Here is a 65,366-nt window from a genome sequence, read left to right as displayed (position 1 = left end):
AGCTTGCTGCAGGCAAGTAGTTCTGCTGTTGCTTGTCCTTAGTTTTAGCTTTTTAACTTCTTGTGGCCATGAGGCTGTTAGTTGAGGCCCTCTGTTTTAAGGACCATTTTACCTATAGCTACTTTTTGAGATTCAGCTCCTGTTCTATAAGGCCTTATTTGTGGTAGGTAATACACACTTAGAAGCTCCTAATATTGTATTCTAAAATACAATACACTTCCCTCCTCCTATAAAATCTTCCTGTGTGGACATCTTAAGAGGATAAAAAAGGGAAGTTTCCTAGTGCTGGTATTAATTGCTGAAAACCAGCAACTTCATTTGGTATTTCGAAAGAACACATTCTGTTTTCCTGTCTTTTTCAGCACAGTCTGCTGAGGAATAAGTTTGCCACAGGTGGCCTGAAACAGGTCCTTCAGCCACTGACTCATCACGCTAATCTCCCCACGTTTTTCACAGCTTGTGTTTTCACTCATGCCCTGCTGTCCTGAACAGTTCCAGATGGCCAAGGTAAATGTGTAGCAGGTGTGATTAACCTTGTAAGCACTTGTGAATGTGCTAACCTGGACACTTCCTGGGGTCCAGATACACATGTAATTGACTTTGTAACACAGCTGGGAACTGTGTGTGCCCCTGGCTGTGTTTGGATATGCCCCATCCCATAGGTCCAGTTATCAGGGTTCTGTGTTACCAAAGGGCATTAATTGTCTTGGGACAGTATTTAAACCAGCTGAGAAGTCAGGCAACTTGCCTTGTTCTCACCCAGACAGCAACAAGAGCTTAATGCTGCCCGAGTAGCAGCTGAGAGATCTGCTCTAGCAGATGAACAACTTCACCCAGGCCTTGCACCTGGACCAAGGCAGAAAGGGGAAAAGCTCCATGGAAATTGAATCCCAGAAAAGGCTGCAGCCCAGCAAGGGAGCACACAAGAGAGAGGCCCCCTAGTCCTCTCTGAACCAAGGGCAAGCTTCAGACTGTGAACTGGGCATGACAAGAGAGAGGCTTCTTAGCCCTCTCCAAGCCAAGGACTGCTTGAATTATAGCCACAGCATCTGGGAAAATACCAGACAGAGGAGCAAGGGGAGAATGAGTACCCAGCCAATCTGCCACAGAATCCCATTCATGGGAAACCCACAGACCATAGCACTTGTATGTCCAATTTGAATTGCTGTATTGCAAATGTTAGACCTGTGCTTAAATCATTTAACTGTCTTTATATGTGGAGTGTAAAACCCACAACCAAGTAACTGAACTTGTGAATATATTTTGTAAATAAGTTACAGTGGTGTTTGAAACCACTGCCCAAGATATTGATTATAAAATATATAAAAATATACATTTTTTATTATACCTGCAAGCCTCATGCACTTTCATCATAGCTGGATCTGGTCTGTTTTATGGTTACTTAACTCTCTTCCAGCTGCTTCCATTATTTTCCTCTCCGCATTTTTTTCCTAGCTAGATGCAAGCCAGGCTTATATGGGTGAAGCACAGCTGCCCTGCTTCAGAGCTACTTGAATACAGCCAGAAAATTGTCACATGAGACTTTCAGTGATAAAAGCTGTAGCCTTTACAACTAAGAACTCGTGGTTGTAACGTTGCTGCAGGCTTCATCAGGCAGGTAGTCTGTCAGCTGAAATAGGAAGGTTTAATCTGTATGGTCTCAGCCTGATGTGGTGAGGTCTCCTGTTAGATGCTAGGCTGTTACTAGCTATCGTTCTCTAGGCTTTTATGGAAGGGCATCTGTGGGCTGCTTCTCATCTTCACATGATCATAATGAGGGCTGCTCCAAATATCTGCCATAAGTGACTCTCCAGACAGAAAAACTGAAACTTCAGAGAGCTTCTCCTTCTCTTTTGGAAAAACTAAAAATTACAAGGCATCTTCCTTAATAGCTTCATTTCTGCATACTTGGGCCTAATACAGGCCCCTGGATTGTTTTTTGGTACTACTAAAAGCGTACACAAATAAAAACAATGTCACCTTTATTATTTAAAATACTAATTTCTCAGAAACTCATCTGCCACTAGTCTTAGATAAGGCAGAAAACCACCTGATGAATACATAACCTGTTAAAGAACTCCAAGTTAAAAACCTATGCTTCAAGGCACTGTGCCAAAGCTGGCAGCAACATTGGTCTTTCACAGACCAGCCCAGACCTACAAATGTTGTCTTCGGATCTTTCTACCTGAGCCTTTCAGAACTTGCTGCTGTCTCTCTCAGCTCTTGCTACCTCTCAGAGTCCAGGGGATCTACAAACAGCATGGCTTGGCCTAACAGGTAAGCCAGAGTCAGCCATGGGTAGCTCTCCAGGTGCCAGGAGAGAGTGCCCACACCACTAGCTGCCCATAGGTTTTCTTTTATTAAATTCTAGCAAACTTATGCTGTGACAGCTAACATCACAGGCAGTGCTCAGCAGCATGTCCAGGGCCTGACTCAGATCCATGTACAGAGCTGTACTGCCTTTCTTGCTGATGATGCCCCAGGTAGTGTGATGCAGAGAGCTCCTTCTGCACTTGTCTTCTTCTCCTACGCTTAACATGCTTAAAACATACACAAGCACTTATAACAAAGCACATAAGGGCATCGAAGCAAACTTTGTTTACTCCAAATATCAGGCAGCAAAATAAAACTGCATTGTAAGGCACTGCAATAAGTCTCCACTGGTAAGTAAGTAATACAGCTAAACTCAGATAATGCAGTAGGGAGGTTAAAATAACACTACCTCAAAATAATAGAATTGCAGCCCTATTACAGCTCCTGACACTTTTACATAGACCCAGAGAAGATTATTTTGCCACATGACGTTCCTCTTTATGTTTTTTTGTTTGTTGTTTTTTTTTTTCCCAGACACCAGAATTTCATCTGAGCACTAATCTTGGTAAAAAGGTATTTCTTCTCACCTCCCATAACATGGATCAGCCACATCATACCATCAGTGTAATGCTGCCTGAAAACAATAAAGGAAAGCAACCAGAAGCATTAGCTGCTCATTCTGCATTTGTGGATATGTAATAGATCCCTCTCCACAAGTCTGGGTCAATCCCATGCAACCAGAGTTCACCTTTCTCTCCCCCATCTCCAGCAGTTTGCAAGTTAAATCCTTGCAAATATAACTTGTTATTACCAGAAACTGTAACAGGGGGCAGTTTTCTCCCCATCTTTACAGAACAAACCATTTATGAACAGAACGTGGGGCTGAAAGGAGAATTTCCATAGAGCTAGAATGGAAGACACTGAACATTTTTAGGTGAGGACAACAGATACTACAGTTTTCTTGGCAGTACTGGCTTCAGCCACAAACCCTGCTTATTATCTGCCAAGGTTTGTTTAGCTGCTCTGTTTAACCGAACAATTCACACAGTCACATATTTGCTAATACAAGCGTGTCTGAGTTGCCCAGTTGCTCAAGTGAGGTGAGAACCCATTTCTTATCTCCAGATTTTTCTTGCATTTTCTGAAAAGCAGAAGGCTGGATTTATAAATACACACAGAACTATGATGACTGAGCTGTAACAAATAGCCAAAGATATTGTGAATGACAGAAAGCTATTATCTCATAGAAATGTAAAATACAAATAGACGTTTCTCACTGAAAAGCATTGCTTTTTCTATGCATCAGTATTTCCTCCGCAATAATCTCAAGGAACTAGCTTACAAGCTTATTTTTAACAGATTTTAAGTATGCAAGAAAATGCTGGTAAAGAATTTCTTTTATATAAAGTGCTTCTTGCAGAACTCAAGGATGGTGACATCTGAGAGATTGCTTAAGAAATGTTATGCTGCTTTGAAGTAATTCCAAGACTGAGGAGTGTATTGGATGTCATTTGGCTGTTTCCAAGAAACTTGATGGGAATTAGGATCACAACCCACCAGCCTGAAACTAAAACTGCAAGCAGTAATTCAGGTTTTCAACATCTCAAAAAACTTCAGAAAGTTGTCTACACGACTGAAGAATGAGCTTTATGTGAGATATCAAGTATGTAACAAGGCCTTTGCAACCAGAGGGAACTGCCTTCACGGGTCCGTTTGTCATCCCTGCCTAGCAATATCCAAAGCAGTTCGCTCCCGGCGCCTGCTGGGCCCAAGCAGCAGTATTGTTTGCTCTCTCCATGACATTTATTCTCAAGGCTAGCCTGACATGGGGCTTTCAAATTCCAGCGACATTTGATGCTATCAATGAGGAACACCCAGCTCCTCTGCCAGTATTACCCTCTGTATCTCTCTCCAGACTTCGCTCCTCCCTTTCCTGGCCGTCGAGTCCCCGACCGGAACGGTAACCCGGCCCTTGTCACGCCATCGGCGGCGGCCAATTCCCTGCCCGCCACGGCGGCCGCTGAGTATGCGTACGCCGAGGAAGGAGGCGATTATCGCCGAGCCGTAGCGCCCGAGGAGGCGCAAAGAGGGCTGTAGGGGGCAACTGGCTGTCCCCAGCAACCACCACCCTCAGTGGGAGCGGCTGCCACCGCACCAGGGAAACCATTTCCACAAACAACCGCCCGCCACAGCCTCTTTCACACCGCTTCCCGCCCATGAGGGGGTGGGGGCGGAGAGGAGGTGCCGCCACGCAGCCCGCCCGCCGCCATTTTGGCTGCCTTGCGTCGCTTCCGCTACTAGGAAGTAAACAGAGAGGAAGGACGGGGGAGAAGCGGTGACGCGGACGGGACGGGGTCGCAGTGACAGACTGGACGGGTGAAGCAGGCGTTGGAGTTGGCTTCGGTGAAGGGAGCTGATGTGGCCGGAGCGGAGGCGCCATCACGGCCCGAGTCCTGGTTAATGCAAAGCGCAGCAGGGAACCGCCAGGTGAAGGGATTGGATTGGGGTGGGCGGTGGCAGCGCAGCAGGACCATCTTCTGGATCCTAATAGTGCTGCCTGTGTAGAGAGGAGAAGGGGGTCCGAGCAGTGGGGCAGCAGGGCTTGCGGCGAGCTGTCTGAGTCCCGTAGCTGGGGTTGGGCCAGAAGAAGCCGACCCTGAGGTGAAGCGTCTCATGGAGCTGTGGGGCTTAAACCCTCCGTGTTTAGGTGTCGCTGCCCCACAGCCTTCTCGCAGTGACAGTAATAAATTGTAAATCCCTCATCGTTTTGAGCATAGATAGATTGTTCGCAGTAATTGTGAGTTAGGTTTGTGTCCGTGTCGCCCCTTCTTTCAGTTCGTTTCCCCCATTAGCGCACACCTATTGTTTCTAGAACAGCCTTCAGGTGTAGAAGAACACAAGGAGCTCAGCTCGCTTTGTTCGTGGGCAAGCGTTATCAGCAGAATGTCAACAGCCGTGCACAGTTCGGAATTTTTTTTTTTTTTGGCCATTGTGTTCTGTCTCCACCTTACCAATAAAAACAATGTTAGCATGTGCTTTGCTCCTCCTCGTAACTTGATGACTGAACGATGTGATTATGGTTAACGTGACTACCTCGAGCGAGATAGCGTGGGTTGCACCCAGGTGTGGAGTTCTGAACGTTTTGTTCAGAAGCAAGTTGTTATAATAGGTCGAGAAATTTAATTGGAAAATCTCGTGGAGTCGAGCATCCAGACTTCACCCATCTTTCAGTCCTGGTAGAGTTGGATATTTTAGTTGTTTCGGGATTTTTGCACACACATGCCCTTTTGCCTCTTCCCTTGCTGTCAAGATCTTAGATTTTAACGCAGAGTCGATTATAGCAGTAGTTTGCAAAAATCGGTCAGTGATAACTGTCCTGAGAACGCCAGAGAGAGTTAAAAGCAGGATCAAGTGTTTCAAAAAATAGGATGTACCAATACAGCGATAAGCCATCATGGTATTTTGCATCAGAGTCTTCCTCGTTGAAAAATCATTTCTGTTGGCCTCGAATTTAAAATGGATAGATTAGGCTATTGGATACATAAACTGAAGAGAACTGAGCTGCCTAATTGCATTTGCCAGTACCTATATTAATTTTGCAGAAAAGTTTACTTTTTAAGTAGCCTTTTTTCTAGTAATAAATAATTTTTAGACGACTCTGCAAACCTCTGTAGGCAAATATACATTCTTTCAATTTTGTATTTGTTTTGTTAAGAGGTTGAAACCAGTTGTGCTTTATAAAAAGATATTCCAAAACCACAAAGAGTAATTAGAAATAAGATGACAAAATAATAATCTAATACTTAAAATCATATTTTTAGTTTTGAGCTTAGACTCTTTTAAAGAAGCTCCACAAGGAAATACTTTCGAAAACTTATAGTAGCTCTCCCCTCAATTACAGGAGCATCGAAGATGTGAGTAACAAAAATAATGCCTGCAAATGCCTTTTCCCACCTTCTACTTTTTAAGATGTGGCATTTAGAACACATAGTCTTTCAAGAAAATAAGATCCTGTGACCTGAAATTCATTATCAGTATAGCTCTAGTGGTGGTCATATTGTCTTTTATCTTCATTGACTCTGTAGAAACTTAGGATAGTAAACCACAACTTCAGGAGTGAATTTTGGTATGTAAATGGCATATATTAACTACTTGAAACTCAACAGTTAGATCAGAGGTGCAGCTTCATAAGCTGGCAGTTGATGACTTGGTCCAATTCTACGAGCCATTTCTAGGAGGTTATTTTTTTCCGTTTGAACAATTCGTACTATTTTGTCAGTAGCAGCTCACTTCCATCTTTCCTGGAAGAAGGGAAAAAAAAAAAAAAAGGTGCTGCATCTAGAGCTTGCATCTTCTTTTAAAAGGTCAGCTATAGTGAATGTGTTGTTTATGTGGATCAGCTCTATGGTATGTCCACAGTAGCCCTTGTAACATGATAAGAAAACCCAGAACTTGACCCTGCAACACAGGGAGAAGTATTGTACCTATCTAGAAAATCTGTTCACATGTTTACTAGCAAAAGTTGAGGCAGCATCTCTATAGAGGAAAACTGGGAGAGCCAAGTCCATCAGTTACCTTGTGTAGCTTTTTGCAGGCTGATGAGATGGCTTTGGAAAGGCTTAAAGACATCAGACATGCTAACCCAAATTTGGCAAGTGAATAGTTTGAGTACGGTAACTGTTCTTTATAACATAGTTATAGTCGTTTGGAATATCTGTTCAGTTTAAAGGTGTATTGCATTTTAGACTATTTTATTATAAGCAATATTCTCAGACTGAGCTTAGCAGTTGTCTGAAACACAAATGTGACCAGTTTGTAGTGGATTTGCTAATCTGATTCTCAACTCGTTCTTACCTTTAATTAATTCACAGTTACAAAATCCAGTTTCTTCATCTTTTTGTTGTTTGCAGATGGTTCTATTCAGTTTTCTTGCTTTTCTTTTGTACTGGTGAAGTTTGTTGCTCAGCAACAGAACTCTCTCCTGGTGGAAAGCTTGTTTCAGCACAAGAGTCTTGTTTTGCATAGCCTCACAACCATGAGCTGAGTCATAGTAAAGAGTTCTCAGGAAGCGAGTAGAGATTTTTTGCCCAGTAGCATTATGATTGCTGCCCAAGTGTTACTGGGGTTAAAAAATGAAGTTGAAAAAAATCGAGACAAAATCTGTTTCTTTGATGATGGTATGTTCAGGTTTGTTTGCATCATTTTATGAACAGCTTCAGACCTTAAGTCATAGTTTGCTTTTATCATGTGAGTAGGCAGGATTAAAGTGCTTAAAGATAGGTAAGAAGATGCTCACTTTGAGAAGATAACCAGTGATATATTGGATGATAAACAGCATAATTTTTCACTTGAATATCTAGTGTATCACACTTTTTAAAAATAATTCTAAACTTCTACTTACTTGCAGTATGTAGCAGGAAAAGCTAATCAGGTATGAAATGGACTGGGCATGTGATAATATTGTATGTATGAGCTGGGGGTGTTAATACATATCAAGCCTACCTCTGGAATCTCTTAGCTTTTTAGAGACTAAATATATTGCAGTGTAATGCAAGGTCTCTTTCCTAGTCCTTTAGGACTTAATGTGCATTGCACTGAGGCTTCTAAAAGTAAATTATTGGATGCTAAATTCAATTTTAAGCTGACGTCGTACTAAAGAATTCACTATTAACATAACATAAGGTGGAACTTGTGTGAGACCACTGGGGAAGAAGTACATGCTACTGAGGATGAAATAACCTTTTGCCTCAGACAAGCTGAATTTGATATGGTTGTGAAGGAAGTTTGCTGACTGTACTGTAAACTTTTTTTGTGGATTGAAACTTCCAGACCACTACTGGAAATCTTACATACTACTTACCTACTAGGTAATTGGGAGGGGGGAGGGGGAAGCACACTGGTGTCCTTGATGTAATACTTTTTAACAAATGTGTATTGAAGTAATCTTTCTTAAAGATTAATAAATATAAAGATTCTTCCTGTCTAGGAATAAAAATGATTTGGCAAAACACGAATGCAACACCTGCAAGCGTGCCTGCACTCATTATTTACTTACTTGCCTGCTTTTTGCTTTCCACAGTTTCAACTGTGGTTTTTGGTAAATGGGACTCAGGCAGCCATATGAATCAGTGATCACAAAATTATTCAGAAAAGTATCTTTCCATTAGTAGGAGAGTAGAGTGATAATCAACTAAACAGTAAAATAAATTAGGTTCAAAGTGCTCTCAAACACAAAATGAAAAGCCAAAAGGAGAGTGACTGCTATAAATGGATTGCCACCGTTAATGATTAAAGAAGTAATACCTAAAGATATGTTAGTCTTACTTCTATACTGCCACTTCAAACTCATTGTTACCTGGGTTGTTTTTTATTTTCATTGGAAAGAGACACAAACACACAACCCTGTGGAAGTGTGGTTACAGAAAACATGTTTTTTCATCTCCACAGTTTTCTATTAATGTTGCTTTTTTTAGCTCTGTTACATTTACAAAATAGATTGAATTTTCTAATTACTTTTTCTGTAGAATGAAACGAGGAAGGAAAACCAATGAGGCCAACAGCAGTTCCTCTGAAGAGACAACTGAGAAAGAATCAAAGAGGCAGAAGGTTATTAAAGATGAGAAAAACATAGTTGTGCAGAGTCCTGACTGGGCGAACCTTCTTCAAGACATTATCCTGCAGGTGTTTCAGTACTTGCCCCTTCTGGATCGTGCTCATGCATCACAGGTCTGCAGAAGCTGGAACCAAGTGTTTCATATGCCTGATCTCTGGAGATGTTTCGAGTTTGAACTGAATCAACCAGCTACATCTTACTTGAGGGCTACTCATCCTGAACTAATCAAGCAAATAATAAAGAGGCATTCCAATCACCTGCAGTATGTAAGCTTCAAGGTAGTGTATTTTTTGAGGCTTTTTAAAAGTAATTTTATAAAAATAAAAGCATTTGTTAAACTGCATTCTACTTTTCCTTTTTTTTCTTTTCTCTTGTATTTTATGTAGAAATTTTTTTTTGCTCTCTTGATGCTTTTGAGACAGTTTTGATGACTCATCTGTATAATAAAGCATGAGAAGTATGATTTTAATTTATGTCAGTAATTGAGACACTGTTGGTATGTGGTAATTGACAATTGTGATAAAAACATTTTAATATGCTGAAAATTGAAGAACATCAGTAAAGTTAGGAAAGGCTTATGATCTTATTTATGTGGTTAGGATTGTCAGTTATTTAAAGTGAAACGTGGCAGCTCACGGTCTCATAGGCCTTGTTTTCAGATCCACTATTCCAAAGTAAAATGAGGTCTCTAGATGGACATACAGACATGGAGTCTACCTCTCAGTTTGTTTATTTGGTTGTATTTTCAGAACCAAAACTTGGAAATAACAGTTCTGAACGTACCTTTATGTAACCTTGATTCCATTAGCTGGAGATTTTTGTTTGCTGTGTTTGGGGTTTTTTTCCCCTTTTTATTTCCTTGCCGTGTCTTAGCTCCTTCAAATTCTGTCTCAGTGAGTGGACAAAACCACTTCCATTCTGATGTGTAAACTGGCCATTTCCCCATTTCATGTCTCGTAGGAAGTTACATCTAATATTCATGATTAGAAAACTTTTAATGCACAGGAAGCATCTTCAGTACTAATAGTAAGCAGCTAGCAGTTTCAGTATGGAGTCGTATGGGACTGTATGCATATGGCATCTGCTCAGCACAATTGTGTTTCAGTGAACTGCAAAAGTAGGTGGGATTGGCAGGGGATGGTAGATCTGCTGATTGTGCTTGGCTTAGTTTGGGGAGAACTGATTTTATTCACGATACGTAATTATTTTCAGCAGATGAAGACCTTTAACATTGGCCTATGTATGACCCTGTTTTGGAAGGGTGCTGTGGAATAGTCATGGCTGGGTATGCATCGGCTATGTGAGAGATTTGGAAAAGAAATTATTTTTCAGCAAGGTGGTCCTGCTAGTTGTTCGTTTCTGAGATTGGAGGTGTTAATGTAGTCATCTGTAGGTGTGTAGCTGGGGCACCTCTGCCTGATCATGTGCATTGCCATTTCTTGATGTAATACCAGGTAGAAAGCTTGCAGGGTTTTATCAGTGTCCAAATAAAATGTCATTGCAATACTGCTATGACCTTCCAGTGTCTTATCTTCTGCCTGTGTTGCTTTCTGTCGAGTGATTTCTGAAAGATTTCAGATGCCTTTCACTGGTAGGGTGATAACCCTCTGATTTCTTGAACATGTCCCTTCAGTTCTCCTTCAGTGTTGGAGAATGAACAGTAGATCACGAAAATATTAGGCAGCAAGGATAATCAGAAAGAAGTGGATATAACACTGACTGTAACTCTGTCAAGGCTGAAAATGTGGGATTTCTCTGTTGTTTTTGTAGGCAAAGATGGGATTTTTAAAAATAAAGATTTTTTTTTCAGTTTATGTTCAAACAGAAAATGAATATTCATAGTACTTAGATCAGTTGCTAACAAGATAACATGGCTCATGGTAGATGTGAAATTGATCTTGTGGTCAAGTTTTTCGAATTGTGTAGGTTTGCAAAGCTGTCACACCTACTTATGTACATATAAGGGGTCTTCCATGCTTAGTGGGAAATCCATTGGAGACACAAAGTGATTCAGTTATGTAACAAGCTAACTAATGAAAACATCTTTAATTCCCCCCCCCCCGCATCCCCCCCAAGTATCTGTTCCATATCTTTTGTGGTATTAATGACAAAGGTCCAGTCACATAGGGGACTCAGCTTTTCAGCAGCTCCATGTTATGAGCTGAGTCACCATAACATTAAACAGCTCTTTCATACAGCAAGGGGTTTGTAGAATTGCTGCATTTTAATAAGGAAGAAAGTAGAGAGGTAGTGGAATAGTCTCTTAAGTGAATCTCCACATGCTTATTTGATGTGGATTGAATATCTTGGAACAGACTCTTTAGTTGACCTCGCATCATGCTAAATTTTGCCAAAGTGTTTAGGACAGTGATAAATTTATAGCAAACTGTTTTGGATCTTTGGTGTGTGTTTTTTGGAGAAAAAAGAATAGCACTGATGGATTCCCAATGAGGTGTTGGGGTTTTTTGTTGTTTTGGTTTTTTTTTCCCACACTACATTTCATTTCAAAGTGGGGAAAAAAAACCCCAGATCATTAAAGTACATCCACTCTGCTTTTTTTGTAAAGCACATGTTTGATTATGGTGTATTCTGAACAATAAATCTGTTTTGTTTTAAGGTGGACAGTAGCAAGGAATCTGCAGAAGCAGCTTGTGATATTTTATCACAACTTGTAAATTGCTCTCTGAAAACACTTGGGCTAATTTCAACTGCCCGGCCAAGCTTCATGGATTTACCAAAGGTATGTTAATATATACAGTTTTCCATAACAAAATACTGCAGTGATTCATACAGTGGGTTTTGGCTGTTTTTTGGTTTTGTGGGGTTTTTTGTTTGTTTGTTAGTTTTTAACTTTTCTGGAAAGTTTTATTGTAAGAATACAAATCTTTGATAAGAAAACTTTATTACTGGGCTGCATTAAAGGAAAGAACTGAGATGTTTTACTAAGATGACTGACTAAAGTTTTGGTCATTCTCTGCATTGTGTGAGAACTTAGTCCTAACCTTGTTCTTCCAAGTCCTCGTCTGTTGACTTCAATGTAATGCTGAGCAACATGATGCCAGTCAGGAGGCTTGACACTTCATGTCTCTGTAATTGTGCTGTGGGGGGTGTTCAGGAGACTGTTATAAACTGAATAAGTGGTAGAGTTTCGTCTGTGCTCGTGCTCCAAGGAGTGTATTGTCATTATGCTCCCTTTAGAAGGCAGTATAGTCATGATTTTCAGTACTTCATGTAGCACACTCAAGTGTCAGATTTTTAGACAAAGTGCACTGTATTTCTGAAGTTTTCCATCAAATATTTTTACCCTGCCTGTTACCTAAACTAGATTTTACTAGAAGACATCTGATCTGGAAGACAACAGATCTCTTACATTCCTCTAAACAAGAGTTTCTGCTAATGAAGTAGAAATGTGCTATTGTTGAGGAGCGGAAGAGTGGTTGGGGTAACCAGGGCTGCTTGTTCTGTGGCAGGAACATCTCTCATGCCTCATTTCTTGCACTCACTCCATGTATATGAAGAGCAAGACACAGCTAGACTGTTACCTGGGTCTCTATCGTTGCTGATGATGGCAACAAGGGCAAGGAAGTAGGGACAGCGTCAGGAAAGGAAGTGGGCTCTAAGGTCTAAGCAAGGTTAGCTATGTAAGGATTATCAGTTACTATCCTTGGCAGTGATTACAGCCCCATTGTGTAGTCCTCTTGAGATGTATTTTTAATCCTTAATTTTGAAAGATTTTTTCCAAATCTTTTATCAGTTTTTGGATTTTGTTTTTTTCTTCCCTTTTTCAATGTGTTTTGAGATGTGACTATGTAAGAAAACATGAATGCAGGGAAAACAGCATGCAGTCTTGGTGTGTTAGCAATAGTTTGTTCTTTCAGCTCTTGCATACTGTATTATTTTTCAATGTCAATGCTGTTTTAGTTCTCTTACTTAATTTTTCCTGGATATGTTATGGTCCTAGTCAGCTTGCTGAATAATTATTTGTAGGTGCTCATGCTATGGTCTTACTCAGTTTCAAGGCTTCTAAAATTCAGGCTTCCTTTCTTCAGTCCTATCAGGTTTACATGTGGCATTTTAAAAATTGTATACAAAATGTGGTGAACCCAACTCTAATCATAATTTGACTTTTTATATTTAATACTCCAATAATATTGTTCCTGACATATGTAACCACCAGCAACAATTTTTAAAGAACAGAAGTACACCATGAATAAGCCCTTGTGGGAAGCTGTTAGTAATAGGCCTGTTGGATGAGCCGTAGATAGAGATGAATGGATCTGCAAAACGGTTAATTACACAATTACGGTTTTGAATCACACGGGATAGGAGGACTGAAGTACCTTGCATTATCTTCATTGGTGCCCTTTTGGTTTCAGATAATGTGACAACTGCCAAATATTTGTAAATCACATTTAGCTCTGTGTTGACTGAGCCTTTTCACTAACCACCTTCCACATGAATCTTTAAAGAATTATACAATAGGCTACATGTGTTTCAGTATTCAAAAGACATATTCCCAGCTTTTAGGGGTGGGGATATAGTCCATCTTCTACTAGCTCTTCAATCTGTGGTTTCAAGTTAGCTGTTTTTGTAAATGTGATTAACCTTTTGTCTTTCTATTTAACAGCCTTCTTAGTGAAGTGATGTCATGGATTGAGTGACATCACTCAAGGGAATTACATTCTAAATACAGAAAATAAAAATGCAATACTGACACATCTGAAATACAGAGTGAAAATATCATTAAAGCACCTTTTCTGCAGCACATGATATATATAATCAGTGCATTCCCAGTATACCTAGGAGTGCTTCCTAAAGCCAAAATACCTACTGCTTCCCATTTGAACTTTGTTTCCCTTTGCATGCAGTGATGTTGACAGATTATGTTTATGGAAAAATACCGATTCCTGCTCTAAATCTCATTGTCTGAGTTTTAGCGAAATCACAAACATATGTGGTTCACAGTAATAAGACAAGGAACAATGGGTTCAAACTAGGACATAGAAGATTTCACCTCAACATGAGGAGAAACTTCTTTACAGTGAGGGTGATGGAGCACTGGAACAGGCTCCCCAGGGGGGGTCGTGGAGTCTCCTTCTCTGGAGACTTTCAAAACTCACCTGGATGCATTCCTGTGCGGACTATCCGAAGTGATCCTGCTCTGGCAGGGGGGTTGGACCTGATGATCTCTTGAGGTCCCTTCCAACCTCTGATACACTGTGATACCACATAAGAATGAGCAAATGCTGTTGTCAGGCCTACTCTGGTGTAACTGTATTTAGGATTCTACATGTGCATTTGGCTCAGTGAGCAGTTTTGAAGTCAAAAGTAGCAGTTAATTTTTAGGGGATACCTCATGTAGTACATGGAGGAAGTTCTAAGTCTTCAGTCAATATTGTAATAAATCACCAAGAAAATGCGAAAATTCACTTCCTTCATACCACCAATGATTTCTGCAGGCACTGCTGTATCTGTTTTTCAGTCTGTGTTTCTCAAAATGTCCTGGGTTCTGTCTTTACTGGTAGGTTTCAGTGGTTACATAAAATTGCTGAGGAGCATCCTTGAACGCTAGACCTACATTTTTCGTGCTGCCTCGTTGATACAATTGATCATTTACTCCTTAGCTCTGTTTGGACCACTCCAGTTAACTTCCCAAGACAAATCCGTTCAGACCCTGGATACCCTCTGGATGGTAGGAATGCAGTATGGTCATTTGGCTTTGGACACATCTTAACAAGTTTTCCACTCTTGACTATGTTTGCATCTCATCAGTGCAGCACAGCTCACCGCATGGGAATTCCTGTTGTAGATGATGCTTCTTTTAGAGTGTGATTTGCAAATGATCCTCAAAATTAGGGCTTCTCAGCTTTCTCTTCACTGATGTCCTTCCTACAGATTTAAGTTTGTGTGGTGGATTGTCCTGGGTCAGGTTCTTGACTTATACTTAATGTTAGATGTTATGATTTGCCAAAGACATAGGCTAGTAAAAAGTAATTGTATTTCCTCTTCTCTTTCAGTATTAGTTTTTAATTATGCAATATCAGAAGAATGCTTTTCCAGCAATTGATTTCAATATGTAAAAGAAAACTAGGACTGCTCTGTACAGTGTAAAACCATTGAGATTTTTATTTCTAATACTGCTGTTTCATTCAAACTTTCTCTTTTCTCCCCAGTCCCACTTTATTTCTGCACTGACGGTGGTGTTTGTAAATTCCAAGTCACTCTCTTCACTTAAGATTGATGATACACCAGTAGATGATCCATCTCTCAAAGTGCTGGTGGCTAACAACAGTGACACACTCAAACTATTGAAAATGAGCAGTTGTCCACATGTTTCTCCAGCTGGTAAGCTGCTGTGGTTTGGAGTTTTTTCAGGGGTTGGTTGAGTTTTTCTTTGATTTGGTTTTGTGGGTTTTGGTTTTTGGTTTTAATTTTTTGGTGTTGGTTTTGTTAGGTTTGTTTGGTTTTTTTAATATATACATTGAATTTTGTCTGAAACCAGTAAACCCCTGAAAAAATAGGGGTGAGATGAGAGTGAGGATGAATGTGGTATCTACAGCAACTTCACTGAATAAAATGCTAATTTAACTGGTTGTTGATCCATCCATCCAACCCATCACATGCAGAGTGACTGTGATAAAATAGTGCATGTCTGTTCTGGACAAATAACTAGCCTCTTGTGGAACTTAAAGAGAGTACTTACAGACTTGATGGTGTGCTACTTCTGCAATGCCTGTTTTAAGTATTCCAGTATAATTAGGTTTTTGGAAGGTGAGTTCGTTTTCTGCAGTTCATTATGTATGGGTTTTGAGTGTTGCAATGCCATGGATTATGGAGATGCTGATTTAGTCATTCTGAAAGAATGCAATTCAGTCTGTTGTTGAAAAGTGCAGACAGCATCAACAAAGGAGAGATGAGATCAAGCTGTGCAGAACTTCTACCTTTGCTAAATGTACCTCATTAAGAGTCTTTTTTTTGTGGCAAGAATAAGGCTAGCTCGTATCAGAATGAAACCACTCAAGATTCTTGCAGTTCAGAGTTAATGTTTGTGGAAGGCTTACTCAACGCACAGCAAGTTTAAGATGGATTCACAGCCCACCAACTTAACACATTTTTTCACTGAGAAATTGAAGAATTGTGAATGAGATGCTGGCAGCTTAGTTCAGCTCTTCTTCTAGGATAAGCAGAAACTATTCTAGTCACCATAACTTTATTCATGCAAATATATTGCAGCTGTAAATATTACGTATATTACATGTAGAATTCATCATCAGGACTTGTAACATGGCAGAAATGATACTGTAGCAGAGGCCATGTGGCTAGAGATGATAATAAAGCACAGACTTAATACTCTTTGCAGGTGTGCCTCTGGGACAAAACCTTGTTTGGTTTTGTATAAAGAAGTTCCTGAAAAATGGGTTTGTTTTGCAGCAAATCTGTCTAGCAAAACGTTTGTCAGTGTGTTAACTGGAATATTATTGCTGTCAGAGCTTTGTAGTCATAGATAGGAAGTTGTTTAGTTTTAGTAACTACAAAAATTCACTTGATATTCCTTGTGTGGGAGTACAGGACCCATAATCTGTCTTTAAGGAGGAACAGGTTCCAACAGTAATTTTTACTGAGGCAAAGACAGTAAATATCCTTGGATTTGGATCCAAGAGCAGACTTGCTGGTTTGTGGCTAATGCTTGCTAGAAGGCTTTATGGAACATCACACATTTAATAATTTGGGAAAGAGCACAGGTTTACAAAGTTGTTTGGTGTCTTGTGTTTGGCCTTGTACAGTGTTTTAGACTGAAGGAAAAATGGGTAAGAAATAGCAGTTCCTTTTGAAGGAGCAAGGAGCACAATTACTTTTGTCCTGCATGGAAGGGAGATTAATAGAATGGGATCAGATGCATTAATGATAAACCAGAGTGCTAAGTAAATAGCAGGAAAATTTATGGCTTAATTCAAGTCTGGAGATGGAGAGAAAAGTAGAACGAAAAAAAAAGGAGCTTGTATTGTGGTTAATTGGCTTCAGAGGAGACAGGCTGCAAAAAATTACACTCTTGAATGTTTTGGGTACTGAGACTTACCTGGATTTTTTTTTTTCTTTCTAATAGGAATATTATAATTAGCAGGCTGATATTAATCTGGAAGAATTTTAATTTAATCAAAAGAACTGTGAATTATGCAAAACTAATTACTTACAGGTGCTCTTAAAATTACATAACATGCCTTCAAATTGCAGTTGGGAGGAAGGGAATGTTCATTAGTTCTCAAGAAATTGTTAGTGAAGGACATGGAAGAGTAATGCAGGTAGTACAAGAGAGTTTCCACTGCTGAGGAATAAAGGAAAAAGATTAATATCAAACTAAATTACTTCCAAAGGATGCCCTGAATACTCTCTGAGTTACTGTACAAAGATAAAGAGTCATGTTTGGGTTTGGGCTGGAGAAGCAAAGTCAGAGATACGTTTCTAATCTTTGTGAAGTTTCTTCGGTTTGGTGATGGCCCTTTTAATTTCAACTTGCATTAGAACTGCAGTAGGACTTTGTAAAACAAAATAGTGGTTATTTTAAGTTCACATTGATGTGCTCTTGTTTATTACCTGAAATATTAGCTGTTGGGACAGTGGGAACTGAAAGCATTTCTGTAAAGGCTGTTTCTGCTCTGCTTTGGTTTCTTCTCTGTTTGAATGGGGGAGGGAAGGGGGGAAGAATGGATGCAGGGTACGTCTGCATCAGCCATTCAGTAGAGATGTTTTTGATGCAAACCTGTGTTGTATGATGTCAGAGCGATTTATCTCTTGATGATGCAAAGGTTAGTGTGTTTGGTATTTGTCACATGAGAATCAACACCTGCAGGAAAGTTTATAATGCAGTGTGTTAACTTCTGTATGTCTCCCTAGCAGAAGTCACAAGACTATGCTTCTGTGAAAAAGATTAGTGTTCTAGTTGTCAAGTATAGCTTTGTTCTGCTATTGGGTCTTGATAGCACATCTTTGCCCCCTTGTGATGCACAAAACCAAACTGACCCTTAGTTACTTCCTCAGCCGTTAGTTCATACATTATGTGTGTAACCACTTTCATAACGTTCTCTTCCCAGGTATCCTTTGTGTGGCTGACCAGTGTCATGGCTTACGTGAGTTGGCACTGAACTACCACCTTCTGAGTGATGAGCTTCTGCTTGCTTTGTCTTCTGAAAAACACGTCAGGTTAGAACACTTACGCATTGATGTTGTCAGTGAAAATCCTGGACAGACTCAGTTCCACACAATTCAGAAGAGCAGCTGGGACGCTTTCATCAAGCATTCTCCTAAAGTAAATTTAGTAATGTACTTTTTCTTATATGAAGAAGAGTTTGACCCGTTCTTTCGTTACGAAATACCTGTCACTCATCTGTACTTTGGAAGATCAGTAAGCAAAGACGTACTTGGTCGCGTTGGGATGACATGTCCTCGGTTAGTGGAACTGGTGGTTTGTGCCAATGGATTGCGGCCGCTGGATGAGGAGCTGATCCGTATTGCGGAACGTTGCAAGTATCTGTCAGCTGTTGGCCTAGGAGAATGTGAAGTCTCTTGCAGTGCCTTTGTTGAGTTTGTGAAGATGTGTGGCGGTCGTCTCTCTCAGCTTTCTATTATGGAGGAAGTTCTGATTCCTGATCAGAAATACAGCTTAGAGCAAATTCACTGGGAAGTTTCAAAGCATCTTGGTAGAGTCTGGTTCCCAGACATGATGCCCACATGGTGAAGTCCTTGAAAGACTTCAGGGCAGATGGAATAGCACCTTAAACCCAAGCTTACCCTGTTGCAATTTACTGAATAAGCTTATTTAATACTATAGTTCTTACTGTAAGTTACTTCACTGTTTGACTAGAAAAATGATTTTTTTCATTGAAAAATTATTTCTAAAGTCCAGGTTCCAAACCAGAAATCACGGATAGCTCCAAACGCCTTTTTCATCCAAACATAAACCTGTGTTCGGGTTTAGATTTGATCTTTCTCATTGACAGTGACTTCATACATTTATGGAAATAAAAAAGTGTATTTAAAAACAGTGACATGTACTTGCCAAATGCCAAGTTTTAATACACTTCTTTGGTTTAGTATTGAACATGATCACATTTGATTTAAAAGAAAAAAAAAGCCACCAAAATTGCATGCTTCTGTTGCATACTAGAGCACTTTTAAATCCAGTCACCTAGGTGACAAGATCTAGATTGAGTAGTATATAGTAGGCTGTGAAATATACATGTTCTTTTATATAAAAGTCAAAAAAGGCAAGAGCAATACACAGTAGTAGAGTTTAGACAAAATACTAAGTTTGCTATTTTATTCCATAGATTAGAGCCATCTAAAATGTATTTAGAGAGCAAATAGCAGTGCAAGATACCAAAAGTGATGCAGGTGTTTTGTTTTTCCCCCCCCCCTTCTCCACCCTGTGCATTTTAATGTAGTTTGCTTATGGGATCTCAGATCTGTGTCTAAACCTGTTTTAAGGTATTTTATGTCTAGCTCAGGAAGCGAAAGCATTCTGAGGAAAACTGTAGATACATTGTATTAAAAACACATTGGAGTTAATGAGCTTTTCTTACACATTAACCAGTTTTGCAGCATGTGGTTAGATGGACTCTAATGTATAGTTTATTAAATGAACCCTGCAGTGTTAAATGCGATGACATGGATGTGGACAGGGTGAGACAAGAAAGCTAAAATCTGAATGGTGACCAAGAACATTTTAACTAAAATCTTAAGACTTTTTGGCTGCTTTCAGTTTGAGGGAAATTACATTGTAACAGTTGCTTACACTGTACAAACTAATTGTATACTGTAAATCTGTTTGGGAAATGTTTATGTATAAAGTGAATGTTTGATGATCATTTTGTATAGCATTAATTCAGCTAGTTCAATCATTTCATGATATCTGAAAACCTAAAAGCAGTAAACTCGCGTGAAGTAGAGCAATAGGCAGAGATTTGTTTTGAGTATTTGGTAAGTCACTTTTATTAAAGAAAGTTTTTAGTCCATGCATGGTGTAGGCAATGTATTGCCTGTGATCCAGATGTGGCTTGCGACTTCATTTCTTAGCACCAAGTTCACATTATTTTTTCTCTTCTCCATTCTGGACTGGTAACACTAAAGTATTCATGCAACTGTTGAATGTGTTTGAGAGGTGTGGTCATCACACCGGCAAGGCAAAGCTGCTCCAGCTGTGGGCTATACCAAACTCAGCTGGGGACTGATTCTCATTTGAGCTGTACAGCTGGTTCTGGTAAGAAGTAGATTTTCTTCATTTCTGATTTCAGTAATGTTGATGCAAATGTATAGTTAAGTGTAATACACTTATGAGCATACTAAAGTTTATATTTTGAGCAAACATTGCTCGGTGGACTGGACATCTTTATAGGGGAGTTGTATGTTTCTGTAGAGCTTTGATTTAAAATTCTCATTTTATGAAATACACGGGTTTTGTATTAGAATTTGTTAAATTCGTGTAATGCCATAATTTGCTTTTATTTGTATAAAAGGTGTCAATATATTTAGTCTGTAAAAGTAAAAAATCTCAGTGTTTTTTATATTCTGACTTTTTATTGCCTGCATGATAAGGGTGGAGTAATACAAGTAGTAATCTGGGGAAGAGGACATGTTTTCACTAAATTAACATGTGAAGTAATCTCATTAATAATGCAGCTAAAACCTCTGTGGACCTCAACTGCTGTGTCCTGATGCTGGCAAGGTAAATTGGCTTACTGGCATGGTACTGGGAATAATTGAAAATCAAGGCACAGCCTCAATTCCCAAGTTCCTTCACTCCTGAAATGCACATCTTTGGAACCCCAGTGTTCTGCTTCTTGTGAAGACACCTATCTGAGCGGGGGAACAGGTTAGCAGCTGAAGCCTTTATGCTTAGTTGTTGTGTAACTGCTTCCCCAGCAGGGTAATTGGCTAGTGTCTTCTGAGAAGGTCGATGTTGCATAAATGTCAAGAAGTCTTTCATGGATGTGACACATACGGTAACAGTTATCAGGATCTTCAAGGATAAGAAAATTGCTTGAAAGCAGTTGTATCTCTCTTCTACTTGAAGGTCAGCATTTTTTATATATCAAACCAGTTACATCATCCTTAGCTCAACTATTCCAGCTGTAAACACATTTCCCACACAAGCCTATATTCTGAGTAGCTTCAGGAAAAGCTACAATGCTCTTTTCTAAAAAAAAAAAAAAAAAAATCTTATACCATTTCTTATTTTTGCCATCTACAGGTTGGAACAAATGAATAATAAACACGTGATAATCCATGGTGCAAGTAGTCAGGGTACCACAGAAAGTTCACTAGAAACAGGAACACAAGTGTCTTATAGATGTGTAAAATAACTTTCTCTGGAGTCATCTGTATTTCCTGTTTTCAGAAAAACAATCTAGAGCAGGCTTGGTTGTCCAGTTGAGGTAGGAGTTGCTAATGTGTGCAGTCACAAATCTTCTAAATAGAAATGTTACATCAGTTTTTGGAAACAAAAACACTCTTAAAAGCTGTTGGTGCCAGGCAGCTGGGGTAATACTGCCTGGTTACACTAGTTCACCATGAGATAAAATAATCGAGTGAAAAGGTGAGCAATTTAAGAGCAGCTATTTACATTAACTTTGCAGTTTTTTGCAATTTGCCAAAAGCTACAAACCTGTAATTTAAGTGGGGGTTTCAGGGCGTTTTTTATTCTGTTGTGGTGGTGGTGTGCTTTTTCAGTCAGAAGCTTTCACTTACCCTGTGTAAACTGATCTAACTGCTTAGGTATGTATTATCTGCACCCATTGCAGTTGTTAACGTTTTTACGTGCACCAAATTACTTCTTGTGAATGTAAAGCAGGGTTCCGCAAGGCCTCTTTATATTTGGAATAGGCTTGACTAAAACCTAAACTTTGCTACTTTACTTCAGAGAGATCTGTCTTCATCTCTTGCTGATCTAGTTGATGGCACATGGAATGGTCAAAATAAGTGCTGCTACTGTATCCAAAACTGGAACACTGATTTAATGAGGAAATTTGTGAAGTTTTAAAGGAGCTCAGAACTTGTGTGTGTAGTTCAAACTACAAAATAGGTTCATTTTCCTAAAATACAGCTGCTATAGAAATTAGTTCCTTGGAGATAGAGTTGAAACTTGACAGTAGCAAAACTAGGACAGTAAAACTACAGCATTAGGTGCTCTGAATGTTCATCTGTTCATCCCTCTTGCTTGCTAGGTTTTTCTTGTAGGAACACAACCACAGCTGGCTGTTCGTGTTCTTGAAGCAGACACTGTTGTGTCTACCCTCTTGTAGCAGAGAAGAATTAATTGGAGTTTGATTAGAAGTACCCAGCTGCCAAGGCCTGCCTGGGGATAATTGGTGTGTGTGCCCAGCTGCCCTGCGGTGTCTGGTGGTTTGATCAGAAGCTCCCAGGTGCATGATAAGAGTAATGGATAACATATCTGTAGACCCCTTTGTTTATGAAACTGAGTGGGGACGGGAATGTATTGAATGTGTTGACATCCTGAGCTGACCAGAAAAGACCTTCAAGCTCTCGCTTGACCACTAATGGACCTGAGGAAGATGAAGATGAGGAAGGCTATTGCAGGGCAGGGGGTGTGTGACCCCCTGAGCAGGCTGTGTGCATGAGCAATAGGGCAAGAAGTCACATAACATGATTGTGAAATATGGGTGGGGCTTTGGCTCTAAGACCCAGCCTCCTGTGACCATCCTGGCCCAATGTCACAGGACGTGGGACCCTTAAAAAGCCTGAAGATCACTACTGGGGTGCTGCCATTTTCTCCAATTCAACAAGACAAGATTTGGTCTCGAGAGGACACCTGCCTGGATGGGAGCTGGTCAGTACTGCTATTCTGCAATCTTCGGTACAAGGTGGTTAGGGTAAGTTAGCTGTACTTTGCTTGGGATCGGGCTCTGCTGTTGGGTTTACTGGGTAGCTTACGGGGTTGTGCCTTGCTTTCGGTTTCTGTACTTTACGGCGCTCCGGCACAGCTTTCGTGCACCTTTATACTAAATAAAGATGTACCTCTCAGCACCTGTGGTACGTGTGATTAATTCACTTGTCATCAAAAAGAGCTCACTGGAACACCTCTTCCACCTATGCTTTTGGAAGATGGCATTTCCTTGCAGAATGCTGAGGAACTGGGACAGCTTTGGACCTTTCAGAGAAAAACAGCTGTTCTTCCAGTCTTGCAGTGTGACAGAAAACTTGCTAGTTTCCCCATTTTAGGATGATCTTGCATGAAGATCAGCTGTCATGGTTTGTTAAATGAATAAGGAGAGAAACTCATGTTGATTCCTTGTGTTGTACTCTATCTATCTGCTGTATGTTCTTGTATGGATATAAGCTAACTGTTATCTGGACTGAAATAAATGATCTGGCAATCAGGCAGGCTGGTGCTCAAAACATGATTTAAACATTAGTAAAGCAAGAACTTCAGTGGATGTAGCATCGTACTAGGAATGAGATTTAAAAGATCCCCCTAACAAAGGCTTGAGTGGGTGGAAGGAGGGTAGGAGAAATGGAGGAAAATGTAGACCTACTTGATGGCAAGCTTCTTTCTTCCCTTGGAGGTGCAGGCACCCAGAAGCTTTCCTCTGCACTCTGTAACAGCCTTACTGCTGCCAGAAAGAGGCAGGCTTTAGAACAGTCCCTTCTCTTGCAGCCCACAGCATCAAGCCCTTGTTCAAGGGCACTTGACTCTTCATGGTGATATGAACCCTCCAAATTACCTTATTTCAGGAGGCAATGCTTTGCTCTAAGTGTTCAACAGCCAGTGTGATAGCATTATGTTAGATAGCAGGGTGTCAGTTGAAAAATTCCTTGCAGGAGTCTCATTCATACTACTAGTTTTTAATTGCAGGACCCCACACAGAGTCTACCATTAATACTAAAATTTAAATGTGATGTGACATGGGACATAATTCTTACATAAATATGTTAATTTTCCTAAGATTAAAAAAGCTCTGTTCTTACAGTCTAATTTTGCTGATTTTTAATCAGCAGCTGAAGTGGGGACTTTTTATGCTTTAGATTTACAATTTAGACTCCATTGTAAGTGGAAGAGTAGAAGCCTGCTCCGCTTTTCAAGTTATTCCCCAGCTGTGGTGAGTTCAAAACACTAACATCACTGACACCATCTTGAGGTACGGCACTGAAGGCAGCAGCGCTCACAATCCAGAACATGGCTGAGTGGGTTTGTGAGGGGGAAGGCAGAAGATACTTGTACTAGGTACTCACTGCATGGCTCTTTGGGGAACAGAGCTGGGTGCTATATTTGACCTTGATGTATGACAAGCTGAGAAGTGCCTTTCTTGAGAACACTCTGGGCAAGTGTGGGTTGCAGCTTAAGCAACTCAGTGGTATAAAAACGAAGTAGTTTTGCAGAGGACCACTGTGCATATTTGCAAGTTTTTGTCTTACAGAATGATTGTTTATTTTTACAAATTCATGAGGAATGACTTTGGTGCACAGGCTCCTAGATCTCATATGATAGACCAGAAAGTGCTGTACAGTGACCAAACAGTACTGTCAGGCTGAGACCTTTACTCTGCTGTGAAGCAACATGTCCTACCCCACTATGGCATCTGCTCCAGGCTCTGAAAGGTCTCTAGCTGCATTGGTGCTATGAGCTTTTTAGCAAATGCTAGATAAGCAGCTTCTGGGGTTTCTACTGGCTTGGTTCCATCACCCTATTTCCCATTCAGAGCTTTGGACACTGGTTTTGAGGTTGAGACTTTTTCCTGAGGAGGTAAATAACGTGCTCAACAAGTCATTCAAGAAGGTACCTTCTCTAGACATGCTTGTTGTGCTCCTTTATCTTCCCTAGCATCCCCTTGATTACCTTCTTCATGGATAACCTAAAGCTTGTCTGGTTAAAGCAAGAGTTTGTGACTTTGCAGCAAAGTTTCACACAACACTGGAATTAATTTGCAGCTTTTCCCTACAGAACAGAGGTGCTCTCATCATCTCATTCCTCTCATGCTCATCCCATTACATGGTAATCAGATTCAACTAATTAATATTAGTGGCTTTTTAATAGAGAGTTAATTTGCTGCTATTCTTATGGTTTGTATCAAATCACTGTGCACTCCCCTCTCCAGCTGCAGCAACAGCTGTTACCTTGGCTCAAGCCAAATGACATTGAACACTCAGGTTCACCTGTTACTGCTTCGCCACAGCACAGTAACAACTCATTCTGCAACAGGTTTAACAAGCAGTGTACACTTGCAGAAGATGATGCTGTTGCAGGTGTAGGTTTTGTGTATAGGCACTCTTCTGTTCTCCAGAAAGCTGGTGTTCCCTTGGCTTTGGCCAGTTAGGGTTAAAGGTTGCCAAGCTGCTCTAGGCATAGCCTGGAACAGGACTGCAAGCATCACTGCCTCTAAGAGACCACAATTGCTTTTCAGGCTAATCTCTGACAAGCACGTACTTTTAACTGTGACTTTGACACCCACAAACTGTAATTGCTTCTTGCCCATTAAGGATTCCATGCTTTCTGAAGAAATTCAAAAGGAATATAAACATGAGTTCCATGAAACTGAAGTAGACTTTTAAGACAGGAAACTGCTAGAACACTGCAGAAAACAGACACAGATCTTAGGAAGAGCCATCTGTATTATATTCACAGTAGAGGTGAAAGAAGCAAAGTGGTGAAAAGATACGACCCATGCCATTTTCACATAGAGTCACTGTCCCTTCTCACCCTCTGAACACCTATGCTATGAACCGGAGAACAGTTCATAGGTCGAAGTTGAACCAAAGAAATACAGAAACACCAATCTAAGGCACATGTTGAAGGAATCAGGCACATCTAGGCAAACAGATTTGCTAGCTCCGATACTTGGATTAGGTGCATTGGCCAAACCAGAAGATCTTTGTAAAGCTTCTGTTCCATGTCTGTTGGTGGCCAGGTGGCATGGTTCTTGCCAGATGGCTGCATAGGTGGAGAGCACTGAAACCAGAGCAGGCAAGCTGCCTCTCATTCACTGTCTGGCACTGCAGAGTTAAGCTGAGAGGAGTCACATCAACCTGCCTTCAGGCAGCAGGTGTCCACAGAAGCTGGCCAAGTCAGAAATGCTAAAGCATTCAATAATGTGTTATACAAGTAATAGAAAAAAGGCAAAAGTCTTAGATGTGATCTAGCAAAGCCTTCCCAAGAGTGCTTTGACAGTTAGCAGTGAAACATTCACCACTTCAACACCATCATACCAAAGTCCTTACAGATATTCTGACATAAGGGCACGTCTGATTCTTCAGTAAGCAATTACACACCAAAGGATGTTTTGCTTCCCGTAGGTAAAGGAACCTCTTCATAAATTATTTTGAGATAAGGGAACTTCATAGGTAAAAACCAGTATTCCAAGTTGTAAAAGAGGTAAAACTGATGATTCAAGATGACACGATCAATTATTTTTATGAGGTCCACAATAAACTCTCTGATTGTCCGATGAGGTTTGAATGGATAGTAGAAGTCTCTTATAGCTGCTGCCAAGGTCTTGTTTCCCTGTGGTCCAAAAATAGATGTCTCATTTCCCAAATAAACTGGTTCTCCACTGAATAAAATGATGCTTGTATAGTTTGTTTCTATCTTCTTAAACACAGCTCCTAAATCAGCAAGCTTTTGGTATGTTCTCAGGATAAATTTAGAGCACTCGTAAGAGTCAAACCATACTACTGATTGTTTGTCAGGACTTGCTTGAACTGTCCAGGTCTCATAGTAAATGCCAGTCTCGTTGTCGTATTTGACCCATTTTGCCATTTCATTAAACATGGTTCCTGTAAGAGATGAAAATAACTATGACAGAGACAAGATAACAAATACATGACACAAAATGTCATCTGTTTCAGGGTTCACCTCCCTTCCCTGCATAAGTTTGCCTACAATGTTACCTAACCATACAAAGGCACGAGGCTTAGATTGGAGAGAAAGTGATACTCCTCCAAATAAACTACACATGAAAGTTATCTACACTGCCCCATTTCCTGCTACTGTGCCAGAACACCTGCATGTCAGAGAACCATGACACTTCTCATTCGCTTTATCCATGGAGATCAGCAGGTAGTATGATCTACAAGAGATGCTGACACAATGCTCTAGCAGTGCAACAGGTGCCTCTGCACTTTCTCTAGTTTTAACTGAATTCAAGACAGAAATTTTCATTTCTGGCCACAAAAGAAATCTTAAGACTGAGACATCCTTCTGTTTTAGCAGGCCCTCTGCCAGCAAAGTTGAACTGTGCCAAATGACTTGAGTGGGATGTGAAGATCAGTAAATTTAAAAACCTTATGGGCTTTTTTTTTACATTTAGAATACATTTGGAGCATTCTGGTAATGGTTTCACAACTGGAACATAGAAGACATCTCTAACTCTGCTCACCTCTGGCAGCTCTCTAACAGGTGATGCTTCCCCAAAACAGAGCTGAAGCAGGCTAGATTTCCACATTTTGTTTTTCCCATAGTCTTAGCACTGCACCTCAGTCTAGCCCTTCCTGCCCTCACTTTCCTCCGTCATGGCACAGGATGCAACCATGCATGCCTCTGATCTAACACCTCATATTCACAGCACGACCAAACTTTGCAGATTCTTGTGCGATACATCAGAGGGCGGCACATCAGATGACAGCTTGCAACCGTGGCAGTGTTCCAAGCTGTGATCTCTCTTTAGCTGCAAGTGCCACTGCTGTGGGTGCAGTAGCTGTGCTTCCTAGCTGCTAGAGACAGGCAAGACTGTTGCAAGCCCAGAGACTGGAAGAAAGCAGTTACCTCACAGGTCAGGGATGGCAGGCATCAGATGGACGTGTGTCACCAACACCACCCTGCACACAACCACCAACCTACTGCATTAAGTTTCAATTCACTGCAATGTTCCATTCATCCAGATCAATGAAGAGCACTACATGCCACACATCTCCCTCCAAAACAAGCTGCAAAGGTCAATCACTGTGTCTGCTCTTCACCAGAGAGCAAACGCATCTTACACTTACCCTAAGGTAAGGCAAGCATGCAAGCTACTACCCCAGAACAACTGAAGCTCTCTGCACATTCACCTCCTAGGTTACTGCATTATAACTGCTTTTCACTCCACACTTAAGAGCTTTTGGGCTTCACAGTAAATATAACAATAATTTTGTTTAGTGAAAGGTGTTGGATACTTTCTTTTTCAATTGCTCATGACTTGGTTTAATAAAACAGCAAGTCATTAAATCTCTGTCAAGAGCTGTATTTATTATACACTGTAGATAGGTTTGAAGCTCCCCTTTATTTTTTTAATTCCTACCAGATTAGCTTTCTAGTGTGTATTCTGCAAGTGTGTATTCAAAAGGGCGTGTCTCTCTTAACAAGACCAAGATGGCCTAGAAGTTCTGGCCTTAACATCTTAAATTAAACAAAAATATTACAGGTTAATGTAATCTGTTGAGAAATGCCGAGACAATAAAAAAAATCAGACTTTGGATATTCCTGCCCTACTTCCACAGAAGAAACATACCCCTAAGTAACATTAGCCTGGCTGATGGGCTTTAAAAGAAAAGGAGAATCCTTCAAGTGTGGTCTCTGATACTGCTTGACAAACAGCTCCTAGCAAGGGCAAGGAGGGTCCAGATGCTTCATATGTTAAAACCCTTTCCCACAAGACAGGATGCTTTCTTCCTGCTCTCTGAAGGAAGCAAGTTCAGCTGATGATGCTGTCCATCTGTGCCTGAATCCATTCACCCTCGTCCATGGCAAGTTTCAGATTCCTAGTCAAATCCAGGCAATTGAAAACTCTCTAAGATGCTACCTGCCTAGAAGTTTCATGGAAACAGGAAGTGAGAGACAAGGAAAGTAACAGTGCCTCCACAAGGCACCAGCATAACATCATCCCTCTCAGGCACAAGCAAGTATTACAAACTCCACAACTATATGGTAATACTTCACTTGCTATTCATACAAAGAATCCCACTATATTCGGCATTAAAGACCTCAGCCATGAGCTACAAACTCACAGGGCAGCAATTATGCTTAGTTCATTGCCTAAAGAACAACACTGGACAGATTTTCTAGAGACTGAGTCCAGCAAAGCTGCTAAAGGTGGAAGGGGGCAAACATAAAGCACCACATCACACTATCTGTAATCTGACTCTCGACTGTGCCTTGTACGCTACACTAACTTCAGAGAGTAAGCAGATTTTGTCACACAAAATGCAACTTTCAAAGTCCTCAGTAGATTTTATTCATAAGTCGTTCACCATATTACTACACTAATCAACCAGAATTGTTTAAATGACCTATTTATTTTGGGATTTCAGTGTTCACTATGTATCAGGAACCTAGTCTAGTGATCCTCCACATATTTAGTGGTATAAATCCTGGTTTCATTCTGTAACATATGCCAGAGACCTATTACAGGGGACACTAGCACAATTTTAATGACACATTAATGGGGAAGACAGAAATAGAGATTAATATTTTTTATGTTTTTATAGGATGTCTAAATATGCCTTGTTTTTGTTTGCTCAGTAATGTACACATTTGCACCAATTTTTCTATCTCAGCAGTCATCTGCAACTTCACAATAGAAGGTTTTGTTTTGGTGAAGCCATGTGAAGAGTTCATAATGATTCTGTATAAGCTGTTCAGCTATTTTTAGACTGAAGAGACTCAAGTGTTTTTGTACAGCAACACCAAATGACTCTCTTCTAAAAACTCTTCAGTGTGTGCATTGTTCAAAAATCAGCAGCCTCATACTGCTCTCTATATTACAGAAAGTGCAGAGACAATATTTCCATTTGAAATTAGCATCAGTTACTAACATTGCAAATAACCTGCAAAACATAAAAGATACTGCTTGACGTGAAGATCAGGCTGACTCTTTATATTGGCATTTGAAGCATCTCAAACATCTGAAGTCTACCTGATATTGTGGTCACAAGAACTAAAGTTCCATTTTCCTTCCAGTGAGCATCATCTATTCCTTCATAAAAGCAGGCAGCTCCCTGATTACACCAGAATGGTGCATCCATACCAGGCCGGAGATGGGGAAAAGTGCAGTTCCCAAGTTGGAAGAGCTCATACCACTCCATCGTGTAGTTTTTGCCCGTTAGAGAGCTCTTGAAGCCCACAGCATCATGCATAATTTTCTGGAAAGGAGAAAAAAAATAACCACCAAACCCCAAAAACTTTAACATAAAAACAACTTCAGTTTGACCTGTACAGAAGATAAGATATTTGGGAGTTGCTGCATAACAGGGTGAGAAGAGGGGAAGAGGCTCCTGTAACATCTTGGATTCAGTAGCATTGATGCACAACACACCAGATTAAATCACACACACACTTTTATCACAGAGTCACACCGTCTCAGTGGTTGCCTATCCGTCCCTCACAAATTCTCTTACTTGGAGGTAGACACTCAGTGGGAGCTCATCATCAAAACTCAAGCCTTCTTTTGAATCCTATACCCCACAGGAGTATCAAAGAAATAAAGATCAGAACAGGGTTATGAGAAACAGATCTTAGCAATGAAAGCCATTAAAGGAATGAGGTTAAGTATTTCTTTAAGTAGCTATAAATACATAAATTCAAAGTAAGTTTCTGAGATAATGATTTTTGAAGCTAATTCCACTTTTGAGTCTGTGTGCTTGGGTTTGATGTTGTTATTTCATGTTCACTAGTATTTCTTTATCCATTAGGCATCATTCTTTGAAGCTTAATTATGCTACTGCTGTAGCTATAAATTTTACTAAAGTTGGGATTCTTTCATACTTGCATGATTCCATGAATGGAGACTTTAATTCAATACTGTTCAAGAAAGAACTGTAGCAGAAACCAGCTCCCCTTGCTCTACTGTTCTGACCAGCTAGCTGTCCACTTCTTACAGGTACCCATGTTCATGCAAATATGTAAGTTTTTAACCATAGAGAACACACTAAGCAAGCATTTTATCTGATAAGGGAAAATAAATACAGTATTTCCTTGATGCAGTGCTAGCACAGGAAAAAAGAAACATCCACAATGTATAAAAAACACTCACAATATACACCTCTGTGGGGAAACACATTCAAACCCACCCATAGGGCTCTTTTCATTAGCTGCACTAAATTCTCTAACTTTTGGCCAAGTGCCAAGTCAACCATGCAGGGCACAATAACCCCATGGTAAGCTACAGATTTGGGGATGTGTGGTTGGAAAGCTGTGACTTGCAGAGGGATCTGGGTGTATTGGTTGATAGTTAACTGAACATGAGTCAGCAGTGTGCCTAGGTGGCATCCTGGCTTGTATTAGAAACACTGTGGCCAGCAGGAACAGGGAGGTGATCATCCCCTTGTACTCAGCACTGGTGAGGCCACATCTCGAGTATTGTGTTCAGTTCTGGGCCACTCACTACAAGAAGGACACTGAGGTACTGGCATGTGTCCAGAGAAGGGTAAGGCTCATGAAGGGCCTGGAACACATGGCCTACAAGGACTGTCTGAGGGAGGTGGGGTTGTTCAGTCTGGAGAAGAGGGTGAGGGGGCCAGCCTCTTCTCCTTGGTGTCAAGCAACAGGACTAGAGGAAATGGTTTCAAGCTGTGCTGGGGGCTAGCTGGACATTACAAATTATTTCTTCACTGAAAGGGTTATAAAACATTGGAATGGTCTGCCCAGGGCAGTGGTGGAGTCACCATCCCTGGAGGTATTTAAGCAGCATGTGGACCTGGTGCTTAGCTACATGGTTTAGTGTGGACTCTGCAATGCTGCATCAAGGGTTGAACTGGATGATCTTTGAGGTCTCTTCCAACCAGATACATTCTGTGATTCTGTGAAACTTACTGCTCTTAAGAGTATCTTTTGTATAGATAGCCTGGATTGTGTGCATTAATACTACTCCATACAAGCACACCCCAACCTTACAGCTCCCATCCTCGACAACTGCCGTTGAATTCAGCTGTATTTGCCACTCTAACTTTGTTACACAAAAACGTCACCTTACCAAATGCCCTAGTAGGTCCCCATATTTGAATTCCCATACTGGAGCCTGTAATCGATACACTTCGATGACATCCTCCTCCTTCATAACTGGAATGGCGGAGCCAGTGGGACAGAAGGTGTAACGAGCCTGGCAGTAAGGATCAGTTTTTGGGCGGTAATCAAAGCGCCTGCGTTGAGAAAGAGAAGTAAGTTAAGAGGAGCACAGCTTCACGGCTGGAGTAACTGTTTCATGGCTTCCTAGAGGCCTAGGTGAGAAAGCTGAAGTATCCAGCCAGATTCTGTGATCTGGATGCTGCAACACCTGGAGTGCCCAAGTTCATAACACAGCTGAGGTGCATGTCTGCATAAAAAAGACTTCAGAATTTAAGACTTGCTAATATAACTCATGTTGTGCATAGTTCTGATAACTAGGGTGTGGACATGATGCAGATTACAAGGGATGACTTATACTCACAAAATCAGAGACATACAGAGGCTGAGTAGAGAGGATGGTATCAGATCTGCCTCAAAAATGTTCTCTCAAGAGTTTGTCTACAGAGTGATAGACCAGTTTGCTCTGTGAAACTATTCTGTAGCAATAGGTTCCCAGATGGAAGAAATATTTTATTCCTCTCTGCTAATTTATACAGAGGCTTAGGCACCTAGGAATGATAACTGTTTCATTATTCCTATAAAACCTCAAAAACTGAACACAAAATCCACTTATGTATCACATTATTAAAAAAAAAAAAAAAGGGGGGGCAAAAAAACCTTTCTGACAAGTCTTCCTTTCCTAATTTCCTTCAAATTCACACACTATATTTCACTTAAAAAAAGGTTGCTATATTCCTGTTACAAAGGGACTGGCATACACAGCTTGCCCAGAGCACAGCCTGGGAGTCTAACACACTCAGCTGCCCAGGGCTACTGAATGATATAAATAACTGTAGCCATGAGATGACTCCAGGGCATGGGACTTCCTCAGCCATAGTAAAGCTAGCAGCACTGCTGAGACCATTGATTTTCTCTGTGGACCTCTCCAAGCTTCCTGAGTATTTCACTGAAAGGCAAAAAATGAAGAAGTGCCTGGCAGGAAAAAGAACACACAATTAGAAAACAAAGACTTAATGCCATTTAAGTCCCATTTCTAAACTGCACACTTAATGCCATTTAAGTCCCATTTCTAAACTGCACACCTTCCACTTCCAATCTCCCCTTCCACCGCACTTTGCACGTGGCAAGACGGTAACAAGCACGTGGAGAAGCATTTCCATGCTTTTGAGTGCCTCACACTGACAGGCTGGTACTCCAATTCTGATCAGCCTGAGACCCAGTCTTGCAATTACTGAACTTGCTGAAAACGCCAACCGACTCGTGACTTGCAAGATCAGCTTCTTCAGACATCACCTGATACAAACTAAACTGCTAGGAATTACACAACAGGCTTTCAAAACTTCAGACGTGCATTAGACAGCAGCTAAACATAGGTAACACCTCCCTTTACAAACAGCAAAGCCCCATAAAATACACACAGCAAGTGCAGCCCATCTCCTGAAGAGGCTTATTTCCTCAGCACAGCCAAAGCCGTAGCTACGTAAAATGAGGTAACATGCACTCTCCTGGCTTTCCCCAACTCTTCCTCTGGAGCTAAGACAGCTCAAAAGCAATGTACAGCAGTTATTACCATTTATCATCCAGTATGAAGTAAAGTTAAATGTAAAAAAATAAAATAAATTGTAGCCAGTCTTCCTCATCACAACTTTTTTATTACACACGAAATAAAGGAGAATATTCAAAGCAAGATATCGCTAGGGGTAGCAATCCTGCCCCCCGACAGCCCAAGTGCAGCTCTAGGCCAGGGCACCCGTTGCCTTGTGAGCTAAACACACCAAATATCGTATAAACAACAAACACTCCGTAATTAAAAAGGCGGAACTACTCGTGGCCCTCTTAGTTTAAAAACAAAGCAAATGGAGAGTTGACAAAACATGGAAAAGAGGAGGTGCGGGCATTTCGGTGCGCGCAGCCGGGTCTGCCGAGCCGGCGGCGGGGTCGTGCCTCTCCGGCTCTGGTCGCCGGGTCCCCTCCCCGCCTCACTCACCTGTAAGGCACCGGCCACCGCCGCTGTGAGGAGCGGAGCGTCCCTGGGAAACACGGTCCCCAAGCCGCTGCCAGCAGTAACAGCAGGAACGGCCAGCAGTGCCGAGCAGCGCCCATGGCGGCGCGGCCTGCGGGGCTGCGGGCCCAGCTCCAGTGCTGCGGGGAAGCGGCGGAGCTGAGAGGCTGGGCGGGAAGGAGGCCGCCCCCGCGCCCGCCCACAGGGCCTGTGGAGGCGGGTGGTGTCCTCGGAGGGCCCAGGCCAGAAGATGTGAGGTGTGGGAGAGAACGCCGTGCTACATGCAGGGTCCAGACCAGGGTTCAGACCAAACGTAGGGTTTTTTTTTTTAACCCTGTCCTGCTGAGGAAACCCAACCGTGTGCTGAATCATCCCTTTAAAACGTCACTTGACTGAATAAAGATTTGGGTTTTCTGGAGCCCCAGATAACCACCCATTCCTTAAATGAACTAAAGCATTTTTTAACTGCCCAGTATGCTGGGCATACTTCGAGTATGGTTTTGAAGCTGAGTTGAAATACACACTGAATGCTCATTCTTACAACTGGAGCCTTTTGGGCGAAATGATGTCTGGGTCTGGACCCAGGACAATAAAGCAAGGCCTCAACAAATGGCAGAAACATTTTTGCTGTGATAAACTACATAGCTGTAAGCCTTTTCTGGCTGCCCAGATGTCTCCTCTGAAGCCGCTCAGGGCTTCAAGGTAATTTCATGTCTTTCACCCATTTCAGAACACTTACTAGGGTTGTAATAACTTACGTTAGAGGGATTTTATAGCAATTTATTCTCTCGTTTTTACAATAATAGCAAGAACTGTCTGTCAGATTAAATTTGGCTAAGAGAAACAGTGAGGGCAAGGTTATCAGCAGCATCTCTGCAGTGAATGCAGCTATTTCCAGCTCTGTAGATTTCAAAATGTGTTATTCTGGCATCAGAATCCAGGAAGCTAATTTAGGTAGTTGGTATCCACAATGAAAGTGCCTGCTAGTGTGTGCTATTCACTGGGTAAATAGTAACTGTGCTGGGGACTTTTGTCTATTTCAAGATAGAGAAATATCCCTGGTCATTCCATGTTAGTCACTAAAGAAAGATCAGCTCTATAGCCAGCACTATGCTAGGCCGTATTCAAACAAAACTGGAGGTGGAAAACCCTGCATCCTAGATGAAAATGTAGGATAGGCAGCTGAATATCAGTTCCGGGAATGCTGGGATTACTAACATTCAGAAAACCATAAGATGGCACAGCTAATAAAATGTTTAATTTCAGCAATATTTCTGTATCTCACTTCATTGCTGCCTGATTTTATACTGCTTATTTTTAAAATCTATGCCCTTCAGCACTATATATTAATTTCATGCACGTATACATAATCAATACAAACGTGGATTTCAGTATTTCATTTTAATTTCTGCACGCTCTTTGTGTCTGTTTTAAAGTAAAGCTACTTTTGCGCTTCATAAAATAAAGTGTCCTGTTACCTGTGTTTCCAAGTTTGAGTGTTGTACAATGTGCCAGCTTCCCCATCTGTTCAAAAAGGTATGTGTTTGCGTGGAATACAGCCATAATTACCAGTTTTACACATTTTGATGTATAATTCTGTAAGTGCTTTATGAAGTAAGGGAAGCACAATTTATCCCTTCTATGAAACTGGGATGCAGGGAAGTGATGTGACATAATGAAATGCCATAACTGCTCATTAGCCAAACTAGAAATACAGTATGAACTGGTTCTTCGTTCTGGCTCAGCATATGTTTGCAGTTTAGACTATTAAGCCTCCATTCAGGATAACATAACATAGACATCTCTTGGTTGTAAAGATCTCAGCCTTTCTCCCAAAGTACAGTCAATTAACATGCATTTCTGTCCCACGGTGAGATAGGCAATTATCCCACGGAAAAGCAGTTCACTGGGCATCTGAGTCTCCAGAACAGCCCCTTAGGGGGCACCTTAGGGGGCAGGTAAGGGAAATTTTTTATTTCCAATCTGTACTTCCAGAGGGGCCTTGGTGAAGTCTGAGACACAGGATGAGGGCTGGGGTTAGGATAGAGATGCAGTTCATCATGAGTTTTAAGATGAGAGGGACTCTGGGATCTGCTGCAGGGTAGGGATAAGTGAATTGATGAGTCACATGGATGCAGTCTGAAATACAAAGAGCTACCCAAGTCAAATCTAAGCTAATCTGAGAATCTTTTGTTAGGCAACTAAGGGCCTTCCCAGCAGAATTTCCAATACAGAAAACATATTTCTTGAATACTGAGCAGTAGGAAAATGGTCCAGGACAAAGCTGTATTTCAACCCACCGAAGTCTGAAATTAGGTGGGAGTGTTGATCTGCTTGAGGATAGGAAGGCTCTACAGAGAGACCTGGATAGGTTGGATCAGTGGGCTGAGGTCAACTGTATAAGCTTCAACGAGGCTAAGTGCCAGATTCTGCACCTGGGCCACAACAACCCCATGCAACGCTACAGCCTTGGGGAAGAATGGCTATAGAGCTGTGTGGCAGAAAAGGACCTGGATGTACTGATTGATAAGAGGATGAATATGAGCCAGCAGTGTGCCCAGATGGCCAAGAGGGCCAACGGCATCATGGCCTGGATTAGAAATAGTGTGGGCAGCAGGACTAAGGAGGTGATTGTCCCTCTGTACTCAGCATTGGTAAGGCTGTACCTCGAGTACTGTGTTCAGTTGTGGGCACCACAGTGCAGGAAGGACATGGAGGTACAGGAGCAGATACAGAGAAGGGCAATTAAGCTGCTGAAGGGCCTGGAGAACAAGTCCTGTGAGGAGTGGCTGAAGAAACTGCAGCTGTTTAGTCTACAAAAAAGTAGGCTGAAAGGAGACCTTATAGCTCTCTACCTGAAACAAGGTTGTGGAGAGGTAGGCACTGGTCTCTTCTCACAAGTAACTAATGAATGAGCAGAAATAGCCTCCAGCTGCGCCAGGGGAGGTTTAGGCTGGACATTAGGAAAATTTTTTTTCACAGAAAGGGTTGTCAGGCCCTGGATTGGGCTGCCAAGGGAGGTGGTTGAGTTGCCATCCCTGAATGTGTTTAAATCTGGTGCTTGGGGACATGGTGACAGACTTGGTGGAGTGGGCAAAATGGCCAGACTTTACGATCTTGGAGGTCCTTTCCAGCCTGGATGATTCTGTGATTCTCAAGGGGATGGTAAACACTCAAACACTTTACAATGAGTAAGTGCCTGCTCAAGGTGTGGTAAGAACTGTTGTGACAAAAGCCAGAAACTGCTTCTGCTCTTCTGAGACATCTCAGCAGGGGCTCCCTGCTGCTTTCCTGGGGAGCTACCTTAAAGCCAAGGCTGTTGCCTTCTTCCTGAGATGTGCTGTAGCCCAGCCGTGTACTCCATTGATGCAGACCCCCAACCCACGCGTCTTGTCAGCCCAGCTTGACATTGAATCTGCCTCATCACCGTGGACTCACCTAGTGATCGGACACTCAGTGATGCCTCACTGCTATCACCCAGAGCTGCCTTGCTTAGGGGGAGAGATTGGGCCATGCTGGTGAAGTGCCTGTCTCCCCTTGCCATTTTATTGTGTTCATTTCCTCTTGGGGAGCAGCCAGTCCTTGCTGTGCCATGCCAGTAAGGATTCCCATCCCACTATGTTGAACTGCCACTCCACTCTCATCAAACCTTTCTTTCTTCTAGGCTGAAGTGGTTCTGCTGGAATTTCCCTTGGGTCCTACTCAGCCTGGACAGTAAGGTGTGGATTTGGCACTGTGTGGAGCTCTAACTCAAGTGGGTTTAGCTGTGAAGGATCTCCCAGTGTATGGTTATGGATTAGGTGGTCAGGCAATAGAGGGCTGAGCTGGAGATGCACTGCAGTCCTGCTTAATCCTGAAAGGAACAATGTGGGCTGTGGTTGGTTTTCCTACTAAAATGAGGCTGCTCCCTAGAGCACAAAATGTTAAGGGAGTCAAAGCAGGTATATGATTTTGATGAGTAAGGGTATCACTGAAACAACTTCAACACTGAGAAGCACCTCTACAAAAATTCCACTTTGGTTTGGCTTTCAAAGCAGTGCATTCATTATGTTAATACAGCCCGATGTCTGTAACAAAAAAAATCAACTGCACGATTTGAACTCCTGAGCCTTTGCAAGGTGCTGCTGGCAGCAGAGCAACTTTTGGACAAGCTATGGGAACACAGACTTGTTAACAACGTACCAAGGGTCACAGAGCAGCACCTTCTCTGCCCTATTGCTCTGCTGTGATAAGTAGCCCAGCAAAGAACTAAAATATACCTGAGCCTTTCCCGCTTCAAGGTGTATATATACACACACATGTATGAATGTATATACATATATATACACATACATGTTTCCCCTCCCCTGCTCCAGACCCCGATATTTAAAAGGTCACCTCTCCATCTACATTTTACCAGCAGAGGAGAGACCACCTAATGAAAAACCGCCTGCAAGACGGTATACCAAGATCCTGAGGCTGGCTGAGCCCCCGAGACGCCGGCTGTGGAGGACCGTGGAGCACAAGCTCCGAAAGCTAACCCCTGCAAACGCTGCAGCGCCCGCTGGCAGCTGCAAGATGGAGGCTGAGCCGAAGTCCAGCGCGCAGGCGCAAGAGGAGGGAGGGTGCGGTGAAGCCCGCGTTTGCTAGCTTGAGCAGCCTCTGCCTGGGCTTGAAGAGCGGTCATTCGGCAGTGTGGGGCCACCATGGGCAAGCGGGTGGCCCTCGTTCTTGCTGGCTGCGGCGTCTTCGACGGCAGCGAGATTCACGAGGCCTCGGCGGCGCTGGTGCACCTAAGCCGCGGCGGCGCGGAGGTAGGGAGCGGAGGGGCTCCGCTTCCCGGCACTCCCGCGGGGTGTGTGTGGGGCCGCATGTGAAAGGCTCCCTGGGCTGGGGAGGGAGGTGTGTCTGCCCCGTCTCTGCCTCCCTTAGCAGCGGAGCTGCCGCCGCGTTGGCTTTCCTTTACTCGCACAATCCGAGGCGGGCCGTCTTGTAGCTTCTGCTTGTTAGGGGCAGAGGAGGCCCACCATCTTTACGATGTATTTTCCCCGGCACTGCACAATACAAAGCTTGTTCAACCACACGCTCCCCTTACCTTGCGCCTTCCCTTTTCTTTATTCACGCCCCTCCCCAGTGAGTGAATATCCTCCTGACGGGAGAAGCGCTCACGTGCAGGCGAGTGACGAGTGGTCCTACCCTGCTCGTCTGGTCCTTCAGCCCGCTTGAGGCTGCGCGGAGATGAAGGTGGGCTCCGGGTAAAATTGTTGATTTGCTTTCTGGTTGCTTTTGCAGAAGTCAGGGTTCACTTGCTTTTTATCTGCTAGCTGTTCCAGGGCTTTTTCAGTAATTGGGAGTCAGAAGCCTGGACCCCCATGTGGTGGTGGTGGTGTGATTTGGTCCTGTCTGGCTTCAGAGGGCAGAAGTGGTTACTTCCTGCGTGTAGCAGCGCTCGGGCGTGTGATGGTAACAACAGCACCCCTACACTTAGCACAAAATTGCCCTCTCTAAAATTAACTGAAGCAGTGAGTGCTGAGAAATCTCCAAAGCAAGCATCAAAACAGATATGTGGAAAGAGGCCCTGCGGTAGGCCTTTCACAGAGCTTCCTATTTTTGTGGCAGTCGTTCCCTTTTTGGTGTAACTAAATATGTACTTCTGTGCTTTGTCTTTTTTTTTTTTTTCCCTTTTTTTCTCTCCTACCAATGTTTTAGGAAAGCAATTAATGTCTGCACTGGAAATGCTTATGAGGTTTGCATCTGTAGTTCTTAAACTCTTTTCTTAATGTCTTTTAGCAGCCCTTTAGCAGCTGTGTGTCCAGTCGGGGTACTGGTAGAAATTGTTGTGCTCCCTTTGTCCTTGAGGTTATCCACAAAGGAGATATCTGCAGGCCCTGACAAAACCACTGAGTGTAATGTTGGCATGAGTGTGCTCCTGACAAAAAGCTTCATCCTAATCTGTCACCTCTCTCTTCAGATGTTTTATGTGATAGTTCATCCAGAGAAATCTACTTCATTTAGATAAGAGTCTTCAGGATAAAAAAGTATTTTGAGTAAACAATCTTCATTGTGACAAATATGTACGTCTTCTGTTTATATTCACAAAATTGCTTCATCTGTGTATTCTAGGTAAAGATATTTGCCCCCAATATTGAGCAAAGGGATGTGGTCAATCACCTAAAAGGAAGTCCAACAGAAGAGAAGAGGAATGTGTTAGTGGAAAGTGCCAGACTGGCAAGAGGAAACATTCAGGATTTGGCAGAACTGAAAGCTAGTGAATTTGATGCGGTCGTTTTCCCTGGTAGGTGCTTTTTAAAAGAAAATTGTGTTTTTTTCAATTGCAAATAACTGCTTTGCCACGGATACATACTTTTAAAGCCATTTAGAGAATAAATTACGCTCTTGAATTTGAGAGGTATGTAGGGTTTTTTTCATTTTTTAACTTATTTTTTCTTTTTTTTTTGCTCTTCAAGGTTGAGAAAATGTTTTAGCAAGCTCTCATGTGCTGACAGGTCATATCGGTTTATTTATTCATAGAATCATAGAATTGTCAGGGTTGGAAGGGACCTCAAGGTATTGTCTAGTTCCAGTACCCCTGGCCATGGGCAGGATCACCTCACTCTATGTCTCACTCTATGTTGCTTAGAGCCCCATCCAGCCTGGCCTTAAAAACTTCCAGGGAAGTTTTTTCCCTGGAATGCCAGAGTGTTGTTTGAGTGTTAGGTCATCCATGGCACTGTTCCTTCTTCCTAAAGATTGTAAAAAATGTGGTACCCACTTGGGGACAAGAACACTGACCAGAGTAGAAAAGCCTGAACTTGACATTACAGTGCTTTAATTATAGGTGCTCTCTAGGTCCTCTGAAATGATTGGCAAAGTAAGAGGTTGCCACATGTTCCCTATGAGATATGAATAAGCTTTGTTCTGTGTATTTGTTCTGCTGCTGATCAAGTTACACATTTTTTTAATGTATCAACTTTCAGACAGAGGTAATTGTAATCACTATAGAATTGAAGAAACCAAAGCGTCATAAGGCAGTTATGGCTTGCTGAAGATCACTTTCCAGAGTACTCACGGCACTGTTAAATAGCGACTTAATGATTGTGCTTAAGCTTTAATTTTATTACCCTGTCTTGTGTTTTAAGGCCAGCAGAGGGAGCGTGTGTATAGCGCAGAGAAACCTGTGCACGCTAAAATGAGTGGGTGACACCAGGGCTGCTAAGGGAGTAGAGACTAGCAAGTATTTCCGACGTGAATTTCATAGCCAGGCTCAAGGGACTTGCTGTTATAACCGTTAGAGAGAAACATACGCTATTAAGCTTAAAAATTAAAATCTTACTTTAGAGATTCCAGATAGCATTCAAAAGGGAGCAAAGAGTGAAAGGAAAAACAGTAAAAATGCAAAGCTTCTTGGTGTTGTCCATTGAAATACTTGGGGAAATTTCTATTTGTTTATTGTGGAGAAGTTGATGTTGTGCACATTCCATAAGGAATCAAATATAGTGGATGGTTATGCTTACTAATAGCATTCTTACTTTGATTATTCTGATGGCTATAAATCCAGCAACCAATATAATCTGCTGGCACAGTTAAATGAAGATTGAATGCAAGTAGAGGACTATTGTAACTGATTTCTAGAAAGAGAAATCCAGAATAATTTTCAGTGAAATTATGTTATCATTTTCAAGTATTATGTCTCAGAATATCATACGTTATCATTTCCCTTTTATGTAGTAGTCGCTTTGGGTTTATTGTGTTAAACTTTTAAAAGTAAGTCCAAAAGTAGTTCTATGAGAGGAAAAAAAGCTCTCCTATAGTTGGTTAAGTATCAGAGTAAAACTTGAGTAAGAACTATGTAGAGGGTCAAATCACTGTTTGTATCACTCTTGTGAATTTCACTTTGTTTTCAGCTATCATTGGTCTTTCTTTTGATCCCCCTCTTGCTTATTGAAGGGTGCATATCAGATGGTGGAGCTTTTCCAGTGACTAGCAAACAAATGTGAGGTTTCTATTTGTCTATTTATTGCTTATGGAAGCAAGATGAAGCTTTCTGCCCTATGTAACATAGGTGGGACAAAAATGCATAGTTAAGCTTTTAACTTTGCAAACTCATCATGTTTCATGTGCTGAAACTTTTCCATATAGTAACTTAACATTCCTATATATGCTAAGGTCATGTTGTGTTAAAAAAAAAAAAAGAGAAGTTATTTCTGGTATTGAATTTTATGGCTTTTAGCAGAGTCTTACATTTGAGATTTTGTGTGTGGGTTTTTAATTAAGTTTTATGCTTTTTTTATTTAGGTGGCTTTGGTGTAGCAAAGAATCTATGTTCCTGGGCTGTAGACGGCAAGAACTGTACTGTAAACGAGCATGTGAAGTCCACACTCCAAGCTTTCCACAGTGCTAAAAAGCCCATTGGGTTGTGCTGTATATCACCAGTCCTGGCAGCTAAAGTCTTTCCTGGTTGTGAAGTCACAGTTGGACAAGATAAAAACGTAGATGGAAGGTAAAAAGGAGGTGATTTAAATGGAAATTAGGACTGGAAATGGCCAGTCTTCTGTGCAAAGGTCTGAGGTCTCTGGTGTTATTAACCCTTGAGTAACTTATTAGTCACATTTTTCAGTTACTTCAGATAGTACCAAGTGCAAAACTTTCAGGACAGACAGACTGAATCCAGTCAGTCTGTTCCTCAATTCAAAAGCAGATTGTCTGTGATAATAGTATGAAAACTCCAGGTAACCTTATTTCTTGTCTAAGCCATCAGTCTGTGAGCTATGAATGGTAACACAGGACTCTTGCACTGGCATAAAATCTGTGCAATAAGCACAATAAATGTGCAGTGTGGGTGCTGATGAGTCACTGGATGTAACATCTGTCAATCCTGACAGTGACAGAATAAAGCAACTTTTACAGAATAAAGCAACTTTTACAGAATTACAGCTATGCAAACATGTAGATGACCAAGGATATCAAATTATTTTTTCACATTACATTCATGGTAATTGACTGATAGATTTTAACTCATACTAAGTGAGATACAGCTTACCCAGTGCCTTTGAAGGCCACGCTCCTTACTGAAGATATGCAAATGAAGAATAGGCCTCTGGCCATCTTGCATTCAAAAACTTGGTACCCTGTGGTAATTTGAGTGGCCATTTAAATTGTGTCTGTGGGCTTTTGTCTGCTCAGGGATTTTAATAAAGTTTTTTCTGGTGGTAGTGGTTTGGGGCCACCTTAGGGAAGACAGATGAGAGCAGGGCCTGGTGTTAGAGAAGTTGGTGCTGCTTCAGGAGCTGTCAAGTCCCAATAAAAGTTTTGAGTGGAATTTCACAGCAATGGCTGTAGTGAGTGATTGCTTCTGTTCCTCCCTTATCTTGAGGCAAAAAAAAGAAAGACTGCAGAATCCCAGTGGAAGACCTTAGAGGAAGATGTTGGAGAAGGTCTAAAATGTCTGCAAGTTCAGCTGGCATCTCTGAAACTTCTGAGAATCAGAGTTATGACTGCATTTGGTATCATCTTGTAAACTTCTTCCAAGATTAAAACCAGAATTATACATTCTGACATCATAGCTCTACATTTCAAATGTTGTTTTCAATGAAATCAGATCACTTGTGTCTGTAGGGAAGGGGAGAACCTGACAGTGGCAGCTTGCTCAGTTCCTTTGTCATTGTCACCAATTATTGTATTGGCAGAAGTTTATGGCAGTTTTGTCTCTTTGTGTTAATTACAATCTTTTTATTTACAGATTTCCTGATGCTGAAACTGCATCTGCTATAGTGGAGCTTGGGTGTAAGCACATTTGCAAAAACGTGAACGAATCCCATGTGGATAAAGCCAATAAAATAGTTACTACCTGTGCTTTCATGTGCAAGGCTCCTCTGCACGAAATCTTCGATGGAATTGGAACAATGATACAAGAAGTCCTGAAACTTGCTTGACTGGAACCATACAGACTACTGCAAGGAAATCAGTTTAACTAAGCATAAGTGTTTAGCTTCCTTTGCTGGTATTAATAAAACAATACAACTATTAAACTTCACAGTTCTTGTTTTCTTCTTGTGTGTTTTCTTTTTTTTGCTCTTTTCTAATCTGTAATACATCAAATGTTTATTGTTAAGTTTATCCTGTGTATTTGTGTTTTAAAATAGAAAGTATGTGTTAAAGGTTGAGGGGTAGGGGAAGAGAACTTCCCCCTTTATTTTTTCCAATGAATCTGAATCTATTCAGTCTTGCTAAGACAGTGTAGGAACCTTCCCTGTCTCATATTGTAATGATTATAAGTAATTAACATGTAGTGTTGGCCAGCTATAGTACAGAGGGAATAGCTGTAAATGAGTATTCAGTTCTACTTTCTTACCAGAAGGGGAAAAGTAAAGAATGTGATTATTTGCTGGGTTTCTTTGGTTTTTTGTTTGTTTAGGTTTTATTGTTTGTGTTTTGTTGTTGGTTTGGGTTTGTTTCATTTTGTTTTTCCTTCCCCTGCAGATCTTTAAGCAAGTATAAGTAACAAACTTCTGAAATTTTTGCAGAGCCCCCTAAAATAAACTTGACTTTAGAAACCAAGAGTCAGAGGTTTAAGGATGAAGAAATACATTGCATGTGTGAAGGATAACTTTTGCTCTAATAAATGAAATAATTTGAAATTTGGTTAGCTTTATTTGTGGGGGTGGGGTTGTGTTTGTTTTGTTGGGGGGTTTTTGCATACATAGGAAGGTACATTTTATACAGAGTAGAAAGTGTGCTTTGATCTTACAAATGTGCACAAAGGTCATCAGAAACACAATCTGGCAAGACTTTGTTCTTAAGGAACTAAAAATTTCCAGATTCCTTATCAAGGTTAAGTTGATCTGTGGACACTGAATTGTCTCAACATTAAGCGTTCTGATGCTCCCAGTTCTCTGCCACTCATACTGTAACCCATGTCACAGTGCACTGTAACGTCCTTTGCACTGCCTGAAGGAACCTTAGCATATAATTATTAAGTAGTGCTACTCATGTTTTGTTGAGTGAGCACCTTGTAACGAGCAGGAGTACAGCAGGAACAAACCTGGCCTTCACAGCGGCCAAAAGATGAAACTAGTAACAGTTCTGTGATGAGGAGTGTTGAGTTGCACCTCTCGCTCAGCAGCTGGCGTGGGCAGAAAGGGCACTAACATTTACCTCATCAATGCAAGAACAATTGACACAGCGAAGCCTAATGTGTAACAATGTATCAAAAAATTCTACAGCTCTGTGTATGTGCCCTGTTTACCACAAGTGTCAAAGCTCTGACATAACAGCTGCCCTCCTCAAGGAGGCTTTAGAGCTAAATCTGCAGAAATACATAACTAAAGGCTTTTGTTCTCTGTCCTCACAGTGATGTTTCACACAGACACAGCATTTCCATATTCCTCCAGAATTTGGATTTCCTTGTGAAGTTATTTAGCAGAATATACAGAGTTTTTGGCAGAAGAGCCAGGAAATTTTTGTCACATGCAAGCAGTGCTTTGCCTGCAGAGTTAAAAAGATACTTGACATCAGCTGTGCCAACAGAGAATCTTCTGTTCAGCCTGACAGCTCTGCATATAACTGTTAGATTGTTTACTTAGTCAAAAAAACACAGTATTGAACTGAGCATGACAGTTCGGTTACAGGAGTCCATTTTAAAAGTTCATGAGTTGCTAAAGTCTGTCCTGAATTTTGTTTGCTTTGTGAGCAATGTCTAGGCGTCAGTTGGCACACTCAAAGAAAGCACAGCTTCTCTGAAAGTGCTCCAGCTGACTGTCCTGATAAAAAAGTACTTAATACAGAACAGTCCTCCACTTTTTCCAGATTGTACACTGTCTCTATAATGCTTTCTGTGGCTTCTGCAGGTAGAACACTGGAGGCGTTGGATTGAAACTTTTTCTCCAAGTCCTCCTTCTTCAGGGGTTTTCTCCAGTGTCCATAGAATGTATTGCAGCGGTCACTGATGGTGTTGCCATCCTGCAGTGTGACACTCACTTCGCAGTAAAGACTCTCAAAGCTAGGTGTGTTATCAGGAGGGTGCTCCAGCTGTGTTTTGTTGAGTAGCTCCTGCAAGGCTGGCCGGTGAATGTTCTCGCTGGTGAAGGACTCGACTGACATGCTGCCATCCAGCAAAGCAGAGCATGCAACAAATTGGAAGGAGTGTCGAGCTTCATGCTCTGAGGTAGGGCTAGGTCTGTTCACATATTTGACCTCTGGGACTTTGAGAATGATTTTCTCAATTTTATCAAGGGGGAGCAAGTTGTCACTGGGGTCCACAAGCTTCCTCCTAACCAAAGATGCTGCATCAGCCACCCAATGGGTTCCAAGATGAGCAGGAAAGCGTTTGATGGCCACATCTTGCTGGTCTAAGAGCCAGGGATAGGACTGCAAGGTTGGCAGAGTCTGTGGGTGGTAATCTGTATAAAAGGCACCTATCCCTGACTCCATGTCCAAAATCTGTTTGTTTCCTTGAAGGCCCTGTGATGCTAAGCATGCTGCTTCTAGTCCATGCTTGGCAGCATTGCCAACATGCAGGGGCTTTGTTTGGGTTGCTGCGTTAGCCAGTGGAGCACCTGCATAGGAGGCAGCAATAGCCAAGGCATTTTTACATTTCTGCTGGTCAAGAGCTAGCAGTTTAGCACAAGCTGCTGCACTCCCCATTGTACCAACCACGGTTGGTGGGTGAAACCTGAGGGGGGAAACAAAAAATCATTACTGCATTAAAAAACCATGTGGATCCGAATCCACTATACACACAAGTTCCAATTGCTTTTCAGTGCTGTGGAAGACAAATTGGTCATAGAGAAACAAGCATTCAGAATTCATGCGTAGTCCTAATGGAAAAAATTGTCACTTTACCCTAGGAACAAGTTAAACTGGCATAGTACTACTTGGAATAGGCCTTCTTAAGAAAGCAACTGAAATGCTAGAACTGCTCATAGTTCAAGGCATACTGAAGACAATCATGACAAAAGTGTCACAGTTTATAGTAATCCATAAATTATCTGTAAGGAATTTATAGTCATCCATAAATTATATGTATTGGGGAGGCAAGTTTTGTTATTCTGAACTAGTTTTCAATATCAGTACAAGGAGCACACAGAAAATAGCAAGACAACATCTAGACTGTCCCACAGGTCAAGGATTTCCTGTGAGCTCAGCACCAGTAATTCCTTTCAGCTAAGAGCAAGCACCTGTTTGAAAGTAAGGCATGGTCTTAAATATTCATGCAAGCCTGAGACCTCTGCTTGTTAAACACTGCCTTTTTGCAGCTGTTTTTAATAATTGGAGAGGTCATTGCTTCTTTCTTTTAAACTGATCAATATTCTCAAAAGAAGAAATCTGTTAGCTAAGCCATAAGGAGTCATGTAAGTGCATTTGAATTTAAAGTGGATCTTTCCTAAATTTCCAAATAACAACATAGACAATATGATTAACTGTGTCATTTGTATTTTAATAGCATTTAATTAAGCGTATTAACGCTAAGGGGAAAAAAAAAATCAACCTTTCAATCAACTTCCTACTTGAAACATTGCTATGTACCTTTTTGGAATATTTCTGGCTTCGCTGGAGAAGCGCAGCAGCCTGCCTTGCACTTCGATTCCCACATTGAAAGCTAAGAGCAGATCAAGACCTGAGATTTTTTTCTTCTGAGGAGTGGCTTCTGAGAGTGCAATCACAGCAGGGAGCACAGCCCCAGATGGGTGTGTGGCTGGATGCCATGTATCATCAAAATCCATTGAGTGCACCTAATGGAAAGGAAAGCCATGACTTGTCATCAGAAATAAACTCTGACTTGGCAAGATTGACTCATTTAAATGAAAATACTGTAATTGGTACAAAAAAGGACTCAATAACTAGATTCTCCTTAGAAAGCAAAACTTCAAAACCTTTTAAAACCTTTACTCCCAGTGTGACTTGATGAGAAGTGGCAGTACAGTACAAATCTTTCCCCAAAGGAGTACAATTCTAAATCAAGTTGCATCACTTTAGAACAAGTATGACAATGATTCTTGCCTACAACAGGCTTTTGCTACTTTAATTAAACTGATATAAATAAAGCAGCAGTTCCAGGTCCACCATGTGAGTAGTAGGTTTTCAATTCCCCCCTGACAGTATGCAAACATAATTAAATTACTTCCCCAGTGCTGCAGCTGATGCTTCCATTAGGACTAACACTGTTAAAGCTGTAGCAGTCAAATCCATACAGCTAACTGAAAGTTTTATCAGAACAACTTAAAGGTTTGAGATTTGGAACAACATGGCCCTCCATAGGCAACAGGCATCAGCCTGCAAATGTAGGTCAGACTTTAGCCTGAAATTTCAGCACATCAAAACAAGGCTTGTAACATGAGGAGCCAGCCTCCCTAGGTTTGGTTGGAGTAGGAGAAAGCTACAGTCTTAAAACTGAGATGAGCTGCTTAGTCCTTGAGAGTGTCAAGAAAGGTGCTTCCTCTTTCACTAGCCCAGAAGTCAGCTGCTTGAGAAGATTTTGGGTGCTCCCAGCATGGCATACAGTTGCTGTTCTGGTAGCAGAGTGCTCCCAGCAGTGCAGTACTGCTTGTCAGCAACCCTCCAAAAGTTTTGAGAACCCCCAAGAACTTGATAGCATCAGAGACAGCATTTTTAATAATGTAATAACGCTTCAAAAGCTGAACTTCCACACCTATTCACTTGTGTCTTCAGAGCAAACCTGGAAGGTGGTCAGTGCTCAGGTTTTGCCCTGTGGTACTGGGAATATGTGCTTCTGAGGGCTACATTTCTCAACAGTCAGAAGAAAACCCAGTCCCTGCTTTGAAAAACCTTGATGCTCTGAAGTGCAGAATAAGGAAAGTGGTGCCCAATAGTGGTAAACTGTGTTCCTAGAGTCTTCAGTAAGTGCTTAGAATTGACGTGTGACCAAGATGTAAACTGGAATAATCACGTACACGCTAACAGCCAGGTCTGAATATCACATGGGCTCCTAGGAGCTGACAGGTACCAGATCTCATTTTCAAGGTAATTTTCTCTACATTGGAAATGAGGTGTTAAATTGTACCTCTGATCTTGTTGTCACACTAATTTAGATAGGCTTAATATTACCATTTCCTGGGTTGGTCACCTTCCCCAGCTTTGCATAATTGCCAAATATGATTGCCTCACCTCTTGTTCTCATCTTCCAATTTCAAATGGTTTCAGCCTCAATCTGAATTGAGACAAAGGTCTGGGGAGTCAGTTATTGCTTTAATGACAAAGTATGTGTCCAAAATATATAATTGGCTTTTTCAAACTCTGTAACTGAATATTAGATGATGTTACATGTGTGAAGGTATATGTGCATCTGTCTGTATCGGTGTTTCTCTGTAATTATACTTTGCTAGTTGGCATGAAATGTGGGTCATGGTGAAATCAGTGAGAGCTAGAGTACCTGCTTGTATCCCAGCTGTAACAAAGCTGTGACGAGCTGTAGAGTTCTGACATTTGAAAACAGCCCCAAGTCCCACATTAAAGGTAAGGGATGCTGCTGAGCTGAATCAGATATATATTATAGCTTGAACTCAGCCTCATTGGAAGAAAGTTGAAGCACATTAGAACAGTCTAAGAAAGTTTTATAGTAGGCTTCAGGCAGAAGAGTAAAGTAAACTAAGGTTTCAGGAGCACTCTGTTCTCTCTAGAGCAAGAAAGGCATCAATTAGTATGATTTAAGAGCAAATAAAAGAGCATCCCTTACAGCCACTCCATTCACAAAAGCTGCATACAAAGGAGGCAGTCGAAAATCCAAGTGGCCCCAGATGGTACTGGATATATCTGAGCTGTAGATCTGAAACAAATTGACATCAATTAATTCAACATCCTGAACCCAAGCATAAATGTGCTCTGTATCTCTGATGTAACTGAGATCAGATCATACCCTCTTGGGACCCAGCTGTTCCCTTTCATGAGAAAAATACTGTTCTTTCAGAAAGTATGAAAAGAAACTTGGTTTCGTGTTGGCTCATGTCCCTTTCCACTCAACCAGCCTTCAGGGGGCAGAACAACACTATCCACCTGGTCATTCAATACCTTCACACAACCTCTAACCATTGATGTCCCTTCTCACTGCCCATCGACAGTGCCCTCAGGACTGTTAGCATCTTGATGGGGAAGATCTCCAGTTAACTGTTCTGGTTTTCTATGTTTTAGCAAGGCCCTGAGTAAATGGTATATGACCTCCTGGTATTGGTATCTCCCTCACAAAAGGTGCTGTTCCTTTCCTTTTACTGTGCAGATCTTTTAGCCAAGAATGAGATCTTTATGGAATTAAAGGAACGGGCATAAACCACCACAGTTTGGAGAGACTTATTGGCACAGAGTTCTGGAACTTGAGCTCAACTAGCCAAGTTGCTGACATTCTTAATAAAATCCCACAGGTGAAAGAAAGGAAGGAATCTTCATAAACTGTTTGCAGCGTGGGATCTCAGCATGCAGACTTTTGCCTATCCAAAGTGACTTCAGCAGTGAAGTTTCCCCATCTCCTGTAAGAAAAACACTGTATCTCTTTCCATCCCCCAAAGAATTTTGTAATGGCAGAGTTTCCCCTTAGAGCCCAAATTTTCCTTTGCCTTTCTTATAGCTAAAACTTAAGGTTTATGAATACCAGACACCCTACCTTGCTGTATTGTGTCACTTTGTGGCAGACCTCTGTGCTGGTACCCAGAAGCCCCACTCCAAGAGTATCCAGAATCATTCGCTTGCTTCTCTGAATGACCTGGTCTGTCAAGTGGTTTGCATTCAAACCATGAATCACGTTGGCAAAATTTCCTGTAATTGTCTAGGAAGGGAAAAAAAAAAAAGGGGAAAAGAAGTAGATACTTCTCTTAAAGAAAACACTTTTTTTTTTTTTAATTTCTTTGCTTTCAGTTCTGGGCTACTGCTTAGCATACACACCATTTCTGTTGCCCTGCCCCTGCTTATATGAATTGCATCAGCAGTACTAAGGTTTGACTTATTCCTTTTTTTATTCCCAGAAATGCCACATTGTTATTTATTACTCCTATTTTCATCAGTGTCTTTGTCTGTTCTATATTTCTGCTGCTTTCTTCCTAACTTGAATCCCTGAGGTTAAGCCCTGCAGGGGATGTATCTTTGCAAGCTATCTACATCTATATGCACACAAACATATATAAAACAAATAGAAACAAAAGCCATCTGGCTTTCCATGGCATTTCGGTCCAGTACAGCCATTACCACACAAAGAGGCAAAATTTAATCTTCCTGAGTATCAGAATTACTATCCCAAGTCTTGCCTAGTTTGCAGCTCAGTGGGAGATGGGACTTGGCAGCCTTACTTTGTACCCATTGCTCCAAGCTCCTACTGAATTCACACTTAGCTGGAGTCCCACTTTTACTCAGACAATTAGCTGGAGTCCCAGCTTTACTCAGACAAGATTTCACCTCTTTGAAAAACAGCACGCCTCATTCCTGTTTCCTGCTGATCTTAGAGTTACATATATATATATATACAGATACATTTTTTTCCCTTTTTCCCCCTTTTCTTTTCCTGTTGATGAGTGGTCCATTAATCCATTACACAAATTCAGCCTGCATCTTCTTGGCTGCTGTTAGCATTTCTATTAAAAACTAATCTAGAACTTCCCATCTATGACCATTATAAAATTCTTCTTGTAAAGGCATTTATTACTTACAGCCATTCTGTGTATGCGCTCTTGGGGTTTATTGTTTGGTTTTGTGTGGTTTGTGTGTGTGTTTTCTTTTTTTTTTTTTCTTTTTGTATTTGTATTATTGAATATAGCTCCTCTTTCTCTTTGGAGATTGTCTCCCCATTTCCACTCATCCTCTCCCTTCCTCTACTCTCTTGCACCTATCCACACACAGTGAGGATATTTCCTCTTGTGCTGCTCTGTCTCCCTTATAACACAGACACCTCTACTACGCCAGCAGCTTTTCACTGCATTGTTCATATTGCATTTCTCATTTCTGGCAATGGTGACTAGAATCGTACCTGTTATTTCAGAAAAAATCTCACTCATCTTTGTACTAAATTAGTAACACTATTATGACTATCCTAAGGAACACAAACAGGTGAACCACATATCCCATAGTGTGATGTACACCTGTGAAAACCTGTGAGGATACAAAAGCTTAAACAGAAAAGCGCATCTTACAGTAGAAAGAAAGAAGATAGTACCTTTGCCCACATCTTGGAGGGATGGTGAGTGGTCTCAGAGAGATGCAGCAAATGAGTGGTGGAAATCAGTTTCTCACTATTTATAAGTCTGGGACAGGGGAAGAAATATGAGGTGGTTTTGCTCACTTATCTTGTCCTGCCCATTTCCTGCTCTGGCTGGAAATGTTCCTTTTTCTTCACTTTCAACTTTCCTCTGACTAACTATACTGGAAACTGCTGGGACTTGTGTGACAGGACTTTACCAGTTAGGTTCACATGTTGCATAAACTGATGTACGTGATATTTTATTACCAGATAGAAAGTAGTATATTAAGTCTTATATTTGGTAGCACAGAGAAAAGGGGCCATCAGATGTATCAGGCTGACCTTGAGGAACCACAGTAGCACGTGGATAATGTGAGAGAAACCAGCCCACTGTAAGACTACAGGATGGCAAAGACTGTTTTAACTTTTAATTATATTACTCCTGTATAATATGTACAGTTCAGACATGGGAAATGGAAGCCATAAAAATTTCAGAGGTCATTAAATAATTCTGAAGTGAAGTAATGTATGTCTGAAGTTTGGGAACCTCCTGGATTAGGAGACAAAGTATCGAGTCTTTTCAAAATTGCAGTCTTAAACTTCTATGCCTAAGTGCCACTTACTTTAGGAACCTCAGCCCTTTGTTAAGCCTAGCTTCAAACAATTTTGTAAAGCCTTCATTAACTCCTGCATGCTTCCATGCAGAGACCAGCATGGTAAAGTTAAACACGGATTTGAGCGGCTCCAATTACTAGTGAAAGGTCCTGTCTCAGGTTGCCTTCTCTTCCCACTCATCTCTGGACACACAGTCCTCCCTCTCCTTGCACCAATGCTAATGCTGAGGAGGCTCCTTTCTGAGTTAGTCCAGCCTGTCTTCAGACCCAGCTTAAATATTCTCACCTGTCAGGAAAAATGGAGTTGCCTCAGAAATGCAAAATTCAATCTAGTGGCACAAGCAGAGGGAGAGGGAAGCAGGGCTAGCAATATTTTGTGAAATTTTGGGAGGGCACAAGCAGGTAAAAAGACATGAGAGGAGATCAGCTGTTCCTCAGCAAGCTCTAACCCAGACATTTGCCTCTTTTGCATGTGCTGTAGCCAGCTCTGCTTATAGACATCATCCTGATGCCTAACCTGATGTTGAAAATTGCACAGGATAGCAGAGTGTCTTCAGTGATAGAAGCAGTAGTGTGTCTGTTCATGGATGTAGCCAAAGAGCCTGAGGACCAGGACTGCTAAAACCCAGCCCTACAAACACATGCACACTTTTGTATGGGCTAACCTGTATCATATGCAGGCTTCATTTAAATCTTTGTTTTGTCTTTCTCTTAAATACGAGCAGCTGTTCAGCATGGCTACTAAACCTCTTCCCAGACACATTTCTCTATCAGTTTACCACAGCTTCCTCACTCATGCATACATAACCTGCATTTACATAAAGCATCCCAGCAGCATTTCCTAATTCTTGGGTGATGTGTGCACTTTGGCCAAATCCTGACCCCATGAAGAGACAAAACTGGAATGTGTATCAGTGCTTCTTCCTTGCCCCCTCATTTCCACACAAAGATAAACCTCAGAGGTAACTTGGATGTGCTGAACCACCTTTGGTACTGATAAAATCCATCCCAGCTAACGGGATTGCTCACACTGGCAAGGCTGGCAATGGTTAGAAAGGTTAATAGAAGTTAATGCTATTAGACTGAAAAAGGAAAAGATTTTGTTAACTTTCACTTTTGTCCTTTTGGTTCATTCTTCCTTCCGGAAAAATGGAAGGAAAAAAACCTAAATCAAAGAACCACAGAATGGCTGAGGTCAGAAGGAATTTCCAGGCATCATCTGGTCCAACCCACCTGCTCTAGCCAGGCCTCCCTTTCTATTTCTCATTTTCCCCTTCTCCTCAGGTGGTATTTTCAAGTGAAATTTGAACATCTCCTTGACCTCTCTGTGCTTCTGGATAGCACAAAGGAGACAAGACAGTCCCGGAGGCAGTTAAAGGAAATTTTCCTAACATAAGAAGCACTCTGTGGCCCTTTAATTTCCCCTGACAACTCCAATGGATGGAACAGTGAATATACCTAAATAGCTGAAAAGTATGAGAAAAATATGAAGTAACTTACTTTAATAATCTAATTTATTGGTCTAACTACTGTGGCATTAGACTGGAAAACCACAACCAGAATTGGGCAAAATAAATTGGCCCATAACCCTTTCTGTATCTCTAGAAAGCATAGTACGGTGACAGCCCGTAGGACTGTGTCCATGGCTTGCATCATGCCTCAAAACAAGGTCTACACAACAGTTTACCACTCATAACATCTTATTTCCCCCTAAACACTTTGCAACACTTATTACAGGAAAGAAGTGCAGAGGTCCCCACTGCTTTTAATCCCATGTCAAGACTCCAAAACTAGACCTTGTGATATGTGATCACATGCTTGTAGCTGGTCTCAGATATATGGTCACTTCCTTCTGTAATCTGGATTGCAGGATGGATTGTCCCATGCATTGCAACACTAACATCAGTGCTATTTAAGGATTGAGCTGGACTGTTATGGGAAAGTGACTTTTAAAAAAAGAATGAAGTGAAAATATAAATACACAAAATTACATTGCTTGGAGGACCAATTTCCAAAATGCAACAGACCTCCAACTCTGGTATACACTGTAGCCTGGGAGCGAAAGGAAAGCAATATGATTATCACTTCAGGTGGGAGAGGCCTCTGCACAAAGTCCTGTGTCTCCAGAGGAGAATTCATAGGGGTCTAAGCAAAAGAATGTTTCATCAAACCAGTGATGGAGAGTTTGGCTTAGACCGCTGTCCACCTGGACAAAGGCAATCTGCTGCTTTCCTTGTCTTTGAGACAAAACATGTGGTTCAGCGATTTGGGCAGACAAATTGTTAACTAGTGACCATGATGGAAAGACAAAAAGCATTCATCTAAATGCCATTTGCACCATTGTGCACAACTATGGTAATGAGCTGTGTTGATTACAGAACAAGGCTTTAGAATACCAGTGCCCCACAAAGTCTATTTTCTCCTGCTGACATCACGTTTTTAAGATGCTTTTTTCTTTCTTTCTTTTGCCTCCAGTTATTTTTAGGCTAAACTCTGCCCACACCTGCAAGCTCTATGTTTGAAAATGAAAGCAATTTTGGCCTTAGCCTTATACTCTTTTTGCTCTAAGGAAATATAAGAAAAAAATGTAACAAAATACAGACCCCAGGATTCCTTTTATCTAATCCAGATTTTAAGATGTATCTTTGTTCATGGGCTGTGCTCAGACAAGAAAATGTGAGGCAGTTGCTAATGTTGCTCTGTTTACAGAGCCTCTGCTACTGCTGAGGATCTGAAAACACCTTACAAGTGCAAGACCTGCTCCTTTTCCTTCTACTGGGATGTTTTAAGTAAAGGGGTGAAATCTTAGGAAATGGTCTGGAACAGGTGGCTTGATCTAGATCCTGCTAACAGCCCTACAGCCACAAATCTTGGGACCTCATAATTCAGAGTCATTGAATAGTTTGGGTTTGAAGGGTCCTTACAGATCATCTAATGCCAACCTTCTTGCCTCGGGCAGTGACACCTTCCACTAGATCAGGTTGCTCAAAGTGCCGTCCAAACTTGTACCGCTATCATTATAGTCTCTTGTGCCTCTTCTTCACTATGCCTACTTTCTCTTATTCACTCCAACAGCAGTTACAGAGCCAGCCAGCAATAATACACAGCAAATGTAACAGGCAGTGATTACACCATGAAACATAATTCTGGAAATTACTAGCCCATAGTAGTTCTCTTATTCCCTTGCGCAACTAGTGACAATAGCAGTGCAATCTCTGAGAAGTTACAACATCCTTGTTTCGTTTTTTCAGACTCTTCACAGCAGATCTTGGAAGTTCCAGACCATATTCTGGTAAAGGGTGCTATAAGTCAATGCACCAGGTCTGTTTTATGCCGTTCTCCTTACCTTCATAAATTAGCAGTGTTATTCCCAAAGGCAAGTCCTCACAGTTCGTTTAAGTTTCTACCATGGACGCTGCTTTGCTTAAATGAGCTGTAAGACAGAAGTACCAGACTTAACTGAGATAATCATACAGAATCTTGATTCAAAACAGATTGATCATTTCAGTATTGACAGACTGTGAACAGGCTTAAGCTGCGCTACCAGTAGCAAAAGTAGGATCATAGGATGTTAGGGGTTGGAAGGGACCTTTGAAGAACATTGGATCCAAGCCCTTGCCAGAGCAGGACCATAGAATCTAGCACAGGTCACACAGGAACATATCCAGATGGGTTTTGAAAGTCTCCAGAAAAGGAGACTCCCACAACCTCTCTGGGCAGCCTTTTCCAGTGTTCTGTGACCTGTACAGTGAAGAAGTTCCTCCTCATGTTGAGGTGGAACCTCCTGTGCTGTAGTTTATATCCATTGCCCCTTGTCTTATCACAGGGTGCAAGTGAGAAAAGCCTGTTCACCCCCTCTTGACACCCATCCCTCAGATATGTATAAACATTTATTAAATCCCCTCTCAGGCTTTCTCTTCTCCAGACTAAAAAGCCCCAGGGCTGTCAGCCTCTCCTCATAGGGCACATGCTCCAGTCCCTTAATCATCCTGGTAGCTCTCTGTTGGACTCTCTCCAGCAAATCCAGTATGTTTGGAGCCAAAGAGTGTGTCACCGAATGATTAGGCAAGCCCCTCCAACACTGCTTATGGAGTAGCATGAAGGGGTCTGAACTATTATAAGAAAGTGAGAAGACACCACAGTTCCATGAAATTCCTGTTGACCTACAATAAACGTTAGGTCTCATATGTACTATAAATAGCCTTTGCCTGTAGTACTAGTGCCAGCATGCACATGCAAGGGGCTACACCATTATCGGCTGCCTTGAGTTCCTAACTCAAGAGGAGGAAGTGTAGTGGAAAGCGACACAGCCTGTCCCAGTCCCCTGTGAACCACCCTCTGCACCCTAGGGTACCACCACTTCTCTCTGGGATACCTTGCAGCTCTGTTCTCAAAGTTTTTATCCATCCCACTGTAGCCTCCCACCCTATTTTCTATGGAAATAACATTACCTGGGCTAGCAGGAGGTGGCTGTAGGGTTTCTGTATGGTATGACCTCCAGTATGAGTGGTAGCAGCAGGTGTAAGAGATCTCACAGGTTTTCTGTAAGTGCATGGACTTTGCCATAACTTCTCCTTATTGATGGTTTTGGCAGCCTGGGGCAGGCTGTAGCACACATTGCTCTCTTAACCAAAGAGCAGTCATGATGTCTATACTAAGTGGCCAAAATTCATCCAGATGTCGTTACAGCACTTGTGCCGTTTAGGGAGATAATAAAAATTGAGTAGCATAAACGCAGAATTTGAATTAGCAGGAACCAAATGAGTGTGAGCACATGTGAGGGATGTGGCAACTGTGATTAAATTACCAGCAGAACTATGTTGGTGCAAATGAGGCATCAGTTACTGTGCTGGGCTGCTGCATTGTACCGGGAAAGGTAGCCAGCAAAGAGACCTTCCTGATCATTTCAAAGCAAGTCCAGATGTTAGGTTATAACTAGTCCCAGCAAGCCTGTAGTGGTGATCCAGTGGGGAGATGTGGTATCAAGATGTAGTGTTTGACAAGCCTCATCATTAATTAAGGGATAAAAGAGTGTTTCTTTTATCTAAACTCTTTTTCAGGGATTTTAAACCTTTAAGAAATTCTCCCAGATGCCATTACAAACTTTTGTATGCACTGGAAGGGCTAAAATAACACCTAAAGCATATGCTGAAAAACCAGAATCTCCTTCAAACAGAAACAAACTTCTGGGAGAAAAAAAAAAATCACCTAATTTTGTGGCAGTCCATCATTTTACCTGTCACCAGCTGCAAAAGCATTTTAGACAAGTACTGGGAGATGTTGTGTGAGTTGGCAGAACTGTTCCTCTAGCTTTCACCACCATCACTCACTCTCCTGCTCTCAGTCCCTCCCAAACAAAGTGCTTGGAAGGATTTCAACAACAAACCAAATTGCAAAAGCCACAGAGTGCTTGTTGCTCATCCTCCAGGCTTGTGCCATGGGTTGATTTTTAATTTCCCCCCACCCCTCTTAATTGGTGGACAACATCTTCTCAGACAACATAATCCCTTTGAGGTCCCTGAGGCAGCTTGGGTATCCTATGAGCTTCGTGCATCTTGCTGCCCTTTAGCATCACTTTTGGGGCACTCCAGTAACTGGAGAAAGACTCCTTTTCCTCATCTGTGATTGTACGTAGCTAGCTCATGCATTTTCTACCTTAATATATTTCAGAAGTGCCAAGAAGTATTTCAAAACAGCCTAAAATTGCTCTTTAAATGCAGCAGTCTCTGATTTATGGTGTAATTAAAAAATATGCCATGCTAGTTATTAGTTGTAAGATTGAGTATTACATGTTTCAGGCTGTAAAACATACAGGGGAATTTCTAGCTGTGATTGTATATTCACCTCTAAAGAGAAAATGGGTGTAATTACACCAACATTTATAAAAGGCAGAAATAACAGCAAAAAATGGAAGAAAGGTTAAACTTGAAGACAAGAACTATGAATACATAAAAGCCATTAATGTTACTACATTTTTCTAATTGAATATTTAAGCAGAAGGTAGTGATTTGATTTAAATTGGTCCTTTTTTACATAAGGAGTGTTTAAAGATTTTGGGGTTTTAGAATTTATAATGACACTATTTTTTGCCTAACATTACTCATCTTCAGCATAGTAGGCTAAGACAGATACAAAAAGCATTAGAAGTCAAGGAAAATAACTACTTTCACCAAATGAAAGGAATGATTCTGTAACCTTTGATCATCTTTGTTGACTCTTTAGAATCAGCAGGGTTTAAAACTATTCACCTAAAAATGATACCTACTGTCAGATGCACTAGACAGTATTTTATTTACCTTTTTGCCTCCCTACAGTAGTTGGAGGATGTCCTTCTTATGTGGCCTAGGATGCTGCAGGAGGAATAGAGTTATCTGTAAGAAAAATCATGTTGCTTAAGTCATGGCATTTTTTATTAAAAACAGAAACAAACAAACAAACAAAAAACAACAAAAAACTTCAGGTTATATTCAATGAGAATATCCAATGTTAGTGTACCACTGACTCATGCATCTTATCCTACTGACTTTGGTAACTGTTCTGTGTGGCACAGTGCCAGCACTATGACTGGTTGTAGCATAATAAGCAAATAAACCAATCTTATTGCTCCTTTCTACAATTAGAATATTTATCCATTTTTAAAATATGACTTGTTTCATTCTTTATGAAACTGGGCAGTTCTGAAGTCTATTATAAAATCTATGTTTTCTTTGGGGATTTTTTTTTCCTTTTTAATTTCCTTGATTTGATACCGGATTTTATTAAACATGGGGAGAGGAGAGTCAGAGGACAAGGGAAATGCTTTTTTTCCCCCCTCAAATAATCAACTGAGTCACAAATGAATGAATACTGAAATGCTGCAGCACATCTTAAAACACCATCAAGGTGTGAGTCATGCCATTCAAGCAGCGATACACAGGGTAGGGCCAATGTAATACTGTTTGACTTGCACAAGAAAGGCAGGCAGCTACCTTGGGCAGCAACTTTTAGGAGGCAACTTTTGATGCCCGGGTTGCCTACAAGTGAAAAAAAAATTATGCTGAGGGGTATTAAGCCTGATCCACTCGTTGCTTTGTGCTTCTTTGTTCCTCTGCAGCTGCTGCTGCTGAAGGAAGGGCTCCTAAGGAGGAACCGTGTGGCTGATGCTGAGAAGTTGTTTTCACCCTGAGACTGTCAGTCAGCAAAGGGGAAATGTTCAAGAGTCTGGGGGAGGAAGAAAGAGCTTGTGGTCAGTCGTCTTCATACTCTCCATGTGTTCATGAGAAAGGTGGGAAAGAAACCACGACTAAGGGAGGGAGAAAGGAAAGTATCTATTCATACCTATTGTATGAAATGCAGTATCACTTAATGTTATATTGCTTCCAGATACAGTCAAAATTTTGATGAGCTTGTTCACTGACTCCAAGTGAAAAAATAATATGTCTCTGGCTGTGCTCAGCATGCTGTACTATTTATTGCCTGGTATTATATCACCTTTTTACTTAGAGAAATTGTCCATCCTTTCTTCCATCCTTCGTTCCTTACACTTCTATTCTCAGAGGTCATCTGGGAACATGTTTCACCTGAAATTAGTGCAGGATGCCAGCTTCCCATAACTTTATAAAAAACATCCATTCCAGTTTGTGCCCTTTGAGAGGGTGCCCACTGATGCTGGAATGGTGATCTTTGGTCAGACTGTGTGACGCATGCTGGAATGAGATCATGATGGGTCTGGAAGTCATTGCTGGAGGGGGAACTTGGGAATCAGTGAGCCCTCTTCTCTCTCCTATCCCATAAGCCATCAGCCTGTATTATCTCCATTAAGGTTGGTGCTTCTTACAGCGGACCTAAATGTTGAAGAAAAAAAGTGCAAGGCTGAGGGAAGAAGTTGTTCTAAGGGAGGATTAAATAAATTACCCTTAATTAATAAATGATACGGCAAATGGGTATTAATAAAAATATTAGTAACCCTTTATAAATGAAAATTGCCAAAACTTGTTAAAGCGGATCGTTGTATGGTTGGAATATACATTTACAATGGGAATGTACAGTCTTAGAGCAAAATACAAACAATTCTATGTAAATTAGGGGGTAATAACTTGGAAAGAGAAGGTCCCTGGGAGCAGATAGCACTCAATCACAGCAGGGGGAGACTTGATAAGAGCCTTTAAACCCAAAAGTCAATGAATTAATTACTCACAGCTGATTCTATCCACATAAGGGATGCTGCTGCTGTTGTGTTAGCAATGATGCTTTGGGCCACTCTAGTACGGCACTGGCACAGCAGGTTGCCAGCAAGAAGGGTGCCATGTTGTCCCAGGCTGATCTGGCGTCAGCGAACGGCGGGTGGTTGACGACACTTCTTGCGACAGGTGCTTGCTTGCTTCCTGGGTAAACTGAGGCACGGCACGATTCTAGTGGTAAGGGGAAGCAGGCTAGGCAGATCTGGCTTCTATGGCTCATGGCTATATCCCAGGCTCTGGACCACGCATTTGAGGCAGGGCAGGACAACTCGAGGCAGCTTCTACAAGATGGGTCTAAGTAGGTTAAAGGGCAAAGCAAGGCTTAAGCAAGGCTTAAGCAAGGCTTGAAGCAAGGCAAAGATGACGACCAAGTCAACCTGTATATATAAACAACTTGCCAGAGTACAAGTGATCCAATGGGACACTGAAGCTAACGTGTAGCTGCCCAACTGAAAGGCGTTCTGCCAGGCTACGACCATAAAAGACAGAAACAAGGACCTTGTATTGGGGGGAGCAGTGGTCAGTGTGCGTGCCCTTATCCCAGGTAAACATCTTGTTTACCAGACAGGCAGGAGTCCTGTCCCCTTTGTTCCTTTTCCTGCGTTGCCCTGTTTTCCTGCAGGAAGGAGGGGAGAGAAAGGGACCTTGTCTAGACATCTTAAGGCCTGTCTGGGTTTGTACTGGGCCATGTCTTGGCCCTACCAGGACAGAAGTGTGACTGGAAAATCTGGTTTTGGGCTTGAAAACATTATGGTAATTTCCTGAGAAATCTCTGTAAGAATATGGAAGAATGAGCCATAAAAGTTCACTAGGTTCTCACAAGAGGGTGGGTAGCACATAAAAGTGAGTGGGCTTCCTTCCTCCATATCATCACATGTCAAAGGAAGCCTGTAGTGGAGAGACCTGGCCTGAGGGTACTCCATTACCTACATCATCTCTGAACCTGAAGGGCAGTGTATCCACAGCTTGCCCATAGGCTTCTGCTGCTTCTGTACTCTGAAAGCCACACAAGAGCCTTCACAGGAAAGCCAGAAAAGCCCAACAAACCTTACCTTCAAATCAGGTGTTTCTGGAATTTTCTGAACAAGCTGGCACATCTCAGACAGGATCTGGTTACTTAGGACAGAGCAACTCACAGGTTACCATGGTCTGTGGTGGGACATGAATTCAGCTAGACAGTCAATGACAGAGTAATTATCAGTGCATTCTTCTCTACAGTGTGGGTTTCATCCACAAGAGACACACTAGCACAAACTCCAACCTTGCAGTTGTAGACAAGCGATGGGATTTTAATGACTACATATATTTGGGGCCCTTATTGCTTTAATTTTGCTGATTCTGTAACCTTGGGCTTCGTATTTTCCACATTATTTCAGTAATAATTTAGCAAAAACTTATATTCTCAGTTGACTACATGACTTCAGGTAGTAATGGCTTTACAAGAAAAAAAATCCAAATACTTCAAGACTCTAGATCATGTGTTGAAAGAAATACATAAATATGAATCAGGACTGGGAAATATAAATTATTTATAAATATCTCAAAGACAGAATACAATCTTAACATCTTACTCTTATACATTGCCACAAAACTATGCTTGCGTGAAGCCATTAACCCCAAAAGAGCTCAGATTACATCAAAGACTAACTGACAATCTGTCAAGTGCCTACTCTCAATGTAGGTCAGTGTATACACACAGCAGAACTGATGGAAACTTGAGAAAAATTATCTTCTCCACACAGAGAAACTCTCGTCTGAGGTTCTGCTGGAATTTGGATGATGTCCTAAATTAAAATTAAGCATGGTGAGATGGCCACATGAGCAGTGACCACACAGGGAAGGGTGCTGCTCAGAATAACCTTCCTTAAACTGAAAAAGCATGACCCAGGGTGACACACTTGTGCTTAGCCATCCATCTTGTGAGTGCAGTTATTACACAGGTAGGCAAAGTCATGGTCATGGCACACACGCTTTGGGCATGGATAAACAGGCAGAAGAGCATATGAGCAACAACAAATCTTAATCTTTGTGATGGCTTGTTCATTCATAACTGAATATTACATATTAAACATTCTTTGGAATGAATGGGGAAAACTCAGGGTGGTTCATTTTGGCAGCAGCTACCATTCAGACTGGCTTAGCTTTATTTTGAAAATGTACTATAGAGAGGTACATGATATAGAAGTACAACCTGCATATCTTAGAAAGGAGAGGATGTTGAACAACTTTGCTGTAACCACTGAGAAAGAAGACAACAAGAAATCTGCTAAGTGTTTGTCAAAGATTCTTGGTTTATGTGAATAACACCACCTTCATAACTGTAAGGGTACTGGATACTGAAACGTTTAAATACTGTACATAAGAATATTGTGGATTTTCCTTCACTGGAATCATTACCAGTGTATTACACAGATGTCTGCTATTTGACTAATATTTCGTTGAAGATTAGAGAAGCATCATCAGACACACTACTCAGAATCTGCTTTATATTCTGGAAAACTTCCTGGATTGGCACAGATGGTCTCTAAATACACCACGAAAATAAGCCCATGAGAATAAATCATACTTCAGTGGTGATTCCCTATCTTGTGGTTCAGACTGTAAATGGAACTACACAAGCAGGATGCAAGTCCTGTTGCAAATACTGGAAGCAGGATGACCAACTGGGAAATGCATATGCTGAGATACACAATTTCATTTATATAACAGAAGTATAACAGACAGCATTTATTTTTTCATTAATAAGTGGTGTTTATATTCAAACTGCAAAAATGTGAAATTGAAGATGAAATGAAGCAGAGAGATGTGCTGTATTCAGACTTGTTTTTTCTTTTTAGAAAACTTCTCCAGAAATTACCAAGTGCAGAATCAATGAATCAGATTTGGAAAATATTGAAATACACTTAACCTTTTTCTCTCTCTAGTCAAGAAATGTTGTTATTAGTGATGTTCTCTAGCGAAGTATTTTGTGAACAAACAAAACACCACAGCTTTTCTGTACAAAATTCTCCACTCCCTTTATTGTAGGGATGTTCCGGGAAAAGCCCTGTAGGAGGAATAACACACCAACAACTACAGGCACTTAAGAAAATATGTCAATTACTTTAATAAAACTTTATCTAAAGGATGAGCCAAAACAGTTCAGTTGGAGCAAGCCTGTGGATTCAGATGAATTCAGACTTTAGAAGTGAGGGATCGAGTTAAGAAGTATGCTTTACGGAGTACTTTTTCAAGTTTTGGTAAGTCCTGCCAAATGGTGAGGATCAATAATAATTTAGGGAGAGCATGTAAGCCCTTCAGAGAAATCTGAGCACAGAACTTGCTGTGTAATCACGCCCACCCTGTCGGTGCTGTGCAGCCTCACAAGGGAGCCACCACTGCAGGACACAAAGCTGCCATCCATGGTTTGAGGAGCGGGCAGCTTTCTTCTTTGACAAGCCCTTCTGCCTTTGAAGCTGGGATCTACTTGTTCTGATGGGACTGATTAGAGAGGGAGGGGAAACTTGAAAGACTTCGCTGCCTCTGTGAACTAACCAGTCGAAAAGCTGCACTGACAACCTCTTGTGACATGTACCATAGTTCATTTTTTAACTTGTTCCTCATTCTGCCTCTTAACATTAGCATCTTCTTTGTGTGTGAGAATGCTGAAGTTTGCAGGCATCATAAAGTCATCAGTTCCTCTACCTTAGGTATGACTCTTCTGTATTTTCCCCAGTGGGTTCCATGTAATTTTTTTTTGCTCTAAAGCTTTGTTGTTGGACACAAATTGTGATCCTGATCCATCAGTGTGATACATGGTTGTGACTGCCTGACTGATGAGAGGCATACTTTTATCACATAGATAATTCAATGGGAAGGGACAGTACCACATGGAATGGGAAAGAACAAAATGCTAACACAATCCCAAAGATGGGTCTGCAATTCCTCCAGGCTTCTGTGTGTGTTGATTTAATTTAATTTAACTCACTTGATGGTGATCTGCACTGCTGCTGTCTGTTCCCCCATTGCCAGATGCAGCCCATCTGCTTTCTGAGTCCAAAGCAGGATGATGGACAAATAATCTCCCATTTCTCAGTTCTGGCAACAACCCTTAGATCAACATTCTCTAACACGTTTCCTTCTCTCATTTCTGTCTGCCTTTATGGAAGGAATGAGTTCCTCAGACAATTCACCAAAATACAACCAAAAAGACACACTTACTTACAGGAATAAATTAAAAAACAAACAAACAAAAAAAATCAACCTCAGGGGGAACTTCCAAACATCTCCAGTTTGACAGATATATATTTTCAGGGTGCAATGTTAAAAAAGCCTGGGATTTTCTTTATTTTGGTGACAGTGCATCAAATATACTGCCTATCAGGTAACTTGGATATCCCATTTAAGGAGACCAAATTAAAGATAAGACCA

At 41.4% G+C, this 65,366-nt stretch overlaps 4 protein-coding genes across 4 annotated transcripts; 2 read left to right on the top strand and 2 right to left on the bottom strand.

Annotated features, from left to right (window-relative positions):
* Window positions 1–4,669: 4,669 nt before the first annotated feature.
* On the top strand, window positions 4,670–20,430 carry FBXL3 (F-box and leucine rich repeat protein 3). Its single transcript, XM_054390579.1, has 5 exons — window positions 4,670–4,800; window positions 8,838–9,204; window positions 11,544–11,666; window positions 15,100–15,271; window positions 18,016–20,430. Exons 2-5 carry the CDS (start codon window positions 8,839–8,841, stop codon window positions 18,657–18,659), a joined length of 1,305 nt encoding a protein of 434 aa, XP_054246554.1. The 5' UTR covers window positions 4,670–4,800; window position 8,838; the 3' UTR covers window positions 18,660–20,430.
* Window positions 20,431–25,716: 5,286 nt separating this feature from the next.
* On the bottom strand, window positions 25,717–34,073 carry CLN5 (CLN5 intracellular trafficking protein). Its single transcript, XM_054390601.1, has 4 exons — window positions 33,958–34,073; window positions 31,879–32,044; window positions 29,824–30,049; window positions 25,717–26,707 (listed from the first exon to the last, which is right to left on the bottom strand). The coding sequence occupies exons 1-4, from the start codon at window positions 34,071–34,073 to the stop codon at window positions 26,196–26,198; spliced, it is 1,020 nt and encodes a 339-aa protein (XP_054246576.1). The 3' UTR covers window positions 25,717–26,195.
* Window positions 34,074–38,657: 4,584 nt separating this feature from the next.
* On the top strand, window positions 38,658–43,973 carry LOC128974096 (glutamine amidotransferase-like class 1 domain-containing protein 3, mitochondrial). The gene is made up of 4 exons (XM_054390613.1): window positions 38,658–38,765; window positions 40,075–40,246; window positions 42,247–42,451; window positions 43,691–43,973. The coding sequence occupies exons 1-4, from the start codon at window positions 38,658–38,660 to the stop codon at window positions 43,881–43,883; spliced, it is 678 nt and encodes a 225-aa protein (XP_054246588.1). The 3' UTR covers window positions 43,884–43,973.
* Window positions 43,974–45,666: 1,693 nt separating this feature from the next.
* On the bottom strand, window positions 45,667–52,111 carry ACOD1 (aconitate decarboxylase 1). Its single transcript, XM_054390568.1, has 5 exons — window positions 52,100–52,111; window positions 50,561–50,722; window positions 49,643–49,732; window positions 47,476–47,681; window positions 45,667–46,621 (listed from the first exon to the last, which is right to left on the bottom strand). The coding sequence occupies exons 1-5, from the start codon at window positions 52,109–52,111 to the stop codon at window positions 45,667–45,669; spliced, it is 1,425 nt and encodes a 474-aa protein (XP_054246543.1).
* Between the last annotated feature and the right edge of the window lie 13,255 nt (window positions 52,112–65,366).

The sequence above is a fragment of the Indicator indicator genome, chromosome 1 (assembly GCF_027791375.1).
Source record: "Indicator indicator isolate 239-I01 chromosome 1, UM_Iind_1.1, whole genome shotgun sequence".
Classification (NCBI taxonomy): domain Eukaryota; kingdom Metazoa; phylum Chordata; class Aves; order Piciformes; family Indicatoridae; genus Indicator; species Indicator indicator.
The sequence above is the reverse complement of the archived record's forward strand: the minus strand, read 5'-3'. Positions and strand labels throughout refer to the sequence as shown.

Bases quoted from the DNA above. Each gene is read 5' to 3' on its own strand.
- FBXL3 (XM_054390579.1), top strand. From the start codon at position 8,839: ATGAAACGAGGAAGGAAAACCAATGAGGCCAACAGCAGTTCCTCTGAA. The intron at 11,667-15,099 runs GTATGTTAATAT...TTTTCTCCCCAG, and splicing joins GCTTCATGGATTTACCAAAG to TCCCACTTTATTTCTGCACT. The intron at 15,272-18,015 runs GTAAGCTGCTGT...TTCTCTTCCCAG, and splicing joins TCCACATGTTTCTCCAGCTG to GTATCCTTTGTGTGGCTGAC.
- CLN5 (XM_054390601.1), bottom strand. From the start codon at position 34,073: ATGGGCGCTGCTCGGCACTGCTGGCCGTTCCTGCTGTTACTGCTGGCA. The intron at 32,045-33,957 runs GTGAGTGAGGCG...TTCTCAACGCAG, and splicing joins CGGTGGCCGGTGCCTTACAG to GCGCTTTGATTACCGCCCAA. The intron at 26,708-29,823 runs GTAGACTTCAGA...CATCTCTTACAG, and splicing joins TCTTGTGACCACAATATCAG to GAACCATGTTTAATGAAATG.
- LOC128974096 (XM_054390613.1), top strand. From the start codon at position 38,658: ATGGGCAAGCGGGTGGCCCTCGTTCTTGCTGGCTGCGGCGTCTTCGAC. The intron at 40,247-42,246 runs GTAGGTGCTTTT...TTTTTTATTTAG, and splicing joins TGATGCGGTCGTTTTCCCTG to GTGGCTTTGGTGTAGCAAAG. The intron at 42,452-43,690 runs GTAAAAAGGAGG...TTTTATTTACAG, and splicing joins GATAAAAACGTAGATGGAAG to ATTTCCTGATGCTGAAACTG.
- ACOD1 (XM_054390568.1), bottom strand. The intron at 49,733-50,560 runs GTAGGGTGTCTG...AATTTGTTTCAG, and splicing joins AAGTGACACAATACAGCAAG to ATCTACAGCTCAGATATATC. The intron at 46,622-47,475 runs GTACATAGCAAT...TTCCCCCCTCAG, and splicing joins GCCAGAAATATTCCAAAAAG to GTTTCACCCACCAACCGTGG.